Consider the following 72,089-nt stretch of genomic DNA (forward strand, 5'->3'; position numbering starts at 1 on the left):
TTGTGGTATATCCATACAATGGAGTATTATTTAGCCATAAGAAGGAATGATATATATTTCAACATGGATGAACCTTGAAACATTACGTTAACTGAAAGAAGCCAGATGCAAAAGACCACGTAGTGTATGATTCCACTTAAACGACATGTCCAGAATAAGCAAATCCATAGAGATAGAAAGTAGATTAGTGGTTTCCAGGGGCTGACGTGAGAGGGGAATGGACAGTGACTGCTTAATGGGTACAGGGTTCTATTTTGAGGTGGTGAAAATGTTTTGGAACTAGACAGAGGTGGTGGCTGCACAACATTGTGAATGTACTAAATGCCTCTAAATTGTACACTTTAAAATGACTAAAATGGTAAATTTTATGTTATATGAATTTTATCTCAATTGAAAAAAGAAAAAAGAATCAGTGACCTCTAGAATTTCCTAATAGAGGTAGAGTCTAAGAAATCAGGCAAAATCTGGATGTGAGTGGATTAACTCATTCAGAATAAGCCCTAAGATAGGTCATACTTGTGTTCCCGTGGTCTTTGACCCTCTGCTAGAGGAGGGAGTAAGTGGTTTCTGAAAGCTCGGTTGGAGGAATAGATATTATCAGATCCCTATGATTAAGGGAAAAGCTAGTTTTCATCTGTCAGTTGAAGTTGTATTGATTTGAGAGCTTGCTCCCAGAATCTGGGAGGCTTGTGCTTTTTTTACGTTCAAAGGCTGATGAAGAAAGTGATTGCTGAGATGAGTTTTCGTAAAGTGTGGGGGTTATTTCATGTGACTATAAACAGAAGGATGACCCACAAGGCTGAAGGTTTAGGGATGTGCAGGAAACTGACATTAAGTTACATTTATGTAGCCACACGCCTGGGAGGGGAGACTGAGAGTGCCCAACCTTGAAGAGGAGAGGTCACAGGGAGATCACAACCCCATGCCCTCAGTGAGGTGGGCCCAGCAGTGAGGGATGTTAGCGAGAAAAGTTGGAGCCTTTGCTTCTGGAATATCAGCTTGTATAATTTTAATTTTTTTAGTATAGTATCTGTGTCCCTTGCTGGGCTCTAGATTCCGCAAGAGCAGGGACCGTGTCTATTGCATTTACCACCGTGTACTCAGCCGTGCTTGGCACATAGTAGGGGGTGTTCTCAGTAAGCCTCTGCTGATTGACAGCCAGAGGCTACACATAGAGCCCCTTGGTGAGGGTGAATGCTGACAGCACAACTGCCAGATGTGGGGCTGAGCTGGGGGAAGGCAAGTCTTACAGCATAACTGACAACACATGGGTGCCAAGCACGGGTCACTCAGTACTGAGAGGGAAGGAGAGGAGGTCACTAGGGGTTTTCTGGAAGTGGTGATACCTGAGCTGAGTCTCAAACGAGGACTGAGGGTTAGTGGGTCAGAGACTGGAAAGGCAGTTCCCGCAGAGAAATCGGCATATGCAGGGCCACAGGGGACTGACCAGCCCTGCGACTGTGGGCAATTGCAGGGGCTCAGCCTGCCTGGAGCTCAAGGGAAAGTTCTCGGTGGGCATGACACAGTTAGATCTGTCATGGGAGGACTCCCTCAGGCTGCTGTCTTGATGATGGATTTGAGGGAGAAATAAAAGCAAGAGGCTGCTAAAATGCTCTCAGAAAAGGAAGAGAAGGGGGTGGAGGATCACCTGGATGAACCAACATGTATGATGAGCAGGAAAGCAGTTTTGTAGGCAGATTTGTATGAAAGGAAAAGTCTAGGATAGCAATGATGATGGTGACAAAGACGATGCTTACAGCTAACATTTATTGAGCACATCCGTGCCAGAAACTGTGCGAAGTGCTTCCTGTACACCGTGGCATTTTAGTCTCATCATGAGCCCCTGAAGCAGAGGCTATTTTTATCTTCATTATACAGATGAGGAAACTGAGGCTCAGGGAAGCTGTTACTTAGCCAAGATCACCAGGTTAGTGTGTGGAACAGCCAAGGAGAGTCAGACCTGAAGAGCTATGCTCTTAACCATACTTGGTACCGCCCCCAGGGTTTTAGTTTGGGTTGGCCGGGTGATGGCACCACTCTCTCAGTCCGAGGAAGCAGAAGGAGGAAAATGTTTGATTGGTGGGGAAATGACAGACTGAGCTGGGGACGAGTTGAACTGGGGATGCTGTGGATTATTCTGTGATAACCAATAGTTAACAGGGCAGCTCTGGAGGGTTCCTGCTGAAGGTGCAAATTTAGGAGGCATCAGCCTACAGATAGTAGTTGAAGTCATGGGGATGAATGAGACAACTTAGAGCAGGAGAGTGAGGAGAGAAAAAGGTGAGGATAAGGGACCAAGAAGGCACTGGAGAACCAAATGTGTCCTTTGGATATGGCCATCTGGGTGTCACTGGGAACTTAGGTAAAGGAAGCAACAAGAATGCAGTGATTAGGAGAGAGGAAAAATCTACTAATCTAAGGACCTTGGCTGTACAAGGAAGAGGAAAGAAGAGTCACCAGGAAAGATCAGGGGTCCAAAGAACTATTTTTTTCTTTTAAAATTAAGATGAGAGAGAGTTGCCAATGTTACAGGCTGGAGAGGTGGAACCATTAGAAAGGATGTTTGATAATGAATGGGAGAGGGGTGAAGTGATGGAGCAACATCCTTGAGGCAGCTGCAAGGGTGAGGTGAGAGCGTCATCTTTGAAAAGCAACAGAGTCCACAGAAAAAAACAGGTTTGAATCCACCTTGGACAGGACAAAGGGGCTTTAGAAAGGTGAGATCAGGCCAGAGGCTCCAGCTGCTGTGCGCTACATTCATAGCCACATTTCTAGAGGCCACACTTAACACAGGCTGCTCACAGCCAGTGACAGAGTAGGGGTACGATTCCTGGGGAACACATTCCCGGAGATGGGGGACTGCTTGGATGGTTGACCTGGGCTCAAGGACTCCCCAGAGTCCTTGCTGAACCTTTCCCAGGTACAAGGCAGTCTCAGATACATGACCCAACCCTCCCTCCTTCTCTCCTTCACTTGGGGTCAGACCTGCATTGCATCCACTGGCTCCTCCAGCCTTCCCTGGTTCTCTTCCTACTTTCTCTCAAAAGAATGTCTCTTAATAAAATCCTTGTACAGTTAGTCCTATTGGCATCTGCTTCTAGGAGGACCCAGATTAACACAGCCACCCATAGGCACACATGGATAAAATCAGGAAGGTTGAGGCAGAGAGACTCTGGTCCCTCAAAGGGAGATGATAAGCCTTAGGAAGCTATGATCATCTGCTTATGACAGCAAAGTGGGTGGTGGGAGTGCAGGGGGATCCTGGCCACCTTCCCACAGGGGTCTGCAGCTCACTGTGACTGTTTGCCAGGAACAGGATAGATTCTCAGGAGGTCCAGGCAGATGTGACCACCAGAGGATGAGTATGAAGACAGACAAATGATGTGTGTGTGTGTGTGAGGGGGGTGGGCAATGGGGGAGATGATGAAGGGGTTCCCACCCAATTCTCTGAGAGGAGGAAGTGAGCTCATCTCTGAATATGGTGAGTCCATGGGGTGGTGTCTTGCAAAGTAAAGGTTTGCAAGAGTTACTGTGGAGAAAGGGAGAGACAGCTGACAAAGACTAACTGAAGACTAGTGGGGAAAGAGAATGGAGAAGCAGCAAGGATGGGAAGATATTTTAGGGTCTTGTAGGCCTTGGGAGGGTCTCTGGATTTTATACTAACCGATGAGGGAAGCCTTGGAAGGTTTCGAGCTGGGACACTACATGATCTGATCTACGTCGTAGAAGGACATTCTAGCTGCTGTAGGAGGTTAAGAATGGATGCAGCAGACCAGTTAGGAGGCTACAGCAGTCCTCCAGGTAAGAGGTGACGTGGCCCAGAGCAGACAGGGCAGTGCAGAGGCTGGGAAAGGTCCCCTCTGATGACTCTCTTCTCCCAGTGAAATACGAAGCAGGAAGACTGACTTCACCTGAGGGAGGGAGCTGGATGGGTAGATGGGACCATGCTTTTATATCTATATTGGAAGGGTAGGAAAAAGAGGTGAAAACTTTTTAAAAAACTGCATATTTAAGAAAGAAAGAAGAGGCTTAAATCTTTCATTCCATTCCATTCTGAGCATTGGCTATAAGACCTATCTCTGATAGCATGGTATTATTTTAAAAATTCCTTTATTTTCCTAGATAATACATGGACACCTAGCCCCTCCTCCTCCGAGAGAGGTAATCACTTCATTTCTTTGGAACTCATGAGTTGCTGGAGTTCCTGTTTGGATGTGGCAGTAGTTACTGATTCCTGTCCACCAGACCTCCCCTGGGTTGTCAGATCTGTAAAATTCATTTTGTGTGTGTGTGTGTGTGTGTGTGTGTGTGTCTGTGCGCGCGCGCGCGCATGACCACGTGCACTCATACAACAGGCAGTATAATGACAAAAATCACCGTGACAAATGTTTGCCTTTTTAAACAAAAAGTGTGTCATATATTTTATTAAATCATAGAAAATTCATTTGTATACAAATTTTTCCACTTTCAGGAAACTGGAATACTAAACAGCTGGGTAACAAAACAGTTGAACGATATATCTCACTTTAAGCAGAGACAAGTTTTAAGTTGTCACATTTATTTTTTTTAAAAATTTTGAAATAATCAGTAACAGCATTATTGGCATTTTCCACCTTTGGGGCAGAGGAATAATATCTCTTTTAACCCCCCCTCCTTCTCTTTAAGGATGTTTTTCATTACTGAAACCAACCTTGAGTTTAAAAGGTGGTTAACTTTAAGTCTTAATACAAAATCAATTTCCTTTTCCCTCCTGTGGGCTTGTAGGATATTGTAAATGCTGAATTTCAGGAGATGGTCTCCTTTCACAGGACCGATTAAACTCCTTTCTTACAACAGCAAATGTGTGTAACGGTGCAGGATATATTTCAGAATAAGTTAAATATTAAGATATACAGTATGGCAATAATGTCCTATTTTTCTCTCTACCATTTAAATTCGAAAGTTCATTCTAATCTTACACATTTATAAAAGGGTGAAGACTGAGGGATCCAGTGATACTGAAAATGCACAACCACCATCAGAACCGCGTTCTCTAAACGCTTTGGCTGAATATATACATACGGTCCTGCCAGACCTGCATTCGTTCCACGGGGGATCTAAATGAACAGACTCTGAAGTTCACCAAACGAAAACGGGCAGTGGTTTTGAACTTAGGCTGTCACTCGTTCTGCTTTTGAGCAGAGACCCAGAGGTCACACTGTGACATGCCTGCACTCACCCCAAATACTCACATAACATAAACACAAATTAAATATTATCAGACTTATTTTAAATTAAATTGAAGACCACTATTTTTAAGTGCATGAAGTATTTCTCCCTTAACTTCTTGAACACGTGTTACAGACAAGAACTAACATCCATATTCCTATGTATTAGAGGCCAACCTGCTTCCTCTGAGAACTCCCTGGAGTAACACATGAGAGATTGGGGGGTGGGGAGAAGCAATTCTCCACTTGAAATGGAGGGAATAATCTCAAATAGTCATTTTTCCCAAACTTGAGCCAGGATTTCAGACTCATTAAAGCAGGAACTGAAAAAAGTGATCTTTGGGACTGGCTTCTGGTGTCACCTATGGTGACAAGTTTGTTTCCCTAAGACACTTGATTGACCCTTAATACAACAAGCCTCACTTCAAGCCGCCCTTAGGTCCTGGGCCCCTGTTGTCAATGTGCAGACCTGGAGCTCTCCCAGGGAATGTGTAAACAGATCTGGAAAAAAACTCCGTTTCTGCAAGCTTTTGTTATGTCAGTGAAAAACCTCTTGGGCTAAGAAAAATAATAGGAAACGCTACCCCAGTGACAACTTCCCACAAGGCTTATCTTTTGCTCATCCTGCTGTAGAAGGCCATAGTCAACTCAAATATTCTTTGCCTGGCTTGCCCCAAATGGTATTCGACAGAGTTAGAAACATTTCTTTGGACTATTTTATTCCTGAATTGTGACAAATGCTTATCTGAGCAAATGTGGTACACCACCTTGTTACTGGAGGTGATGTGGAGAGGAGGCCAGGCTTTTGTGCAGGTTGGGATTCTGGCTGTGCCTGTTTCGACTGCGCACAGACGAGAACATCGTGTTGCAGCCTGGGACTTTGCATTTGTGGAGCTGGCGGAGGTGCACGGTTTTGTAGTGGGCCCTGAAGGTCCCTTTATTACTGTATGTCTTTTGGCAGAGGTGACACGTGATGGGCAACCCAGAAGGCAGGCTGGCGAGGCTCCGGTCGGCCTTCTCCATCAGGACGCAGATAGGATAGTCATCTTCCCCGGGGGCCAGGCTCGGCCCGTCACAGTTCCCATCGCTGTCCTCCATGAGCATGGCGCCCTCCTCGCTTGCCCCATCTGAGTCCCAGGAGGAATGGCTGCTGCTCTCTGACTTCATGCTTGAGGTAGTACTCAAATCCAGGACAGTGCCCTCGCTTGGCGGACCAGAGTTGTAGCTCTCCAGGCCGGCGCTGTGGACTTGGGCTATCGGGTAAACCAGACTGCCCATCCGACTTGTTCCCTTAAAGATGACAGATGTCTGGGAGGCTTGTGGTGTGAAAGCCACATCCTGATAGGCCTCCTTGGCCACGTCTTTCAGAAGGTAGGCTGCACGGAAATGGTCTTCACCGCTCTCCAGTGCTTCTGGGGTCAGCACTTTTTGGTGGAGGTTTAGGTTTGAACTGTGTCTACAAGAGTGAAAAGATGATTAGCAATGGACTGTTGTTTGGTTGCTTTAAAGACAGGTGTCATTCTGAGTAGAGAGACACTGGGCAGGGAGCAGGAAACCCCGCAGCATGGGAGAGGTGATGCTGAGGACTCGGGACGCAATGTGTGTGTAGTGGACACTGCCCGCTGCGGTCTACCGCCTGTCACAAGTTAGCATTTGACCAGGGAAGTCGACAGAATATGTAGTTCTCTTCAATGTCCACAATCTGATTGACATGTAACTTCTTATACCTCATCTTTAGAGAATGACTAGACCACTTCAGTTAGGCCAATTCAACTGGTACACTGGAACCAGGAGATCCCAGAAGAAAACTGGTCACAAACAGTTGGAACTAAGCAGAGGACTTCATTTCAATGAAACTGGGAACTATTATCTTCTGGAGCTGCACTGTCCACTGTGATAGCTACTCATCAATGGCTACTGAGCACCTACAATGTGGCTAGTGTCATATGTTGAAATGATAGTATTTTGGATAGACTGAAATAAAATGTTACTAAAACTTGTTTTACCTGTTTCTTTTTACTTCTTTAAAGTGGCTACCAGAAAATTTAGAAGTTCCTATGTGGCTTGCATATGGTCTAGAGCATTTGTATGCATATCACCACAGAAATTCTATGGGTGTGAAAATCTGACTGGCTAGAAATAGTACATGTGTGTGCGAGGGTGTATGTGTGTGTGCACGCATGCACCTGGTGTGCGTGTGCTGAGTTTAGTTCATATTTGCAACATTTCACTATATACCAGACAGGAATTTTGCAGATGCAGCACTGTGAGCATACCGCCAATCGTCCACCCAATGATTACTCCTGAAGGGCAGATAATGAGTATCCATTATGACACATGCCGTTTACTCCTAAGATATCATTTGGATGTAACTTGTTAATAAATGTTGGCCTTGCTCAGAGATCCCCTAACTTCTGACGAGCAAAAACAGCCCTTACCAAGGGGTACAGTCCTAAAGGTGACTGGAGAATTATTCTGGACAGGAAAATACCTTTCCCAATGAGATGAGAATGCATGCCAGGGTCAAACTGGGAAAAACCCCCTCACCAAAATAACAAAGAATCGAATTTTCTCTTCTGTATCTCCAAAGACATATGGGGGGTGTTACTCATAAAATGTATAAAATTTATTACTCAACTTCTCTTTTTTATCCGCTTATACATTCTTTTTTGGGACATAATCAGAATTATACTTCCGGATCACCCACTTTGCAAGTAGCTCTTCACAACTGCAGCTCTGCCCTGTGATTATGTCAGCATCCTGGGCTGAAGGGGCAGGTATGTCTCGGCAGAAAACCAGACACTAGGCTGACATGTAGGTTCTACTACTACATACAAGTGGTCAAAAAACAGTCAGACAAATAACATTTACTGGAACCTTGTACAGAAAGGTCCCTGATGCAACAAAACAAACCTCTGGGCTCAAATCCCCAGCACCCCATGAACACCAAGAGCTAAACTATGAGCTCCCTTCTCTCCTCCTTAACCATTCTCAGAGAGCTAGATGCATTTCCTGAGGTGCCATGTCCCTAAGACCACCAACCACCACAGCTGCAAAAACCCTGTGGACCATGTGTCAGGCTTTCTGCCTCCAGGACTTTGCTAATGCTATGCCTGCTGCCCATGTCTGCATTTCTTCCCTTCAACCTCCACCTCCCCGTCCCATTCTTCTGTTCGGTTTCTGACTATTTAGATTAGTTGAGACCAGCGGTTTTCAAAGTGTGGTCTGGGCACCCCTAGCGGTCCCTGAGATCCTTTCAGGATGTCTGTCAAGTCAAAACTCATTTCATAAAAATACTGAGACAGTGGGAAGGGTATAGCTCAACGGGTAGAGCACATGCTTAGCATACAGGAGGTCCTGGGTTCAATCCCCAATATCTCCTCTAAAAATAAACAAATAAGTAAACCTAATTACCTCTCCCCTCAAAAAAAAAAAAAGAAAAAAAAGGACACTGAGACATTATTTCCCTCTTTCAGTTTCATTCTCTCACTAGTATAGAGAGTTTTCCAGAGACTACATGCAGCAGACTGTATACAGAAGAAGCTGATATGAGAATCGAGTTGTCTTATATCAAGCCAGACACTAAAAGATACTTGGAAAAATGTAAAACAAAGCTACTTCCTAAGTTTTCGTTCTGGGAAATGCAGTTATTTTTCATAAAAACATTATGTTAACATATAATAGGATTATTATTTTAAGTGATGTGATACATATAAATTTTTTTGTTTTAATTTCTAATACAGTAAACATTGATAGGTATAAACCCAAATAGACAAAAGCTCTTGCAGGTCATCAGGTTTTAAGAATTTGTAAAGCAGCTGTGAGAACAAAGCATTTCAGGGCCGCTGGTTTAAACATATCTCCTTTCAGAAAGCCGTCCCTAACTTCTCAGAGAGTCTGGTCAGGTGTCCTCCCATGCACCCACAACAGCCTGTATTTTACCGTCACGTCTAGCGGCCACCACGTTCAGCTGTAATCATCTCTTTACTGGTCTGTCTCCCACACTGGCCTTCGTGGGCAGAGGCTGTATCCAGAGCACCTAATCCAAAAGGTTCTTCAATATTTGTTGGCTAAATAAGTACCCAAGGTCCCTTCCTGATGGGTCCTAGTAACTGCTGCTGGCAGCAGTGGCGGCTTGAAGAGAGAAAGTTAGTTATCCTTATAGAGATGCATTCTCATCTCTGACTCAGAAAAATGGTGGTGGACCCAGGCCTGCACACCAAGTCCTGTTTAACATGGTATCATTTTAACCACAGATTCCCGGGAAAATGCAGCCCAAGTTCTAGACTACTAGAATTAGTGGTTTTACACTTAGAATGCAAGATGCTTTCCTATGGTGAGGGGGAGGCTTGTATCACAAATAGGTCAGAAAATATTAAATACATGAAAAACAAATATAAAATAAAATAGTAGCTTAAATTCAATATGCCTTCTAACTTAGTAGACAGTGTAGGTCAGAACAGTATCATAGTGATCAAGGATAATCTGACCAATATGATGATCTCTTCTTTATAATAACAGCTTATTCATGAACAAACACTCCTTTTGGAGGAGGGTGGAGGAGGACTGGTTCACTAATTAGGGTATCCTGGTGCTTTGGTGCAACTTCCAGCTACAGAAGACAGGAATTTTAACTAATATCACCCTTGCTCCATCCTCTTTGCTCAAGACAATGAGGGTGTTCTTATGAGCCCTGTTCAGGAATGTGTGTGGGAGTCTATACATTTCCATCCCCTTAATAAATCAGGCACTACAATTTGGACTAAGGTGATGGTGGTGTTGAGCTGCTTCAAGTCAAGCTTGTTTGAGCAAATGTAACATTTCAATATTCTGTGAACCATTTAGTATCTATAATGCTGTGTTCCATCAGAGAGCTCTGGTCCTCTCCTCAAAGCCTCCTGGGGTCATCTTTTGATATGCTCCCTCTTCCCTTTATGGGCTGGGGAGGAAGGTGACCTGAAGAGGGGTTGTGAGACTCAAGTTCATCAAGAAAAGCAAGGCAAGGTGGTAACGCCAGTGCTATGCCCCCAGAGTGATGAGTTATACTCTACACCCGGGCACTTTGTAAACAGCTTGACTCTGTGTGTGGGGCTCATGAAAACCCAGCACTGACACACTTCTCATCTTTCAGTCACACATCACAGACCCTGAAATAACCTGCTAATTGCCTTTATTCTTTGATATCTTAACATTTGAAAAAATCTTCAAACAGGCAGTTATTCTTTCTTTTTAAACATAGTGGTCAACTAGAAATCAAAGAAAATATTTCATTCAGTGGACTTCATAGAATAAAATTAAAATCAGACATGTTTTGAGAAACTACAATCCTAATTTTAAAAGTTCCCTCCTAATGTGTGCACTAGTTCATGACCCCTTATCCCAAACCCCTGGGGCCAGATGTGTTCCCGAATTCAGACTTTCTCAGACTTAAGAAAGGCAGAATGATGCATATATGGTAATATCATGTTAATGTCCCCATAGTAAATCCATTGATATTTCTGTACGGAATATATATAAAAATCCACACAAAGGGAGAATTAAAAACAATAAAATAGCCTCAGATCATTTCAGGTCAGTTTTGTGGCCAAATGAATTTAAATTTTGGAACTGAAAATTCAGGAATGTGGATCTACAGAACACAGTTTCTCAATCTATGGTCCTTGGAACAGCATCATTGTCACCTGGGAATTTTGAAATGCAAACTCTCATATCTCGTCCCAGATCTACTGAAGCAGAAATTTTAGGGGGTAGGGCTCAGCAGTCTGTTTTAACAACCCACCAGGTGATTCAGATGCACGTTAAAGTTTAAGAATCACTGCCTTGGAAGAAATGATTGCCACTAGATGTCTTACCTGTCTCTGCTCCTGCGGGAAGGGAACGTGGCCTTACAGCCCTCCACTGTGCACACGTGCGTTTCTTTGGCATGCATGTTCTTGTGATGCATTTTCACACCGCAAGCATTTTTAAAGGTCTTCTTGCAGATGTCACACTGGAAGCGATTTTCCTCCTTCTGCCTCGATAATGCGTGCTGACCCATGTGCTCCAGCTCTTTGGGATCTTCGAAACAAGGAAAAGCCATTCCTCGGTTGGACAAAGCACTGAAGAGTCCCCCGGCCAGGAGGCGCTGCTGCAGTTTGATGTAGTCAGAAAAAGGAACACAGGGCTCCACCCCAGGTGTGAGGTAAGGTTCACGGCCATCCTCCTCCCCATCCCGGGGCACCACGGTCAGCACCGATGTGTGGTCAGTCTCCCTCTCCAAGTTGTGTGTGGCCTGCTCGGGGGTTCGGCAGATGGCTCCACTGGACTCCAACACCGGTTTGAGATGGCAGGGCCTCTCTCCTTCAGGGCAAGGCTTCCCTAAACTTCCTGACGGCGTGTGCTGCTCCTCAGGGGCTCTGTCTGACCGGGGACTGCAGGCCTCCAGCTCATCTTCACTGACCACCTGCAGGGGCATGTCTTCATCTGAGCTGAGAGTGTGCCTCTTCTCGTCAGCTACCTCCACGGCCTCCTTCTCTATTTTGATGGGCATACTGGACTTTCGGGATTTCTTCTTCGGAAGGGCATCAAATGGCATTTCATTGGAAACCAGCTGTTCTGGGATTGAAGAGGACAACAGGGGGAGGGAAGGCAGCAGCCCAGGTGTGTTTGCCAGCTCAGCTGGAGTGGCTGGACTGCGGTAGAAAGGAAGGACTGGCTGGACTGTCTTCAGGTTGGGAAAAAGAACCCCGTTTTGCCCAATACTTGGGAAGGCTGGTTGGCTCCTGGAATCCTCCCCTGAACCAGTGTAGCCAGGGAGAGGCCGACAGTCTGGAGAAGTCACCCTGAAACCCGGGCGCCTGTAGCTGTCAGAGGCGGCCAGGTTCAGGCTGTTCCTCAGATCTTTGTCCCTGTTGTTTCTGTTCATCGGCATGTGCAGCCGGGGGTTGGGGTTGGCGCTGTGGCGGTTCCGGCTCCTCAGGGAGCTGAACACCATGTTGCAGCCTTCGATGGTGCACTTGTGCTTGATCTTCAGGTGGACGGCGTTGTAGTGGATCTTGAGGGTGCCTTTGTCGTAGAAGGTCTTCTCGCACGCTGTGCAGAACACCCGGCCCTTCTTCGTGCCGAGGCTGCTCCTCTCAGACTTCACTTTGGCCTCGGGGGACAGCTGTGCCCTTTCTAGCTTTGTGACGATGTTGTATGAGCTGGAGTCACTTAAATGGGCGTTATCTTCCTTTTTAGTAACAGCATCAGGACAGTTTAGACACTGCTCTTTTTCAACCTGAAATGGAGTGGACCTGGAAGTTAAGAAGCTGCTGTTGGGGAAAGGTCCGTGGATTTCCTGTTTGGGGTCCTGACTCTGGTCCTGACCCTGCTCCAGCACATATGGTTCGGGCAGTGACCCTATCAGTGCGGGAGGCACAGGGTTGAAGAACTGGAAAGGCAGCATGAAAGTCATGTTGTTTATGAAGTTCTCAAAGGGGTGTATACTGCTGGGGTTTCCTTTGTCCACAGGGGCCGGGAGGCTGGCGCTTCTGTGGCTGCAGCTCTCGATGAAAGCCCGGATATCAACGTTTGCTGTGGAAGGCGGGATGACGACGGACTGCTCTTCTTTCTCTTGAATCGCCATGAGTTCAACTATGGACTTGGTCTCCCCAAAACGAAGGAACTGCTGCAGGGTGGCCACCTCCTCCTCGCTGGTCATGATGCTCCAGTGATCCAGCACCTTTCCTGACGCATCCTAAACCCAAACCAGGATTTAAAAGTGCAATCAATTTACTATTCCTTACCCTTTTCTCTTAGAAAGGAGTCATGTATGTGGTCAGCGCCTCCACTAGCACCAGAGAGCACTTTCTTGCATGTTAGAAAAAGACACCCCTGTAAGCACAGGGCTTGTTGAATTCAGCCCCCACTCACCCTTCTCCCCTAGGACAGAAACTCGGTGCAGAGAATAAACTGCACAAATGTAAGCAGTGGTCCAAAAGAGAGAAATACAATTATATCACTCAAGCCTAAGGGAAATTGGTGATTATTTTCCATCTTATTTCAAACCAATTGGTTGTCTTGCATTAGGCATAATAATTTTCCTCCACTAAAATTAAAATATGTATCATTTGAACAATAGTAACTTCTTTATCTAAAGAGTATAGATGGGGCAATCAGGCCTAGACACAGCTCAAGTATTTATTCATTGCAAGTTTAATAATCTTCCCCAAGCAGCTAACATCAAAAAACAAATGAACCTGTATTGATCTATTGCCTGTGTTCACAAAGCAGAGCTGTAATTACACTGGAGTGTTGGAGATCTTTCAAACTCTAGCAAGGCCTAACTTTTCCCAAAACTACAATAAATATTTTATCACAGAACATGTATTTGATGGCCTACTGAGATTTTTTACAGTGCGTGTAAGAGTTTTGAAGATGATGAGGAATGTAACATCATAAATTTTTCATGCGCTAGAGGTTCAAGGTAATTGATTCCATATTTTTAATCCTAACACTAGAAAGCAAGATTATTAGGATCATTAAATATTGATCTATGTCATAATGTAAGATCATAATGCTGCTCTACATAAAAGGTGGTTTCTAGCCCGCTGGGGGTCCTGATTGCAAGGTGAGCAAACATGTTTCCACAGGAAGACTGGGGCATTAAAAGAGTTAGAAAGAAGTGGGTTCAAATTCTGGGTCTGCCACATATGAGTTGAGCCACTTCAGCAAGATTTAGAAGCACTCAGCCTCTGGTTTTCCAACTGGAAAATGGGGTTAATCTACCTACCTCATGAGATTACTGGAAAAAGGTCTAAGTCAACAAATGGTTGTTATCCATGTTTGTTTTAATGATATGGCCCATCTGAGTCAGGATGAAATGTATGTTAGTCTTGGAAATACATTCATCCCCCTATTTCATTGAAATTTTTACCAAAGTTAGCTGACATTTTCTAGTGTAGTGGCAAGGAAGAAAATGCTGCAGCTGTTTCATATGTCAGAGAGATGATATAATTCATACCAGGAAATATGTTCCTTGCTTGTGAAAATGCCTTGATAGCCTCTCTGGATACTTAGCATTAAGGCCTCACCCCTCCCCACCCCCCCAGCATGGTACAGAAAGAGAAATAAAACTACTCCACGTAGGAAAGAGATGAGAGAAGGGATGAAAGGCATGGAATGATGGAGAGACACAGAGAACAGGCAAGGAGGCCGAAAGAGAAGTGGGGGGGGGAGAGAACGGGCAAGAGCATGCACACGGAAATGTCACAAGATGATGGAGCCTAGGAGGGAAAATCAGTAGTGCGACAGATGCCAGAAGGCTTTAAAGAACAGGAAGGTGTGGTGTGAAATTGTAGCTCTTTGCTGTGTTGTTCTGCAATGTGAGTTCCCTTCCTCACCCCCAAACCCTCAGTAAAATCTGAAACAGATGATGTCTTGTGTCAGTAGATGGTCTGGAGATAATAAGAGAAATGGAGGTAGCACTGAGGATGGGGCAAATGACTGTGGAAGAGCCAGCTGAGTGGAACCAAAATCAGAGAGTATGTAATGCTCTCACATCCTAGGTTTCACAGATACCTTGAGGAAAGAGCTGGATTTCTCCCAGAATATGAGGTAGGGCTTAAGCCATTAGAAAAACTATTAAAAGGAAGGATGACCAACAATGGCTGTAACATTATAGGCAACTGGGTTACATCTGTTCCACGGACATGAGTTTCAGAAGACATTCTAGGAGAACTGTGCCCACGGTCCCCATACCTGCAGCACGTATCCACGGATGTAATCCTGAAGGGTCCAGTCCAAGGCATGAAGAATCTGGAGGACCTCATCTTGCTTCAATACACTGAAGAGTCGGTCCAGTAGGATTTTCAGGCGAACAGGGATGGCCTGGGTCCCATACAGCATGAGGCTGCTAATATCAAACACCACATTGGACTGGACAATCTCCACCTGGCTTGCTGGATACACAGCAGGGATCCTCAACTTACTTAGAGCTGAAAAATCAAATTGAAGAAATAACATTGTTCAAGATTCTACTTTCAAGAGAAACACTGCACAGGAAGTAGGCTAGAGCTAACTCTCAGTTATCTGTTCCAATAGAAAAACCACAAATATGCAGACAATTAATAATCTTAACAGCTATCTGGTTCCAAGTTACTCACAGGAACTTCTAAAATAAAATGGACTAGCCTGAGAGTCTTCTTTTCTCCCTTTCCTGTGGCATGCCCAAGGAGTAAAATGGCCACAAGTAGGGAAGATGCAAGGAAAAGGGGTAAAAACAAAGGTGGCAGATGCACAATTAAGAGAACAAAAAATCAGGAAGCACGGGGTCTGGGGAAGAACCTGAACTTGGGAATCCAACAGATCTGGGTTTGAGTCCTCGTCTGCCACTTGGAAAGTTAAACCACTGAACTCCATGCTATCCAATGCAGCAGTCATCAGAGACACTTAGCTGGTCGAATTTAGATTTAAGTTAACATTAAATAAAATTAAAAATTCAGTTTTCCTGTTGCACTCGTCACATTTCAAGTACTCAGTTGTCACGTGTAGCTAGTGTAGGGTTGTCAGGTTTAGTACCTAAAAATACAGGATGCTCCTGTTAAATCTGAATATAAATTTCAGATAAACAATGAATAAGTGGGATATAGTTAAGCCAAAAATAGTCATTGGGATATACTTAGGCTAATAATTATTTACAATTTATGCAAAATTCTCATTTAACTGAGCATTCTGTTTTTTACTGAGCAACCGTGGGCTAGAGGCTACTGTATTAGCACAGAACATTTCTATCATTGCAGAATGACAGCACTGAAGCACTATTTTCTACATCTTCGGAAGGAGGTTAATAGACACTTACACAGAACTGTTAAGATTCAAAGAGATAATGTATATAAAGCTCTTAGTCCGTTACCTGGCACAGCAGTAACTTATAAATGTTAGTTGTCATTCTTAGATATTAAATCCATTCCTGAATAACTACAAGTTATTTAGAGGGAACGCTACAGGCCAAGAGATGGGGAGAAATAAAGTTACCGTGGGCCACCCATCCATGTCTGCACTGCTCACACTGACGGTGGTTTATTTTCCCTGGTTTGAAGCTTTGGCAACTACAGTTCAGAGTGCAGCCGATAGCCTGCAAAAGAGAACACAGGGATACCTGGGCATGTTAGTGATGCGTGGAACACACATCACATTTACAGAACAAAACATATTCCTCTACTGAGCAATGTTCACTGAATGATGTGTGCCTATTCTGTGCTAGGCCCAGATATGTATATTGCATCCTGGAAAGAGGAAAAGCTGGCCCCAGATCTGGAGACGGGGAATACTCTATACAGATATTCTGCATGCGAGAATAGGCTAAAACACCAGAACTTTTTGTAAGAAAAGATTACAGGTTGGAAGGAAATTTCCTGCTTGTTATTAAGGACATAGAATGGGTGAACAAGAGTCATATTCTCACTAAATCTCTAAGCTGATGACCAGAGCAGCAACCTTGAAAGGTACATACAGGCTGCCTTGGAACAAGTAAATATGAGAATGATCAGAACTAAGACTAATGCACATGTGTAATTTGTTACCTGCCACCCCCTGCCCCCCAAAAGGCAGAGGCTGAATATCAAAACAGGTTTGAGGTCATGAAATGGTTGACCATGCTGAGGATGATTCCCTGACTCCACGCACTGGACCAGGTGACTGACAGAAAGACATAGGCTGGACAAGCCCTGCACTGCTGCCCAGTTGTAGGTCAAAGTGGCAGGTGTGGCCTGGGGGTGTGGAGTGTGCAAATTTACGGCTGAAACAGAAAATAGAGATGTATGTGTCAACAAAGTTCTAGTATTAAGAACAAAGCTTCACATATATTTTTAAGATGAATTTCTCAAAAGGGGATAGAGGCCTGAGGAATGTAATCTATTATTAAAGAGAAAAAGCTCTCACAGGAGCTCTGTCAGTGAGATTCCCGGGAAGAGCCTCTGGGTGGAATCCATATGATTCAAGAATCTTGATGGTGGGGAATGTGTGTGTTTGGAGTGAATGAAAAAGCCCTACGACTAAGACTTTAAACTTCCATGTGCCAATTAAGGGACTGTGGCCTTGTGTGGGGACAGGGAAGAGGGGAATCTGGCCTAGGACACTTTAATTAGAGTATATAACTAGTCTTCATTTAAAAAGCAGTTGCTGGTGAGATTGTAAAATGGTGCAGCCGCTTTGGAAAACAGTCTGGCTGATTTGCACACAGTTACCATATAACCCAACAATTCCACTCCTAGGTATAAGCCCAAGAGAACTGGAAATATATGTACACACAAAACTTGTACCTGAATGCTAAAAGCAGCATTATTTATAATAACCCTAAAATGGAAACAAGCCCAATGTCCATCAGTTGAATGGATAAACAAAATGTGGTATGTCCATACAACAGGATATTATTAGGCAATAAGAAAGAATGAAGTACTGCAACATGCTACATTGTAGATGAACCCTGAAAATACTACACTGATGAAAGAAGCCAAGTACAGAAAGTCACAGGTTGAATGATTCCACTTACATGAAATGTCAAGAAGAGGCCAATCCACAGAGGCACAAAGCACACAACTGGCTCCCAGGGTTGTGGGGAGCAGGTAGGGATGAGGAGTGACTGCTAATGGGTGGCAGTAGGGGGTGAGGGGGTATTCTTTTCCTGTTTCTTTTTATCATTTTTGAAAACAGCTTTAAATTGAGATAGAGTTCATGTATCATACAATTCACCCATTTAAAGTAGACAGTTAAATGATTTTTTGTATATTCACAGAGTTGTGCAATCAGCATCACAATCTAATTTTAGAATATTTTCATTAATTCCAAAAGGAACCCCACGCACAAGTTTATGGTGGAATATGTTTCCATTTCTTTGGAATATACTCCTAGGAGTAGAACTGCTGGATCATATGGTAACTCTATGTTTAACTTTTTGAGAAACTCCCAAACTACTTTTCAAAGTTTATACTCTGACCACCAATGTATGAGGGTTCCGATTTCTCCATATCCTCACGAACAACAGCTATTGTTTGTCTTTTTTATTGTTGTTATCCTACTGGGTGTGAAGTGGTACCCTCACAGAGGTTTTAATTTGCATTTTCCTGGTGGCTAATGGTATTCAGCATCATTTCATGCGCCTGATGGACATCTGTTTATCTATTCAGATACTTTGCCTATTTTTAAATTGGGTTGCCCTTTAGTATTGAGTTATAAGAATTGTTTATATATTCTAGGTACAAGTTCCTTACCAGATAAAAGATTTGCAAGTATTTTCTCCAATCCTTGGATTACCTTTTCACTTTCTTCATGTTATCCTTTGAAGCACAGATGTTTTAAATTTTGACCAGTTTTTTTTTTTAAGGTGATGAAATGTTCTAAAATTAGATAGCAGTGATGGCTGCACAACTCAATGAATATAGTGAAACCACTCTGTTTCTCACTTTATAGGAGTGAATTTTATGGTATGTGAATTATATTTTGATAAAAATATTATTTTAAAAAATCAGCCCACTACATGCCTGTTAGAAGGGTCAAAATCTAGAACACTGACCAATATCAAATGCTGGTAAGGATGGAAAGCAACAGAAATCTCATCATTGCTGGTGAGAATGCAAAATAGTAAAGCCACTTTGGAAGACAGATTGGTTGTTTCTTACAAAACTAAACCCACTCTTACCATACAATCCAGTAATTGCGCCCCTTGGTATTTACTCAAGGGAGTTGAAAACCTGTGCCCACACAAACATGCACATGGATCGTTATAGCAGCTTTATTTGTAAGTTCCAAAATTTACAAGCAACCAAGATGTCCGTCAGTAGGCAAATGGATAAATACTGTGTATACTCAAATAATGAAATACTATTCAGCACAAAAAAGACATGTGCTAGCAAACCATGAAAAACATGGAGGAAACTTAAATGCATATTACTAAATGAAAGAAGCCAACCTGAAAAGTCTATATACTGCATGATTCCAACTATATGACACTATGGGAAAGGCAAAAATATGAAGACAGTAAAAAGATCAGTGGCTGCCAGGGGTTTAACGGGGGTGGGAGGATGAATAGGTAGAACACAGGACTTTTAGGGCAGTGAAAGTACTCTACGATACTATAATGACAGTAACATGTCATTGTACATTTGTCCAAACCTGTAGGATATACAACACCAAGAGTGAACCCTAAGGTTAAACCAAGGACTTTGGGTGATTATGACATGTCAATGTAGGTTCATCAATTGTTAACAAATGTATCCTCCGGTGAGGGATGTTAATAGGGGACGCTATGCATATGTGGTGGCAGGGAGTATATGGGAAATCTCTGTAGTTTTCTTTCATTTTTTTTCTGTGAATCTAGACGTGTTCTAAAAAAACCAAAATGAAGATCTTAAAAAATCAGTGACCTTGCTTAACGTTTACATGATTTGACTGTTATCTATAATTTCTTTTGGATTACAATGGGCTTGAACAGTACAAGTAGACAGATTTTTCAGGTGAAAGAATAGCACTCTTCATAACTGAAGTATGCAGCAGAGAGCAACAGTGCTACCTAATCCCTTCAAGAGGCTACGAAAAAACAGGAAATACAGGGGAAAAGGGTTTTGCTCTTTGTAAAGTCATACAATTTAACACAAAGAACTCCAGATGATCACAACACTCTCTCACTCTAATAATGCATGATTCCCATCCGGTGAATCCCCAAAGGGTGAAAATTGTTCCACTCTTTTTATGTATAAAGTACACATATACAAAAACAGATAGTATATGGTGTGATACTAAAATTTCACTGGGAGAGGCACAATTAGGAAAAAATTTCTAAAGTCTCTTTAGAGATGGTGGATAATGAAAAAAAAAAGATTGAGAAATACTGTTCTAATGCCACAAATTATTTTACTTTTTGGTTATAGAATTTCTACTTGTATATACATACACAAATGAATTAAATGTATAAATGCACACATCTACATACCTATACACATAATCATAGTTATCTTGACTAGAAGTTGAAGGATAAAAACAAGTAATGGTCAATTTCTATTACATATGGTCAAAATCTAAAAGAGCACCTATGTTGCCCAGCTTCTCAAATTTCCCTGCAACTCGCTGAACTCCAGCTCACAGGTGAACCAATCAACAATATTCTCAACAGCTACCAGCACGCTCAGTACTAAGTCTCCAAAATATTTCACCACCCACATTCTATAAATATATGACTGCTTTAAAGTAAATTTTTAAAAGGAGAAAAGTTCTTATTTTGGATTAAATCCCTCAAGATGCCATCCACTTTTTAAAAACAAGATTTTTTGAACTATACAAAGTGAATTCACATTTCATTTATTTGGACAATAGGACCTGCTTGAATCAGAGAAAGATGTCCTTGAGCTCATATTTCCTCTATCCCCTAAAGAGTCTGCTCAGAAGGCTCTCATTCATACAGAGCCCCCAGGAAACACTGAGTGACACTATCTCAGGTCCAGCACAGCAAAACTACAGAGGGAACAATTCCAAGTGCATTTCATAGCCTTAATGTTGAAACTCATTTTTTTCTGCATCTCTTGACACCTGACTCAGGATTTCTCAACTTCAGCATTATAGACATTTTGATTTGGGTAATTCTTTGTGGTGGGGGGCTGTGTTGTGTATTGTAGGATGAAAAGTAGAATCCCTGGCTTCTACCCACCAGATGCCACAGTAACACCTCCCTTCCACAGTTGTGAAAACCAACAATGACTCCAGACGCTGTCAAATGCCCCTGGGGGCAAAACTGCCCCCAGCTGAGACCCACTGATCTAACCTGACTATTGAGTTTTACCAGCTTCTAGTTTGGGGACTGAATTTAAAGCAGTTTTATCTGTAATTCCAATGTATAAATGCTGCTTTATAAGAAACATTCATGTGGTTCTATATGAACCTATTTGAATAAGGCTTAACAAAGTTCATTAAACATCTATGGAAATAAATCTCAGAGGAATTATTTATGAACTAAAAAAGCTAATTACAGTGTCTAAGAAAATTTCCAATATTAAAGCCCTTCGGTTTTTCCACGCATCTCAGAATTCCACAATGTAGTAAAATTATGGCACCATTATCTAAAGACAAATTAAAACTTCTAAAATGAAATCAAACCAAAAAATTCTAATTACAGGACGAAAAGTACTCATGTAAATCAAAATGGAAAACTTTTAAAACATACATCCTTTCTTTTAGAATCCTGATACTTGTTCCATTCTTCAGAAACATAAAGCAGATGTTTGCAACATTCTGAACTCATCAAGACATGATTATTGCTTTTTACGCACTCATTTTAATCAGACTATTTCCGAATTGTTATTAGTCACTTTGATGTGCTATAAATCAACATTCAAAATTCTGGTTTGCTATTCTGTAACTATCATTTGCTCATTCATTCACCCAGAAATTACTGACACACATAGTATGAGATGGATGATTCAGTTATTTGCAGTCTTGGGATGGAAAGTTATGACCTAGTTTTTAGGTAGATTTGAGGGTCTCATTTCCTCTCCCAGACACCCATGATCTATCTTCAGCTTGGGGAGATGCTGCCATGGACCTCTTGTCAGGAGATGCTGACTTGAACTCCTAGCAGCGGCCAGCCCAGGCACACAGTGGGGTAGGTGCAGAGATATCCACTGCTGGACAGTGCAGGCCTTTGATGGGACTTGAATTATTGAACTTAAAAATAAAAACTGTTCATTTCAAAGCTGTTTTCATCTCTAGTACATGCAAATATTTTCATATCACTGAAGATAAATCCAGGGGGATATTCTTGGGGGACCAGATGGAAGGGGGGAATAGAAAAATTACAGAGGACTTCTGGGGTTTCCAGATTCAGGGTATTGATGCTTTGAGGGGAGTCATTTGTCATCTGGCTCAGGAACAAAATCCAACTGCATATACCAGACAGGTAGCTTTGTAGGTTCAAGTCACTTAGTCTGCCTTGTCCAATACAATAGCCACTAGCCACATGTGGCTATTTAAATACAAATAAAATAAAGTAAAATAAAATAATCAGTTCTTTGGTCATTTCAGTCACGTTTCAAGTGCTCAGGAGCCACATGTGGCTAGTGACTATTCTGGACAGCAGAGATGAAAACACTTGTATCATCATAGAAAGCCCTACTGGACAGTTCTGAGTCTGATGGTGAGAACAGCTATTCTTCCAGCATCTGCCCTTCCACATGCGGCATCTGTATGTATTAGGTGATCTCATTCAATCATCGCTATATCACTGTGAGGAGGGACTCATTCTCAGGAAACTTAAATTTATGGAAGATTTGTACTTTGTCCAAGGTCATGTAGTTCGTGATGTTTATGGGTTATGTGTTATATGTGAGGCTTTGCAGTAAGCAATACCCATGTGTCACCTCATTTCTTACCATCATGCTGGGAAGTAGGTATTACCATCCCCATTTTACAGATGAGGAAGCTGAGGAACTTATCGGCTATGAGGATGGTTTCAAATTTAGATACTGGGGGTAGATTATATCTTGAAATATCAACATTTGGTACTAACTGCATTTACATTTACGATTTTATTTAATTTCAACAGCAACTCTGAGAGTTGGACACTATCATCCACCTTCTGCAGATAAGGATATTAAAGTTCCAAATGGTAAGAAAACCTCATTCATTGAATAAATATTTACTGACCATTTATGAGCCAGGCATCCTAAACTCGGGGTTTATTCTGGGGATTAAAGTGTTGAACAAAAATGATGAGATCCCTGCCCTCATGGAACTTGTATTCTAGAAAAAGGAGAGAGACAGAATAAACAAGTAAACACACAAACAATACCTTCTCAAAATAAGGCAAGTGGTATGAAAGAACTAAGCATAAGCAGAAAGCTCTGCTAAGTAATTTTCCCGGGCGGCATGGAAAGGCAGGGGTAGGAGTAAGAAAGTACCTTTTAGATAGAGTCATCACCAAAGGCTTTTGAGGAGGTGACACTTGAACTGAGTCCCAAAGGAGAGCAAGAAGCTAGTGAAGAACCAGAGACTGAAGGTGTGTTTTAGGCAGAGGGCAGAGCACGTACAAAGGCTGAGGCACAAAAGAGGCTAGAGTGTTCAGGGACCAAAAAAGAGGCCAGTGTATCTGGAGCAGAGTTAGCAAGGTTAACGGTAGAAAACAGGGGTGAGAAAGGTGACAGAGAGCACTCTGTATAGGATCATGTGGGGGAGGCCAAGGAAAACAAATTTTGTTCTAACAGCGAGCCTTTGAAAAAAAAGTATGAAACTAATATGATCTGCCTGTTAAAATGACACCTCTGGATGCAAAGCTTCGGAGCCTGAACTCCTTCCCCCTTATCGCACTGAGCATCTTTGACTGGGATGTAGTAAAATGTACGATTGGCCTCAGGCAACTTGTGTCTTCCTTCCTGTTAGGCATATAACCTTCAGCTCCATGCCTTGGAGTCTTGGACTATAAAATGGGCTGGATATCTGTTCCTGCCTACCTCAGAGGCCTATTAGCTATATTAATGAGGACATACAGATGGAAAGCTGAAAAGACCAATTAGGTAGTTTTTGCTACCGGGCCTACAACATGTAGGATCTTAGATCCTCTGGGTTCTGTCAGTCTGACTCTGCACAGACAAAGCTAATTAAATACCTATGATAAAAACTTCCATACAAGATGCTCCACGATGAATTATTTCTGAAAGAGGCAACAAAACAATTGAAACTCCAAAACAACACCTAGTGACCAGCACTGGGTCTGATACTTGGTAAGCCTTCCACTGGCACTGAGAGAACAATGAATGAATCATTGAGAGAGCTTCCTCATGCTTACTAATTACAGATGCCCATCCAATATTCTGTTGCCCAATCTGCCTTGGTAAAGGAACTTTAAATAATTTTCACATCTCCTTTGGTGGCCAGGTGACCAAGCACTGATCAATGCGTACAAGTAGAAGTTGTTGGGTGGAGCTTTACAGAAAGCTCCGTACAAACAGGAGCTAACTCAGCTGGGGGACATTTTTGCCTTTCCTCCTTCCTCCTTTTTGGAATGCGAACATGATGGCTGGACCTCAAGGCTGCAACCATGAGGCCAACAGTAAGTCACGCCCTAAGGATGGCTCAGCAGAAAAGACGGCAACTATTATTTAGGAGCCTTTTACTAGCAGCCAAATGCAGTCCCTAATTAACACGCTGATCTTCCTACTGACTGTGAAGCGGGCCACAAAAAAAATCACGTGAAAAATCGCTAACTACAGATCACCAAGGGCAAGTTTAGAGTCTGTGGTCCTCTCTTAAGTGTGAGATTCTAAGGCTATGCCTGATTCTCAGCTGTAAGAATCAGAATCCCCCAACTTGAAATCAAAGGCCCCAGTATGCTAAATCACAAATCGCTTTTTAAAAGTCACTGATCTTTAGAATGAAAATGTTTCAGATTTTCCAAGCTGTATTTTTAAATGTCGAATATAGAAAATTGCTTTTAATATGTTTGAGACCTAGAAACCTGCAGTGCGTACCAGTTTTTTGATATATACAAGATCTACATACAAGACAATCTGTAGCACAACACATTTTCTAAAGTGGCTGGGCCAACCTAAGCTCGGACAGAGGATTTGATTTCTGTTCATCTACAGTGAATTTGTCATTCCCATTCTCTCTGTGTGCAGGGCTAGCCTACCTGGTTCAGGAAAATGCTTCACTGAAGAGTGGAAGGTCTCTACCCCACTGCTCCTTGGAGCTGCTCTATCTCTGCCTCTTACACACATTTTGTAGTTCTCACTTCTCTTACTAGAATTGGCCCCTCCTTCCTTCCTTCCTTCCTTCCCTCCTTCCTTCCTTCCCTCTCTCTCTCTCCCTCCCCTCTCAGTTTTTCCTCTAGCTTCTCTTATTTTTAAGTTTTTCACTGTTTTTCTAACAAATGCAAACCCACTGAGATATAACTAGGATCCTGAAAATAGTATCATCATTTACCAGATGTCCTAGGACAACTGGGATGAAGGGAGAAGAAAACCCATGAGGTCCTTTGTGAGAGGCAGCTTATCTGCTGCTGGCGGCACTGGACTGGAGAAATACACATGGATCAGGTGTTCATCATGCCATCATCTTCCATTAGCAGTTTAACAAAGTGAAATCAATTTATTTAACAAATTGTTTTGGGGGGGGTCATTGTTGTAGTTGTGTGTTTTTAAAGCATCTACCATGTACGGATAACTGTAGGGAGCCTCAGGGAGATGTAAAGATGAGGAATTTCCAGTGTCTGCTCCAGGGAAGCACATGGCTTCATCAGGGAAGAAAAGTCATATATCTTGATTGGTCAAGAATTGCTAAATATGATCTGCCAAAAATTAGTGTGAGTTGTTCACTATATTGAAATCTAGCAATTCAAAAGATACTAAAAACATGCAAAACTCACTGGCTACCTTTAGAGGATGCTACGGAACCAAAAACTGGTAAACAAAGGGAAAGAATCAAGTGTGTACTCTTTTTTATACAAATTGTACTTCAGGGCAACCAAATCACTGATGAGACAAAGATTCCCTTTACAGAAATATTCCAGTGAATAAGGGAAGAATTAGAATACCAGCATACTGAAATTCTTAATGAAAAAGACAATAACCATGTAACTTGCCTCTCCATGGAAGGATACATACTTCTACATACGAGGTGTTCTTACTCCCAGAAGTTCAAATCTGAATCATATTCGGCCCTTTGGTACAGGGGATAGAGGAATGTTTAAACGTTATCACGAGGAAGCAATCACCAAAATCCAGACTGGGGAGTACTCTACAAAACAAATGACCTAGCTTTTTCAATAGATAAATTACAAAGAAAAAAGTAAAGTGTAAACCTACAGATTAAGAGACATAATTCACGGACCATATCTGGATCCTGATTTGAACAAACCAATGGTAATATAAAGTTTACAGGACAACAGAATAAATTTGAATCGTAGAAATTTAATGACATTAAAGAATGAATTGTTAATTTTTTAGGTGATACAGATATATTGTTTTTGTTCTAAAATAGAGCCTTTGATTTTAGAGCTACATATTTAAATATTTATGAATGAAATTATATGAATGCCCAGGATTTGTTTCAAAGGAGTCCAGTGTTGGGCAATTGTGAGGGGAATAGGTAGGGAAAACAGACGAAATGGGACTGGCCCAAAGCTGATCACTGTTGAATCCCCAAGCACATAACATCAAGCTTCATTGAACTATTCTAATTTTGTTTGAAATTCTCTATAATCAAAAGTGAAAAAAAAAGATAAATCAAGACTCTATCTCTCCCCAAAATTTTAGTTTTGAGTAAGACAACATAAACGGAGAGTAATGTTACGTAGAGGCCAGAGGAGGCTTCTTCCAGGAGGCAGCAGGCATGCTCTCAGCAGTGCATGCAACACCGCAGTCCTAGGCATAAAGAAGGCTCACTCTGCACATATGTGTCAAGCCCAGGAGCCTGGGCCACAGAGCACAGGTTTCTGTCTTGGGGAGTGAGAGCTAGAAAGGCAAAATAAGGTGAGGGTGGGATGTCCAGATGGGCATCCACGAGTCTCTCTCTTGGGTTCATGGAACTATCAGGGTCCTGAACAATAGGAAGACACTGCTTACTATGAGCATGGTTGAAAGAGGAACCCGGGAGGCCTCAAAAACCAAGTAGGTAGCATTTGCAATATAAAAATGACACTAAAGGAGAATTGACAGGATCTGGTTTCTCACTGCAAGAATGGGGACGAAAAGAGGCCAGTCAAAGAATACTGAGAGCGTGGAGAAGGGTCTGGCAGAGAAAGGGCAGATGGGAAGTAGAACTCAGGGAATAGATGTTGGGCCAAGTCTACCTGTAAGCAGAAAGTACGTGTGACACGCTTATAGTGTTCTCTTGCTGGTTAGTTCAAAGAGGGTGATGGGGAAAATACTTGTTCTTTTGATCTCTATAAATCAAAGTATAAACTCTGTGCCAAAATAATTTAACAGCTGTGCCTTTTTTCTTAAAATTATTAGTTCTAAAAACAGAAAACATAAAAAGTTGAAAAATATGCAAATATTACCTTAGCAACCAAACCAAATACTTCTTCTTTAAAAAAGCTAACAACAAACTATACAGATACATAAATGATACAGATACATTTTTTCCTTTATAATGTAAGTTTGGGAGACCTCAGTTGTAATCTTCAGAAACCCTTGATAACAAAAAAAAAGTAAGGATGTAACTGCACATGTAGGGAGCTTCTGGACACAACAATCAGCCTTGGGAAAAAAGTAAAAGCCAAAACAAAAAAGGCATTTACGCTTTAGGATAATTTTAACAAAGGTGGCCAGTTACAGAAACAATGCAATTTCACCACTACAAGCTAACACACAATAATGATGAGATTAGGAACATCATTAAGTAAAATTTTGCAAACATTTCTTTTTGGGACTTAGAACTAGATTTCAAAAACTAAGTGTAAAAAACCCCCCTAGATTTTCCAAATGAAGTTTTTAAAAAGAAAAGATCAGACTTAATTATGCCATCCTGATCACTGCCTTAACATTCAGCATGGTATATCAAGAAACAGAAGTGTCTGTACAAAAATTTTATCTTTATAATGAACAATGAAAGAAATAATCAGACAACGACAGAACAACGACAACGCTTCTGGAAGCTGACATAGAGCCGGAAAATAATCTTGATGTTTGTGTCAGTGTGTACTGAAGGATCACACAAATAATCTGTAAGAGGAATCAAACTAATATAACTCTACAAAAAAAAGTTAGCAGCCTCACTTAAGGTTACCTGAGACAACCATTTCCCTCCATACAGGCTGTTTGGACCTGGTCTTCACAATATTTTGTCTTTGCCCATTTGTCCATCTCTCTTTTCTCTCACATTAGCTGGGTAAAATTATCAACCCTGCAAGGCAGAGTCTTTCTGTGATACATTAGGCTGGTTTACAAGAAGGAATCTGTGTGTGGACTGTTTGCCTATAACTATGATAAGTTTGAGAAGGTCCCAAATTGGACCCTGGTGAAGCAGGTCTGCTCTGTTCAGACCCACCCTTTCTGGATAAAATAAGCATGTGTCTGAATAGAGAAATGGGGCCACATCAGAACTTGGAATTTCCAGAATTAGTAAAAAGGGCTTCAAAAAATGACAAAATAAGAGGAAATAAGGTTCTCAGGTGGAAAGCCATTTAAAAGGGGAAAAAAAAAGCCTTTCCAGATGCCCCTCTGTTCAGAATCAGTTATCTTTAACATCTTACAGATAAGTCATCAAAAAATTCTAAAATAAAATTTAAAAATCTATAGACTACTCAGAATAAAGTAACTTAAAAAATTTATTGACTCTTTAAATCTTGATCTTAGATACCAAAAAGATGGACGGCTCAGCACTGAGATTTCACCTTAGCTAGGGTATATCTAGTTCTTTTAAAACAGGGCTGTTTCTGACAAAAGTAACTCATTCTAAATGACATCTGTAGAGGTGAAAATTCACCCTGGGGTAAAGCATGCTCCTCCTGCAAGTAATTTACCTTGTGGAACCTTCAGGGCAACTCTTTAATGGCCACTGTCAAAATAACTTCTAAAGCCATATACAAAAGCTAAAAGACACTCATGCCCCTCACCCCGTAGGCTGCGGTTTAGTTTCACGAACAAACGAACTCTCAGAATGTTTTCCCATTTATATTTATCCCCAGGCATTCATAAATAATAAGTGTATGCTTAAAGAACAATTATTATTTGTTCCACAGGGAAACCTATATGGTTTTTCTCACCCAGTGGGTTGATTTGTCCTTTTTTCCAAGCTGATGATTCTGAGGTACAGAATGTGGATATGGGCCTGGGACCCAGGCCTGACTGCAGCACGGGAGAGATGTAAAAATAAAAAAATAAAATAAAATAAAATAAAAAATAGCCCTCTATGTAAACCTTATGCCTCCTCTGCAATTACTTCATTTTGGTTAATATTTCTAGTGTGAATTATAACCAGAGCAAACAGACCCTTGTTTCACATTCCAGTAGATATCAACAGCCAAATAACCATTTCAAACTAACCACTCTCTCTCTCTGACTGAAGGAGCATGTCACTAAATCCTTACTATTCTGAAGGGAATAGGATCTATGGGTACAGATGACGTTCCAAATTAAATTATGCAGACGTCTGAACACAGTTATGAATTCCCAAAGTATGGACAGTACTTGTGCTAAGTGAAGATTTCACCACTTCTCAGCATTTAGCTATAATAGGAACATGTCCAACTAACAGCTGAATTGAAATAGTAATACTATCTTGGTGATATTAAGGTTAACAAATTAGATAAGAAATCAAATGATGAGTCACATCTTATTCTTTCAGGTATGCCCAAAAGGATTAAGTTATTTATTAAAATTTTATTTTAGCAAAAGTGGTAGTTATCCTTTCACACCTATTTAAAGCAAAAATCAAATCCTGGACAATTTGTAACATTTGAAGTAATGTTCTTTTACATGTACAAAATTTTTATTTTGACACTCAATTTTAATGAAGTTTTAATAATACACATCAAGAGATTTGGGGATAATTGAGAAGCCAGTATATTTATCACTGAACAAAAGTTTTAACACCTAAGCGTGTATTTGCAACTAAGAGTCTTATGAAAAGATCCTATGAAATCCAGTAGCAAATTAAAACAACAAACAAGGAATGAAAGGACACAAGAAAAAATGATCTGCTAAATGCTGTTTTTCAATTCATGTACTGTCAACCCCAAATCTTTGCTGCTTTGATGAGAATATATTTTTAAAAAATTGTTGCTCCTTGGGCTCAAAGCTGTAGTAACACATGTTTTCTCCTACACACACACACACACACACACACACACACACACACAGACACACACACACGCCCTGACAGGGATTCCCAGGACACCAGTGGGGCCTCTTTTAGGCCCCTTAAGTGTTAACAGCAGAGGCCTGGCTGCGACCAGGCGTCTGGCCCGATTTAAATGCCCTGTCTTCAGAGGACTGCGGTGAGCACGGCCATAAAACTAGGGGACATTACTGAGCCTTAGAGTATCTGATCCTCCCCTCAACAACACACACACAATTTTACTCATACAATTAAGGCTGCTAGTTGGCATTCCATTTAACTGTCAAAGTCAGACCGGTGGCAGCCCCGCAGCCACAAAGATGCCTTAAATGAGAAGAACATGTTTCTACACCGCATTTGAGAAAGTTTGGCTCCGAGCTATGCACTGATTAATATCAGATCTCCTCCTTCACTCGCAGCTCGACAATCTTGTCACATCTGGCTGACAAATCCTTAGGAGCTTATGCAAAGCCAGGCCGCCGGTGGGGCTGGGGTCTGGCCGGCGGCGCCCGAGGGGCAGCGGGGACCACGCCGCGGCCTCCTCCTTCGCCCCGCGGCTCCCGGTCCCCTGCTCCGCCGCCGCCCGGGCGCTCGGGAAGCGAGCGGGCGCGGCGCCCACGGGCCGGGAAGCCGAGTGTGGCCGGAGTTCAAACCCGGGACGCGCGTGGCCCGGCCGCCGGGCGCTTGCAGGCATCGCCGAGCCCGAGCGCTTCGTCGGCACCGCCGCCAGCTCCGCAGCCCAGTCCACTCCTGTCACCTGCAGCCAGCCCTTCCTCAAGTGGCCAGAGCCCACTCTGTGCCTCCGACGCGGAAGCACTAGAGCCTTAACTCAATTCCCAGGAAGGTCTGACCCAGCGGGAAACCCCCCGCGCGGAACTGCTCCGCGCCCGACCCGGCAGGTCAGCTGTAACGTTCATTAAAAAAGCCTGACCTTGCAACCTCCACGCTGTTCTGTCCCGGAAGCTGCCTGACCCGACCTGTCTGCGTCTTCATTTGCAGTTCTGTGCAAAAGATTTGCCCCCCCGCCCCCTGGGCAGGAGCCCCCCGTCACTGCCCCTCGCCTGTCTCAGCAATTCTCCGCACGCTCAGTTCTCCGGAAACAAAATCTAGGTAGAAAAACGGTCACTTTTAAATATCAGCTGTTTAATTCCTTCTGAGGTAAAAGCGGTCGAAACAGTTAGTCCCAAAGTCCTGGGACTTAGGTGCTGCTGAGGGGGCGGGAAGAAGTGCGGGGAGCAGACGCCGCAGCCTGAGCACGGCAAGGCGGCCGCCCAGTCTCCCGCGACCCCGCACTATCGACGCGCCGAGGCCGCCCCGGGGGCGCCGGGGACCCGCCCTGGCCCGCCAGCCCGGGTCGCGCACCCGGAGCGCGTCGGGCGGCTCTGGGACGCCGGGAGGCGACGGGTCTGGGCGCCCCCACGGGCCCTCCTCGCCTCAGAGACGCTCCCTCACGCCCTGCCCCGGGGAAGGGCCGCGCCGCCGCCGCCGCGCAGGTGGCCTCGGGGAGGTGGCCTCAGGCGCGACCCCAGGTACCGACCCGCCCGCGAACCGAGCGGCGTTCCCGGTCGCCCCGCCCCGCCCCGCGCCCTGAGGGGGCGCCGCGCTTACCTCGGCCATCCTGCGGCCGCTGCAGTGCCGGGGCTACCGGCGCGTGTCCCCGGCCCAGGCCGCCCCGCGTCAGCCCCGGCTCGGCGGGCGCCGCCGCATCCAAGCTCCCGCCGTCGGGGCCAGGCGCGGCGAAGTGGGCGGCTCCCCGGGAGCCCCGGCCGCGCGGCGCGGTGGCTGCCCCCGCCCGGCGCGCACCGCGTGTGCCCGCACACCCGCCCCCTGCGCCCCGGGGGGCGCCCCTCCCCCTCCCCTCCCCCTCCTCCCGGGCTGCCGAGTGGCCCGAGGCTCGGGCGCTGCTGCTGCGCCGCCGGGGAAGCCGCCTCCTGCTCCCGCGGCCCACTAACGCGCTAAATCGATGCAGCTGAGGCGAGGCCGTGGCCCCCGCGGACAGCGAAGACCCCGCCGGCGGCCGGTGAGGAGGTGTCTGCCCCCGCCGGGCTTGAAGGCACTTGTCGGCAAAGACACAGACGTGTCCGTGTTTGCCTCTCCCGGGAAAGGGCGAAATGCTCTGAAGTTCTCTGGCTCCCGTCTCGGGGGATGATTCTGACGCCCTACCTGCCCTGGGGCGCCCTCGGGTCCCACCGCGGCCAAGAAGAGGGCTGTGCCAGCCTCGCCACCACAGACTTTATTTCCAGAGGAAGTGTGGGGACGTGTCCAGGCTGTGGAGAAAGGGGGTCCCCAGTAGAGCTTATTACGAATTCGAACAAGCACCCCACCTTCCCTTCTGGGCTCTAAGGAGTTATAGTCCCAGCTTTACCACTTTCCCAAGACAAGTGAACTCTTTGAGCCTCAGTTGCTACCGTTGTAAAATGGAATTAAGTTTTCACCTCTCTTATTGGGTGCTAAGGATAAAACGAAATTAAATGTCCTGAGAAACCAAACAGGAGCTTGGCCCCCAAGAGCAGATGGGGAGGGGCCTGCGGGGAGAACCGGCTTCCTGTCCTGGGGACAGAGCAGGCTTCAGCCCTGGGAGCTGACAGAGATGGCCCACAGCTGCTGAAGCGGGATCCAGCTTTTTTTCTGCCCCGCACTGGGGCAGACACAGAACCTGAGGAGAATCAGGCCTTCTCTCCCTTTTCAGTTCCCCAAAAGGATTATCTGAAGGCTGGACTTGGGGGAATCCTGCTTCCTTCTACCCCAATTTATCCTACCTGCCAGCCTGCTAGTGGAGATCCTTGGAGGGAAACCAGTCCTTCCACCTTGTGGAAAAAGATGTGAGATGAAAGGAAAAAGAAGTGAGTTGCAGTCATTCAGACAGAGGGTGCTGGTTCTGACTCTGAACGACGCAGGCCTCTGAGTGGAAGAGGAGGGAAAGGAGGGACTAGGATGCATGTGCAAGAAAGTATGGGTATCTGGGCTTCATGGGGTCCAGAGAGCCCTTGCTTCCTGTGCCCTGCAAGCTGGACACACATATCTGGCGTTCTGGCCAGGTGAGTGTCCTGGGTACCCTTTCTTGCAGGTATGCGGTTGCCTGGCCTCATGTGATGGCCTCTGCCCCTGCCTTACAGGTGTTGGGAAGATTCATTTTTTTTTTCATATGGCAAACTGTAATATGAAGCTTTGTTTTGTAAATTCCAAACCTAAACCGCTTACGTTGTGTTCTTTCGTGGCCCCTCCTCCCCACCTCCAGCTTTTCGGCTTTTCTCCTTGCTCCTCTTCTTGTCTTTCTTGCTTTTAGCTTTCAGGCCTTTCTCCTTGCTCCTCTTCTCTGCCTGTTGTAACACAATGCATCCTTCAAGACCTTTCTCAAATGTCACCACTTCTCAGAAGCCTTCCCTGATCCACCAACCCTCCACATCATGTGCCTTTGTCCTCTTCTGACTCCCAAGCACTTGTATCTGCCTCTCTTATTGTGCTTATTACATTCTCTAGCTTGATTGTGATGCGTCTTTGTCTTAACTTCTTTGGTCATTACTCATCTTAGTGGCTTCTGTGTTATGAGTTGCTATAGCAGACAAATCTCAGGTTTTAGAGTTAGAATGATTAGGGTGTACCTGGTTCCCAGCATTTGAAAACTGGCTGAGGAAGTCAGCTTTCTTGACCTCACTGTTTTCATCTTTAAAAGTAGGTATGAAACCCTGTCCCTGGTTAGGTTGCTAGGGCCGAATAAGACAGCTTCTGTTCTATAAACTCTGTTCTCCCTTTCTGCTGCACATAAAACTGATTTTTGTATTGATTTAAATTTGTTACCAGAGGAATCCTTGGAGTATTATTAAATGGCCATATATGCTCATTACAAATACACTGAAATGTGTAAGACCTAGGCAATGGCCCACTTAAATACCTTTAATCTGTCGAATTGAAGGTTTTGGTCAGTATCTTTGTGTTTGTTGCAATAGCACTAGTTTTAGTAAAATTTTCCACTAGCAACAAATATCAGGATCAACCTGTTTAACTCTATTTCTCTTTACAAACAAGGAGAATTTCTGGCAATACAAAATTTGAAAACTTGAAAATAGCCTGCCTCTCTTAACATGTTCCATTGGGAGCCACATACACATTTCTTCAAATATGACAATTTGGACCCACGTATGTGGAATCAGTAGGTCTAGATGAAAATTGCTAATTAATCTTCTGCAGATTCATTTAGAATCATATACTGGTAAGTGTGAGCTCTGAAATCAGTCCTCATATTTATTCCCAGATTTGATGGGCTTCTCTGCCACTCGTTGGAAACGTGTAAGCAGAAGCTGGGACAGAGAAACCACCCTTGCATATAGAAAAGAATATGGCACCAGCTGGGTAAAGACCACCCAGATCACACTTCTCTTCTCCTACTGGTCAGTAATGGGACCTGGGCATGACTTTCCTGTCTCTGGGTCTCAGCTTCATCTGGCAAATGGGGCATTCTGCCTGTTCTCACAATCCTCCCTTTTTGCTTCGTGTGCTTTATGTACTTTAGCCTTGCCACTTTTCGTTTGTGTCCAATTTCTTGTACTGAGTATGAAAAACAGAACGTCTTCCCTAATACCAGGAATTTAAAAAATCTTGACTGGAAAGGGTAAGAGTTGAAAAGGCACAAAATAAGAAAATTCCTGTGACCTGTTCTTCTGGAGGCACGAAGCAGCTATTCTTAACTGGGAGGCTTGGTTGGGTTGGGTTGGTCCCTGAGCAAGGCCTTTCCGGGGTGGGTGTGCCCATCCTGAGACCCACTGGCATGTGCTGAGGGGCTGGGCAGGTTGAGTCGGAGGAAGCAGGGCAGGTGGGGGTTGTGTGGACCCTCTGAGAGCCAGTGCCTGTGTGAAGTGATTAGTTGTTATTCTCCTTGTCATCAGCTGGGAATGTGAGCTCTGTTTTGCCAGATTTCCTGAGTTTTCAAGAGAAGCTGGAAGTATTCTGATATTTAAAAGTTGGCAACTAATTCAAATTTTTGATAAATATGGTGTGAGTCAAACAGAATATGTTTGCAGGCTGAGTCTGGTCTATGTATTGTTCATTTGCACCCTCTGCTATATACAGCGATGTCTTCTTGAGGCCTGGGCTTCAAGTATATAGTAGGTGTGCAACAAATGTTTGTAGAGTGAATATCACTTCTGATGGTGAATGGCTCACAGCCCACCTGAGCTTTAAATGGAATTCTCAAAAGCCACACAGAGATTAGTAATAACTTTTTTTGTGTTGGATTCAGAGTCCACTAATGGGCTGGTAATCTTATAGCATTTATACCCTGATAAGACTCCATATAGTTGTTAATAGTTCTGTGAAATACAGAATAGCCTTTCCTTGGAAAACTAATTCTCACAAGAAATTTTTTTCCTCCAGTAGGGGAGCTTGAAAAAAATTTTTTTTAATTAAAAAAAGGTATTTTCAATCATGGGATCGTTGTATTAAGAAGGAAACAAAAAATCTTTAGCTATGGAGGTTTAGGCACTACTGATGGGAACAGGGTATTACAGCAGGGCAGGTGGGTAGCCGCCTCCTACCTGAGCTTACCAGTGGCCTGGAGGAGGAGCTAGCCCAGGGCCAGTTGGCAGGAGGACTGTGTGAGTGCCAAAGGGGCAGGAGAGGGACAGGTGTTTGACATGGCAGGGTGGACAGAGAGCTGTAGCTCTGTCAGAAATCTTCTGAGGTGGCCTCATTTAAGTCTTGCACATTCCTCTGAAGACGGTGTTGGGAAACAGTCAAAGGCAAGAGTCACATTTGCTCCGTCACCTCCCAGCCCAGACACAGACACCTGGTGGTGGCAGGTCTGGGCACATCTGCTGCTCAGCTCAGCATTGGAGCCTGACTAAGCAGCATTTGGGCCAAGCTGCCCCCACCCCGACAGCTGCCTGCTGAGGGTTAGGCTGGCCTGCCACAGGCCTGGCCCAGGTGTCACAACTTCTTCCCTCTTGCCACTGGACTGCTTCCTGTTGAGAGGAAGCACCTTTCCAAAGGTGGCACAGGGTTTTGGTGGCAGAGAACTATTCCTGTTTCTCCACCTCTCATACAAGGCCAGGGGTTGAGGAGAACAAAATGCCCCAAAGTTCCTGCTACATCGAGGGAAATGCACTATATCTTGCATTTTGGGTTTTGGTAGCCAAGACTGCCAAATCTCAAAGAGGAAGAGTGATAAATACAGTTGTAAATTCCAAACTGCAAACTAACCCAGGTCCAATTCTAAACTGCTTCCCCGAACGCGTTTGCATGTGATGCAGCTTGTGAGTATCATTAGCATCTTCTGCAACTGGGAAAGAATATTCATTTCTGACACTGACAAGTTGGATGCTTATGATGATTTTTTCAAGTGTAATGCTTGGAGAAAATGTTGCAAATTTGGCTACCATTGTTTTGACATGTCTGGGTTGTGGGAAGTTAGCTTCTCATTTAATCTGCCCTCTGTGGCCTTTAAACAATCAATGACAGTCATAAGAAGGCTGTGGCTTGCCTTCCAAACAGCCATTCTCTCTTCACCAAGGCAACAGAAAGTAAATATCATCGGTGGACTCCTCCCTGGACATTTCAGTATTACAATCCCAACCCTGAACTCAAGGAGCTTTATTTCTAGGTGAAGTGTAGAAGAAATACTTGGTTGTTGAAAATCCTTATACTGGCATTTTGCACATTGAGTTGATGAATTTGGGGGGAGTTTTATGAGGACAGGATGGTTTTAGGAGTTTTGAGGGGCTGGTGAACATGCATCAGAAAAATACTTTTAGAACATGGCATCGTCTGTAAATTTAACGACCCATTATTCAAGTTGAAGGAGAAAATATTTGGGTTACAATAACTGAGAATTCCAAATTAGGTCATATTGCCTTTGGAAATTGGGAAGGAAGGGTTAGGGAAGATGGATTATAGGATGGATTTTAAATCATTCTCAATTACTAACTGATATCAAACTTTAAAAACATTTCTTTGGGAGTTTCAGTGTATTCTTAAAGGGAAAGAGAGCTATGAAAAAACAAACTTAGAGCTATGAAAAAGAAGTATGCATTTTATGTTTTTGAAAAAGTAAAACCATCTTTAAATTCTGACTTATTAAAGTTAGAGGAAATAGATTTCTCTTTACAGACCTCATCTCTGATACTGAATAAAAATTAATTAGTGATCCAGAGTCTACGCATGAAAAAGGATTGTAGCAGATCCTAGGCTGTGATTGCCTCCTCAACTTCCATTTCATTCCTTCTCTAGCATTTAGCAGGTATGTCTTCTGGGTAGGTACCCAACCCCAGTCCCACAGGTGATCAGGTCTAGTAACAAATGCCTAGATCAGTCAGCACCAAGGTCTTTTCTTGGCCACAAGGATTGGTTCCAGGTCCAATCAGCTCAAGGCTCAGGATTCTTGTTTGATAGTTAAGAGAAGCCAAGTTCTTTCCCCATAGTCATGAAAAAGGAAATGTTACCAGAGCCATCTTGTGAATAATAAAGGAAAATCAGAAAGGGAACAGAGCACATGTCAATGAGTAGAATTGAGACTATTGCAGGGAAATTTAGCCGAAGCTTTGATCAAACCATGCGTGAAGACTTTGGCCTTTTTAGATTTGTGAACAAGAGAATCACTTTTATCATGTAAGTCGGTTTGAGATTTTTTTCCCCTTATTTTCAACAGAAAGCTTCTCAGCTGATATAGAAACTTTGCATTCAGTTTTACTGGAAGATTATTCTGGGATAAAGGATAAATGAAATACCACGTATCCTCTGTCGTACCAGTCTTTGTTCATTCTTTCGTTCTTACATGACATTGGGAGAGAACCTCTGAACCAAGGCCCTCAATCCATAAACCCTGGGCAAGTGAGGAGATCCTTCTTATCAAAGCCCATTGCTGCTGTAGTCATGATTTTCTCCTTGGTCTTAAGTAAAATATTTTCCAGAAATGCACTGACTATATATTTTAATTTTTGAAGATACTTTTCTTCTTGTCTTTTGAGAATCAGAGGGTAGGGACTGTCTATTTTTATTGTATCTAGAACAGTGCTCTTCTGTACACAGTAGGTGCTTTGTAAACATGGGCTTACCTATAAACGTATACATGAAGAGATTTAAAAATACATTCCTGACTTGTAGCTTCTTAAAACTACCTTCTTGTACATGGCATAATTGAAGACTTCTAAAAATGTAATTGCCAACTGCACTTGGAAATCCACTTTGTCAAACCGTGGCTTCTAACACCTTGTCTCTGACACCAAATCAGTTTTGATACCGATGTTTCCCAGAGGTGTGGCTTTTAATCCTCAAATTACAACACAAGTTTTAACAGGCCAGTTTTGTCTGTCACCAGGAGTTTAGTAATTAACAAAATGCCCCAGCACTAATGGTTTATCAAAAGACCAGTGAGTAAGAGACATTATACAGGAAACAGACCTGGTATGCTCATGAAGGAACTCATTTAAGGAGCACCCCGGTTACATTTTATGCTCAATTCGGGCCCAGTCACTGAAGCTTGCTCTAAGACTTTGAAGGGAGGCCAAGAGCAAGCCCTGGGCATAGATCCTATACATTAAAAACTAGTGACCTTTGTAACATCCATTCAAGGAATCACACACCTCCGAATCATTTTCACAGCCATGGGTATTTTGCAACAGCCTTTGTTAATAAACCTTCTAATAAAATTTAGTGGTTTCCTTGGGAGTCTGAAACAGGGCACACAACAGCCAGTGAGTAACCTGCAAGTCATGCTGTGGTGACAGTTTTGCTTTGTTCTGTGGGAGTGAGAAGCCGAGTCAGGACATGGATCACTGTCCATGAGCGTTGGGAAAGAAAGGTCCACACACTCCAAGAGGGGAATGTTTTCTTTATCTGTGGTGGCTGCCATGTCTTAAATACTAAAACATGTAGGTGTACTTGAGTAAAGAGAAGGGACTGACATTTCAGAGATAACGCAATAGAAGGAAAGAGAGAAGAGGAACTAGGTTGTTGGGCAAAGATGTAAGTTTACCCCTGGAAAGGTAACCCTTTTTTAGAACAGTCGCGTCCTCAGATCCTGACAGAAGGGTCCACACATATCCTCACGCTTGCGTTTCTGCAGAGCAGACTTTCTGCCTGAACCTCCCCTCTCACTTTCTCTCTTCAGGACACTCCTAATGGATTGCAGATGTCCTGTTTGGTCAGAAGCACGTTTCAGATACATCTGCCCTTCTTGCTTTTATGCAGAAAACACCTGCAAATCTTTATCTTTGGTTAGATTTACCACACATTTGATGCTTTGAAATTTTGGTCCAGTGGGAAAAGGGGCATGTCACCACCCTCCTCCTGCAGTTGGATTCCATAATGGACAATAGCCTTTGGGGGAGATGTTTTCATTTTTCTTTAAAGATAATAGGAAGGCTTTAACAGTCCAGACCTACTCAGCTGAAGGCTAATTAACTTCTTTAGTCCTATGGAGTCTATGGGAAAATCTATGGTGACTATGGGTGAACAGCTATCGTGTGTGTGTGTGTGTGTGTGTGTGTGTGTGTGTGTGTGTGTGTTATTTTGTGTGTTACTTCAGGTGTTACAGCACCTGAAGAAGAGAGAACAGTGAAATGTTGGCAAACCAGCTAGGATATGGTTTCAGGACCAGCTTCCTTGGATGTGCCTTAAAAATGCATGTGATGTATTTCCAATGAGTGAATAAATCCCTTGAGGCCTCAAGGAAGATTTTTAACGTTTATTCATTTAACTTCAGGATATTCCATCCCAGCACCCAAGGAATGGCAAATGCCACTTCAGTAGTTTTGAGATAATAAAATAATAAAATTATGAGCTGCCTCTGGGAAGGCTGAGAAGGGAATCCACATTCAGTGTGGTTTTGTAAGGATCTGGGAAGCTCTGGCTAGCTGAACACTAGCTGTGTAGCTTTGAGCAATACATTTAACCTTTAGGATCCTTGGTTTTCTCACCTGCTTAGTAAAGGAGACGGATTAAAGCCATTTGTTTATTCCACAAATAATTATAATACTGAAGGCCTTCCATGTGCCACACACTATTCTGGTGTCTGAGGACATGACAGACCCATTCTCTATCCTTGTGAGCAGCCCCTCAGCAGAACTGTCACTTCCTGATCACTTTCCATCATTCACTGCTGACACTGGGGATAGTGGACCTTCATTAATTCCTGGATTTCAATGTTCATGTGGTCTACCTATTTAATAGTCTAGCCCTAAAATTCTCTGACCTCCTCAGTCTTCAACTTCTCTTCCCTTTCTCACATCTTTGTTCACACCCCACTGTATTTTGAACCTATAAAGACCTCTAGTTTCCTGACTCCTCTGTTTTCTCTACTAGTCTCTTCCTGGACTCTGTTTCTTAGCTATGGAGTAAGAATTCTGTTTCTATTATTCAAATTACCCTCTCCAATAACCCATAACTCCCTGGCACCACTATCCTTCTATAGCACCCAACAACCAAATCCCAAACCTGGATCAATACTGTAATCAGCCCCCTCAGCTTCAACTCCAGACTGAGTGTTGATGGAAAAGCAAAATGATGGTGGAGTTGGTGTTACTGTTCTCCACTGTGTCAGTCTCTGCCGAACACAGTTTCCCTGAGTTCTATGACATCTCCTGCTCCTGATTCTCCTCCTTCCTCTCTCACCAGATCTTTTCCGTGTCCTTCATGTGCTCCTCTTCCTCCATCTGCACTTTTCATGTTCCTCAGTTTCTGTCTTCTGCCACCTGTTGTTTATACTTCACATTCTGCCACCTTTGGTTTAGACCCTACGAATACAATATGAAAAGCAGTATACAAAGTCCTAGGCCTGCAGACCACTGTGGGGCGAAGTAGTTCTTTCTAAGCAAGCTTGCCTCGGTGCCTCCACTCCTATCTCATCTGCCTAGAATAACCCCACCGGCTGAGGTGGAATGTTTGTTTTGTAAAATCAGTTGGTGGCTTCCCATTTTCCCTAGTGCTATGGATAAGGTTTTCTAACATGGAAATTATCTGTTTCGCTAAGATTTGACAGCCTTCATCTCTATATTCACTTATTCCTGGAACCTGCTGGTGGGGGTAGAGGTTTTATTTGTATAGCTTTTTTTTTCTATTTGTTTTCCTTTATTACTCTTTGCAAGTTTTCTATTCTTCTACTTTCAATTACTTAATTTATTTTTTAGAGTGAAATGTCCATCTGATTGCCGTATTTAAATGAAATGTGACATAATTATGTGCAATTATATAATAATTAAAAATATAGCTATCATTATGTCAATTTTCTCTATTTGAATTTTGTTTTCTTTATTCTCCTAATTAGAGTTGCCACTATATTGTCTATTTTATTTGTTCCTTCAAAGCAGCTTCTTTATCTTTATTATTTTCTTAATCTAATTTTCCTTCGGATTTCTTTGGTGCTCCAAATCTAGCACATTAAGTTGAATGCTAAATTCTTTTAAAAAAAATCATTTCATGCTACAGATTCAGCTCTGAATGTATCATTAGCCACATTTACTATATTTTCTTATATAATATATCCACAATAGTTTTTTCTAAATCATCTCTTATTATATTGTTAATATTTTTCTTTGATGTTATATAACACTTTCCAATTTAATGATGACTTTTTTGTATTAAACTTTATGCTTTCTCACTTTACTACACTATGATCAGAGATTATGGCCAATATCATCTCTTTTTATATGTGTTTTAGAGTTAGGGCTTGGGAATTTTGGAAGCTGTTTGGTGGTTGGTGCTCATATTTGGATGGCTTAAAATAAAAGGGGTTGAAAATACTAAGGTAGAAAAGATTACATCAATGAACTTTTCTTATGTCCTGTACTTCCCTAATTGTTGTATTTACTATCCTGTATTATAATTGCTTGTGTACTAAAATTAACGTCAGATGGGGTCAGACTTGTTCATCAGGTATCCCAGTAGGTGCTCAATAGATATATTTGTTTACCAAATAAGTGAATATTGTTGGATTACCTTTTTTAAACCAACCTGAGATTCCTTGTTCTCTAAAATGGTACCTGGTCTAATTGCTATACTTGCTCTGACTTACGAGATTTCATTACATGCTCTCTCTGTGTTTCTTTTCTATTTTCGTGCTGACACATGAAATACATTCTATTTACTTTTGACTATTTGGAATCCAATCACCATATTGTTAATCCTAGTAACAATTTTCTTGAAGTGTTCTGTAAATTTTTTGTTCTATACTTAATCATAGCTAGTATCTTTTGACTCCCTTTCATGGAAAAAAGAAGTATTATGCCCTTCTGAGCTTCCCTCTTCTTTCTCTTCCTTTGCCCATTTTTCTAAAATATAAAATACAATCAGACAATAGGTATGTTGGTTATATGTTGTTGTGTAACAAATTATCCTAAAAATAAGTGACTTAAAACAACAGACATTTATTATCTCAGGACATGGTTTAGCTGGGTCCTCTGGCTCAGGATCTCAAATAAGACTGCAGTCAATGTGTTGGCTGCAGCTGCAGTCATTCCAAGGCTGGGGGAGAATTTGCTTCTAACTCACCCATGTAGCTGTTGGCAGGGCTCAAAAGATTCACTTCCAAGCTCATTCATGTGGCTTTTGGCAGGTGTTAGATCCTGGCTGGCTGTTTGCAAGAGTTATCGGTTTCTTGCCACATGGGTCTATCCATAGGGTGGTTCCCAACATGTCAGTACTTCCTTCATAGCAAGCAACGGAGAAAGCCAGAGAGAACAAGAGATGGTGAGGAAGATAGAAGCCAGAATCTTTTTGTAACTTAATCTCAGAAGTGACATCCCATTCCTTCTGCTGTACTTTGTCACTAGGTCCATCTCACATTGCAGGGTAGGAGGTTTCACAAAGACTTGGACTATGGGAGCCCCCTTAGAAGCTGTCTACCACAATATAAAACTTCCTCTTTTTATTCCTTCACAGTGTTTTTTCTTTTGTTCCAATATTTGTATCAGTTATTTAGACATCAAATAATACCCTTGCCCTGTTACTTGTAAAAGCCTAATGTGGATTTTAATACTTATCTCCATAACTTAATTTCAATAACAATCACTATTTTCAATTATAAGTTACCGATTAATAGTTCTTTCACTAATTCTGACCACAATGATTTGAAAACACTTGAAGAATCGTTGCATAAATGGCACTGAGCTTAGTAATATTTTGTGTATCTGCAAATATCAGAATTTTTTTTATTTTCTTGTTTTATGAGCAACCTGTGGCTAGGAATGAAATCCTTGGGTGTCACAACTACACATTAGTGGATTGTAGACATTTCTCCTTTTTCTTTCAACATTGACTATTTCAGAAGAGATGGATGAAGCAAGTTTGATTTTTAACTGCTTTGAATATGACTTTTTCCCCCTCTCCAACTAATTATCAGATAATAGGCTTATTTTTTCCTTTGAGGTTTAAGAATACACCAAAATATGTGTTAGTATTGTTTCCTTTTTATTAATCTTATCTGGGATAATCTGGTGAGTCTCCTTGTTTCCAATGTCAGGTTTTTTTTCCCTCCAAATTCTGGGAGCTTTGATAATCAATTCCTAACCAGCTGTGCCTTCTTTATCAGGAATGTTTTATTCATAGTTTGGCTGTCAGGTCTGTGTCCTGTTTTTAATATCTATTGTCTTTGTTTATTCTTTAAAATATTTCATATTGATTTATTCTGTATTTGGTGTATCATTCTTCACATTATCATCTATTTGGATGAATAGGGTCTCTGTAGTTTTCATTCTGCTTTTATTGCTTTTAATGAAGACCTAATTTCAGCTATTAAAGGTATAATTTTGTTGCATTTTCTTTTTATGCTGATCTGTTTATTGATTGTTGTAATGAATTCCTTTATGTCATTGAAAATATAAAGCAGCTTTATCTTCAAGTTTACCTACTTGAGGAGGAAGATTTTCCCTTGGTGTCTGCAGAATTTTTTCATAGGTCTTATGCTCCTTTTTCCTTTGAATTTGAGTTTTTCTAAAAGTCTTTACTGTGTTTGTCTGGAAGACTTGAGGGACTGGATTGCTTAAAAAACTTATATCCCATGATTCATTTTAATATGGAGATCTCTCCCTGGGACTAGTGCCAAAGATTCAATCAAAAGGATGCCAGTGACTCCCTTAGGAAGTTCCTGGATCTGAAAATGAAGGATAGACCAGGAATAGCTGCAGGTTAGCTCGCCTGAATCTTTCTTGGAATAAGACTGGAGTATAAATCAATCAATAGATGTAGGTCATTCATTCCTTCTCTGCTGAATGGCTGAACAAAGAGAATCTAGAGCAGACCAAGTTCTTTCTTATTAATGCTGGTGAATTATTTCTTTGTTTTGGCTCATGTTTCAACATTTCCTCTTTACCTTATGCATCTTCAGATAACTTCTGGCCCAAACTTACGTTCAACAGTAAATCTACCAATATATTTTTCCCTATTTTGGGTTCTCTGTGTTTATTCACACCTCCTTCCATCCCTTTGGGTTCACTTTTCTTCTTGCTGAAGTAAGTCCTTTGGTAGTCTTTTCAGTGAGCATCTGTGAATGGCACAAGCCTTTAGACTTTGTAAATCTGAAAAAGCTTTTATTTTGCTCTGACTTGTGATAGTTTAGCTGTATGAAGAGTGTTGAACTGATGGCTTTTATATTCCATTAGAAGTCTTCTGGCTTCTGATATTGTTGATGAGTGGTTCACTGTTGATCTAGCACATTCTGTTGCAGGAAGTCTGTCTTGCCTCTTACATAGCTTTATTTTTTTCTAATCCTTGATTTTTTGCAGTTTCATAATGATGTGCTTAGGAATGACTTCTTTTCAGTTATCCTGCTCAATATTTGGTGTGTTCTTTCAACATGAGGAAAAATTCTCTGGCAACATTTCTTCACCTATTGTTCTTCTCATTTGCTCTATTCTTTTACTCCAGACTCATACTAAACAAAGGCTAGAACCTCTCTATCCATCACCTGGGTTTCTGAACTGATCTTTGTTATTTATATTTATCTTTCTATGCTCGATTTGGGTAAGTTTCCTGGTACTGTCTCTCAATTTTCTACTTCTCTTTTTGTATCCAAGATAGAGGAATATATTTTACATTAATAAACATATTTTTCAATTCTAAGATTTTTTTATAAGTTCTTTTTCGTATTCCCCTGTTTTTGCTTCATTACTGCCTATTTGATTTTATAACTTTTTATTGCTTTATTTTTTATGGGTGTTATTCATTCATTTATCTCTTTGAAGATCCTAAGACATCTTAAAGTCATTTTCAGGTAACTCTTTCATTGTCATTTCATCTGAAATGAATTCATCTACTCATTGTTGATTTAAAAAGAGTGGGGACCAGATACGGTATCACTGTATAAAACTGGAATAAGATGGGACCCCCTCACCCATTAAGGAAGCCTGAGAAAACAGACTATGACTGCCACCTTGTCCTATGACTCTTAAAAAAGCCACATGCTTATGGTAATGGGAGAAGCTCCACCTGGCATCCCCGACCTGAGAAAAGCCATGTCATTGCTCAGTGTTTGGATCTGTGCTGTTCTGCATTGATCCTGGCTTTGGTTCCCCATCTTTCATGGGGTACTTTTGAACCCATCAACTCTGCTTACCACTTGTAAACTTGTATTTCTGATAAATGTAGAGTCCATGAACGTGCTTATTGTCTTTTTGAGCTTATTTTATACATTTTATACATTTTTAGTGTTCTATTTTTACATTTTATCTACTATTGTCATTTGGTTAGGGTTGGAGAGGGGCTCAAAGTGCAAACTTAACTCAATTTTGACAAAGTGCTGCTTCCAAATGTATAATTTATATTAGAAGTTCAGTATCAATTTCATGTCATCTCTACATCTCAATAAGGTGTTCTAATTTCCAGGAACAATTTTAAAGTTCACTTACAACAAGCAAGTGTTAGATATGATTCTTTAAATTTGAATTTCTATCTTTTGCCTATATTGAAAATTAGCATAATCATATTATGCATTATTCTCCCAACCACAGTTTCTACCTAAACTTAAATGCCTTACGAATTTTTGAACTGTGTATATACATCAAGGGATATGCCCATTATATTAAACAACTACCAGTGTAAGTTATTTCCAGCTCATAGTTCTTGTTTATACAAATTTAGTTTATTCTCTCAGGCAGAGATGTTTATTGATGACTTTGCTCCTGGCCCAGTGCAGTCCCGGGGCCTGGGGGCATTCAAGCACACTAGACGTAGGTCAACAGAGGCCCTCCCTGCACCCACGGAGGCTCTGGACCTCAATGCACACTTATATTATGCTAACTGTGTCCACCAAACATCTGTGTAAAGAGCAAAGTGATAACGTGGAAGGCGGGGCATGTTGTCTCTGCCAGTGACTAGGGGAAGGATCTGAGGTGACAGTTACTGATATCCTCTTCTTTCTATCCCACAATCATCAAGGAATACTTGCAACCTCTCTTCTTTGCTTCCTTGGTCCCAGGGCGTGTGTGTGTGGTGTATCACCCCCCCCCCCACTTATGTACCTGTGGCTACAAAGTATAAACTTTTCAGGCAGCTGTCTTAGACCCCTACTGATCTGCTCTAAAGGAAAGACTCCTGTGCAAGTTTTAACATGAGGTGCTGGGAGCACCAGAAACGAAGGACACTGGGAGAGAAGGGGCTCTAGGGCTCATAGTGGGTGCTTAGTAGGCACTAAATCCAGGCTCTAGTGGCCAATGAAGCTGCGTAACAAAGGACTGCGTTTTGGTTCTGTGAGAGCCTCTAGGGTGGTGCAGCCAAGAGAAGTGCTTCTACGCAGCCAGCCTATGAGTATTCTGAGACAGGTGATGCCGCAGAGTGAAGAATGCCTGGGGAAACGTGGCCAGGAGAACTAGCACTTTACGGCTTCTCATTCACTCATTTTAGTGGTTTAAGGTGAGGAGTCAGTATATAAAGTCAGCAATACCCACCTTAACACTTGCACTATGTGCAAGATGGAGAAGGGATTTGTTTGTGTTCCTAAATTCTGGGGACATGATATAAATTTAACTTCCTATTTTGCTAATCTTATTATATTATATTGGAGTTCTGACAAGCAGCTCTCTCTCTCAGTATTTACCCCTATCACAAGAGTGCAGATGATGTTTTCATTCTATTCTGTTCTATTCTACTCTATTCTGAGTTCATTGTGTGTGTGTGTGTGTGTGTGTGTGTGTGTGTGTGTGTGTTTTAAAGTCTGCAAAGGTACATCAACAGATGAATGGATAAACAAAATGTGGTATGTATACAGTGGAATATGTTTCTCCTTAAAAAGGATGGAAATTTGGTCATATGCTACCACATGGATGAAACTTGAGGACATTATGCTAAGTGAAATAGCCAGTCACAAAAAGACAACTATTGTATGATTCCACTTATGAGGCAGTGATCAAATTCATAGAGGCAGAAAGTAGGATGGTGGTTTCCAGGAGATGGGGGAGAAGGAAATGGGGAGTTGTTTCATGAGTGCAGAGTTTCAGATTTGCAAGATAAAAGAGTTCTGGAGATGGATGGTGGTGACAGTTGCACAAAAATGTGAATATACTGAACACTACTGTACTGTATACTTAGACATGATTAAGATGGTATATTTTATGTTATATGGTTCCCCCCCAATACACACATACACACACACACACACACACACACACAACACAGTGGGGTAGTTATGACAGAGCAAGTGAGTGTCTACAGGAATATACAGCAATGGGACTGTGCCTAATCTGGAGTCAGTCAGGGAGGTCTCCTTGGAGGAAGTGACATTTAAGCCAAGACCTAAGGGATAAATGAAGTTAACCATGGAAGGGTGTGGAGCTTAATGGCTGAAGAAGGCTCTAGCCTATGAGCAGGTTAAGCAGCCACCTCCCAGCCCTTATCAAATGGTGTGTGGGTTACTAAAGTCAACTGGCTTCCTGCTTTCAGTTTCTTTCCACCTACACTGATGCCAGATTAATTTTTCTTGAACACCACCTGGATCATGTCACCCTCCCACCTTCCTGGGTAATCCTTCCAGAACTTTTTTCTCTTTGCCTGCTGAATAACCTCTCTGCCTGGCACTCAGGACCCTCTTCACCTGGCCCCCATCCTGGCTCTTCCGTTACTCCCCCGTGTGAACTCTTGCACCAGCCATAGCCCTCTACTATTGTTCCCTGAATGCAGCTCTTTAGTTCCTGCCTCAACACCTTTGCTTAGGTCATTTCTCCTGTCAGGAACACCCTCCCTTTTCTCCCCCATGTCCTGGTGCCTTTTGTTCCTTCCAGCACCACCTCAACTCCTTCTACTCCTCATGGATCATTCTCTTTCTGGATTCTGTGTCATGTTATTTAGCATTTGCTTTCTTGTCCTTTAACTTCACCCCTTCCCTCCCCCACTTCTGCACACATTACCCAGACTCTCATTCACGGTGAGTCCCTGATGCTTAGCACCACATCCAGGGGGCCAACAGCACTTGTTGGTACATAACAGTAATCATAACAATTAGTCCTATGATCAGCAGCTTATCACCAGCTGGTGGGAGCTGGCAGACCCGGGGCTGATGTCCACCAGGGAAGCAGCCTGTTTACCCTCAGCCCTGAGCCAGGAGCCCACCTCCAGCACCATTGCATCTACTCCTGACATTCTTGAACTGAACATCCCCTGGCCAGGCCCTCCAGATGCTTAACGGGATTATCTGCCTAACAGTGCAGCCCTCCCAGGCAAGTGACTTGATCTAGAGAGATGCAGGGGGCAGTGACAAGCACAAGGCACATTTTCCTGAAGTCCAGAGTTTGGGGGTTGGGTGGAGGTGGGGAGGGCAGAGGAATCAGGTGGAGGCCCTGTTTTAACTCGGGAGAAAAGCTGCTTTCACAGGCTATAGTTTTGCACAGCAACTCACTGCCTAAATATTCAATTGGCAAATGCAACCATCTTCGTGGGGCTTCGAGAAGTGGGGGCGGAGAGTGAGGAGGCGCGGGGGGTTGGGAAATCCACCTGGATGCCATCAGTCTTGCCAGAGTAAACAGAGCTGACAGGAGTGCTTGCCGGCAGCCTGGTACAGGTTAGGGGGGGTCAGAGAAGCGGCCTGGTGACCCGCCTGCCTTAAGGTAGAGACGCTCTGGAATCTGTCACAAAGGACAGAGCTGAAAGCTCATTCCTCGCTGAATGAACTCGTTTCCTGGCATTCCACACAACTGGGAGTGCGTACACTTTTAAAATGTTTTAAATGTAAATCTGAGCTGGGATCAAATACACACATTTAAAGCAAAACAAACAAAAAGGATTCCCCTCTACCAACCTCAAAGTAGGACCCATATTATAGATGTCACTATCAATAAAAAATAATTTTTTAAAGTTCTTTCTTGGTTTTCTTGAAGCTTGAAGGTTTAGAAAAAAATTTTTTTTGTTTTTGAATTTGTGAGAACCTACCACTTAATTATCTAGAACTCTCCAGTGCAACAGCAGTATTTAACTTGAGCAAAGGACCTTTACTAAAATCCTGTAAGATGGGAGCTGGAAATTTCTTCCTAAGAACAAAAACTCGCAAACACTTAATTCTTCTTAGTGCAGCTGAGAAAGTGATAGCAGCATATTTAGCAAACTTTACAGGACTCTTCCATGTGATATGCAAAGTGGGAGAGAAATTGTAAATAAAAGAATTTGAGTAACTAATAAGGAATTTTTGAATCGGAAGCCCTGGTAAGACTATCGTTTATTCCTCCCTTCAGCAGGCGCTGAGGTCCTCTTATGTGCTTTGCATGTGCTAGGGTGGATGGGGGCCACCCAGACGTGGAAAGTCATGGCCATGACCCTTGAGCTCAAAGACACACAAATGGTTTCTTGTAAGGCTGAAGAAAAACAGTCACAGCCTAAACTTGCCTGTGCCCTCCAAGATGTCCTGCTGATTTGTTTTGTGACCTTGGGCAAGTCACTTCACCAGCTTGTGTCTTGTTTCTTCACCTATAAAACAAAGATAGTAAAACTCTGGTGCCTTTGGGGTATTTCTGGCACTAATGAAGGCTCATAAAGCGCTTTGAGATCCTTGGGATGAAAGTCTCTTCGAAACAGTAAAGCCTTATTATTATGCTTCGAACGTGACATTCCTATGAAAACCCCGGTCAGGCTCTTACCCCACCTCTCAGTGAAGATTTAATAGCAGAGAGTTGTAGTAAGTTCTTAAACGATGGAGACTCCCATTACTGATACGAAATATGCTGCTGCGAACTAGTATATTAAGGGCTATTATCATGAATAATTAAGGCCAGGTTCTACTTACGGATTAATGAACCGAGTGTATGTTGTGATGTAGTGGATTTTCATTGTGGCTTCCCCCAGCCAGCTAATGTCATGAAATTTACTTATTCTCAGTGGATCCTTCAGTGGATCCTCCAATTCACATGGATTAGCAGACTTACTTCACAAAATAGGTGGACAAAAAAAAAAATTTCTAAGGGATACTTGTATTCCTACTGTAAGAAATAAGCCCAATTAGAGCTTTCAGTACAGATGAAGAAGGTTCATTAATGGTAATGAAGGGCTGAGCTACACTAAGCCCCTAAGTTTGTAATTAATCTTGTACAGATCTTCCAGCTTGAAAATACTGAAGAATATCAAAGTCATGTACATTGCTCCAGGCTAAAACACATACACGTGAAAAGGAGAGTTCAGGCTCATGCACAGACATTTTGGCTGATCTTGGACAATGTTCTACTTGTAATGATGCATCCACTTTGGAACGTGGAACCATAATTATATCAAACAAGCCTTTGGATAACTCACTAAGTTTGAATATTTAAAAATCCATAATTTCTGAATTCAACAGCATTAAGAGAGTTGTCCAGAGTAAGGGACAAAGTGTGGATTTTAGAAGGCATGGTTAAGAGAAATTATAGACACTAATGTGTCTGTGTTAATAAGTGGAATGACTTAGGTCCTAATTGTCCCAAGATTATTTTAAGCAAATACTCAAAGTATTAGTGTTTACATTGTGTGCTCCTTTCTGTGATTTCTTTCTTTTCCTGTGATTTTTAAAATAACACTGCTGTTGGAGTTAGCCAACATAGGGTAATTAGTGTGCCCTGTGACTGTACATAGAAAGAAAAAGAGATTATTTCTGCTGGAGATAAGGGTCAAGTTCAGACTTCTGGAATGCTATTTGAAAAGGAAAAGGTGCTGGGTAACAGACGAGGGATGTTACCACAGTGAGCTCTGTCTTTGCAGCTGGGAAACTCATCTGCAACTCACCTTGACGGGCCACAATACTGAAAAAATAATTAAGGCCATTCAGAACCATTACGTTTATAGATAAGCAGGATAAACTACTTCCAAGAGAATCTGCAATTCCTGTTCTGATTTAAAGTTAAGTTTTCTAAACGTGCTATGCAGTGGGACACCTCCATACCTTTGCTCAGCAAGTACCTCCCCACCCGTCCACCACCCTCTGCCTGGGAGACTTCTGCGCATCCTTCAGGATTCTCTGTGGAGCCTTCCTTGGTGTTTCCAGGTAGGGAGAGATGCTTCCCTCTTGATGTTCTCAACACTCAGTTTACACCCTCTTCTAGTGCAGCATAACCTATTGCAAGAATTTCAGTATGCGTGCCTACTTCTCCCTTGAGGCTTGAGCCTTCAAGCACTGGGACCGTATCTTAATCACCTTTGTTGTGGATCTAGCGACATGGGTGATGTGACTAAGTACCTAGTGTCTAATACATGTCCCTTGACTCTAAATTCAAATATTTACCAACCAGTGTAGCACAGGCACTGATCAATCAGAGCTGGCTGTAAACAATTCTTGGGGCTGTTCTGAAATAGCTGACCTCCACCGACTGCATAACAGGCGCTGGATATTTATTGACACAAATTCAATTGTAGCCTGAATTACAAAATGGGGCTTTTGTGGCCCTAGAGCTAGGTATCACTGTTTTCCCACCTATAAAGTGGGAGAGTAATAACCTTTTTGTGATATTGTTATAAGTCTAAGATGAAGAATCAAATGAGAAAGTTCCTCGTACCCAATAGAAGTTGGCTGATTCTGACTGTGCCTGTGGCTAAATCACCAACTATTAAAAGCTCTAGAAAAATGGCCCAAGCTCATTATTTCAAAAGGAATCATTATCTCTCAAGTCATCAGGGATCCTTCAGGAGTTTGGCCTGGAGCCCTTTCTGAGAAGGTTAAATGCAAGGGTCTAGGTGAGGAGGTACTTCTACTAACCTGCTAGCCCAGACTTAGGTAAATTTGGAGATGAACAGTACCTGCCTGGTGGAAAACACCCTCAGGTCAGAGCTCTCCCGACAGCTTGCTTTCTTTAGGGCATTGGTTCTCAAATTTTGCTGCACATTAGAATCACCTGGGGAACTTTTGAAACTGTGTCCTAGGCCTAACCCAGATGAATTAAATCAGTGTGTGTGTGTGTATGTGTGTGTGGGTGTGCGCACGTGTGCGCGTGCGTGTGTAGGACCCAGACATGGGTATTTTATCAAACTCCCTTGGATTATTCCAATGGGCAGCCAAGTTTGAGAACCAGAGTCTAGGGCATAGGGGTCAGATCTAGATGCCCACAGAGGCTTGGCAGGTCATATGGACAAGCCAATGTAAGACAATTGGGAATGGTGAGGACTGTGGTAAACCGGAAAGCACATGTCCTATTTACAGATTTTCAACTCTAAGAAAATGAATACACTGTCCAAGCCAAATGAAACACAGCTGTGAGCTGGATTTGACCCATGGGACATGGGTTTGCAAACACTGCCTGTGCTAATATTGCCCGAGAGGCCGTGGAAGTTTCTCAGAATAGGTCAAAGCCAGGCCTCAGGAAGTGCTGCTGAAGCTATCAGCTGCATGCTTCCCAAGGATTTCCCCTACATTCCATTCTCTTTTCCCCAAGCGGCATCTCCCCAGATGCTATTGTTAATTGGCTTTTATTTATTTTACATGCTTTTACATTTCAGGTGCCTAGAAAATATATTTAAAAATGCCGCTGTAGCACATGCCTATGAAGGTTGAATTTCATCTTGGCAGGAAGTTTTTTCACAGTGATTACTGCTGACATGGCTCTTGTTGAAGCTATTGTACACGATCTTCTGTTTAAAGGGAAGGAAGTAGATCAGGTCAGCCACTCGTTTTTTTCAGTAAAAAGGTTGGACGTTCTTCAGGACAGATGCCCCTCTCAAGACCATCCTTGCAGCGTAGGGCGTTTCTTTCCCGTAGAGGACTGAACGGGCAGACATTTTTATTTTTAAGCCCCAGGTACAACCTCCGCTGTGTTGCTTTAATGTTCTTTGGGTTCAGAAGTCATTGACTAAACTGGGTGTGGCCTGGACAAGGCTGGACGAGTCCTGTCACATTTTCCTTCCAGCTCATCCCCACCCGTTATTAGTAAGTAATTCCCTTACTAGGTTTAGGCGTCTTCACGGTCCTTATCACAGGGTAGGCTTGGGTGGGATGGCAGGGCACTGCAGTTCTCATCAGTTGCCCCCAGGGGAGGATGACCCAGCCTCCATTTCCTCTTCCACTCCTTCTGCAGGTCTCCATACTCACCAGGGTGAATTAACAGCATCAGCTTTCCATCTGTAATGTTTGAATTTCTTTCCAGAAACTTCCCTATTTTGTATTGAATTGCTATTTCTTTATCAGCTTTGCAAATTGGTATCTTTAACAAATGAAATTGCTCGATCATGGACAATAAAGAAAAATGAACAGCACCCAACCAATTATCGTTAGATAATTATATAAGAATAAACAAGTGTATGTGGAATGAATGAATGATGCCTCACCTTAGAGCATATTTCTCATGGACGCATAGCACACAAATTTCATGAGGAAAGATGAAGACAGGGTGTGATTCCATTTTTGGTTCCACTGGACATATTTGAGCATCTGCTCTGTGTCAGTCACTACGTCAGAACTCGGGAACAAAGACGAACAAGTAAGTTCCTGCCCTCAGGGAGCTGCCTGGAGAGTAGGGTGATCTAAGAGTGCTCCTATGTGCCCAGCGCTCAAACAAAGGGGTGTATGAAGTGCTGTGGGAGCGCAAGAAGGAAGTGACTAACTCTGCCTTGGGGCACAGGGAACATTTAAGAGAAGCTGGGACATTAGGGCTGGGTCTCAAAGACACTCCCTTTCCCAGCATGAGCCTGACTCTAAGTCTGGGGACACCGTCTGTCCTCAGGGAAGAGACTTGGGCTCCATGCCTGGTTTCCCAGCTCCTCTTTCCCGGACACCTTCATGGGGAGAGGAAGGGGACAGACACATCCTTTAAAGGCCATCCCTTTCCGTCCCTCCCAGATAAAAACTCTCAACCTCCTCACCCATCACTTGGGGTACAAGAACCCCAGTGAAGAGAGACAGTATTGGGGGTTGATGGTCAGCCTCACAAATAAAATGGTAGAAGGTGAGAAAAACTGAAAGGAAAGCTATGGTGCACCAAGGCTTGTGGGTGGGGCCGGTGGGTGTGGTCCAATCCACCAGGTTGGAATCTCTTATCACTGACATTGTTTAGAATTGTTGGTGATGGAGATAACAGAAAGCAGATAGACTTTTGGTTCTGTTATTGTTTTAAAATTCTCTACAAACAAGGCACCCGTTATTCCTTGCATGACAGATGGACTCCTCCCATGCTGCCTGCCCCATACGTCACTGAATAAAATAACTTCTTGAAAGTTCAGGAAAAAAACAGAAAATTCAAGACTTGCCCATGACTTGGGATTTCCAACAGGTTCTGACTCTGAATGTGCCCAGCATGTAGCATCTGGTGAGAGAGACCGGGGGCTTGATCTGTAAACTCTGAATCCCCTGAGGATACAGTGCTATGAGGCTCCATCATGCCAGAAGCCCAGTGGCTGTTCACCCCTATCTTGCTCTCCGGATGTGAACCCATGGGGCAATGGGATTGGGGAACAGAAAGGAGCCCAGGGAATCCAAGGAACCCCACATCTCCAGAATCAGGGGCAAATGGATATAAGGTGATGCAGGACATTTCTCTAGGACCACTCTGACGCTCTCAAAAAGAATAATCATAGCCCAGTGACAAGGTAAGAAAGTTTTCCCAAATGACGATGGAAGGATGTGTTATAGATTTGTTGGTAAAGTGACCTTAAAAAGTCTAATAAGACTACAGCCAGAATGCTTAGATTTGAATCTTGTGAGTTTAGGCAAGTTACTTAACCTCTCTGTGCTTCGGTTTTCCATTTCCATGGGGATAATAATGGTACGTAGTGTATAGGGTTGCGGTGAGGATTAAATGAGCATTTCCCTTACATGGAAAATGCTTGGAATGGAGCCAGGCAAGTAGTAAGTGTTGAGTAAATGTTCGCTATTACTGTTAGTGGAGACGAGCCCCATCAAGCTGCTCAAGTTCGATGTCATTTTCTGCTCTTTGCTCAGTGATTTGGGGGTCTCTGAATTCTATGTGAGGTATTTAGGGAATTAAAAATTTCTCTAAGAACACATATTCATATTCTTCAGGAAGCTGCCAAGTGTTCTCAGGAGCAGAGCATCCTTTAGCAGAACTGTGAGTTATTAAGGTAGGAAAACAGCATAAAGAACGTTATGGAGAGAGAATATTGTAGAAATATAGCAGAAAGAACACTGTGGTAGGAATATAGCCGAAAGAATTGGGCCTCCAAGGCCATCCCTATTCTGTTCTGCAGTTTACGTATTACTCCTGGTTTCTGTTTCCTTTATATCAGAGTGTCATCTCAGAAAATGGAGTGTCCCCCTCGATTTTACATTACATTCCTTTAAAAAGTGAAAAGTAATAGTTTCCTTATTACAAAAGCACTATATAGTACTTTCAGGAAAAAAAAGCATAAAAGAAGAAAAATCCATGCCATTATCCTCACCCAGAGACACCCTCTGTAACACTGGGTATCCAGCTTTCTGGGTCTTTTATATTACATACACAGCTTTTAAAACAAAAGTTGGTTCATACCGCATATACTATTTTGTAACCTGTACTTTTCACTTGACAATATATCATGAACATCTTTCCATGACAATGAATATTAATTCTACATCATTTTTAACAGCCAAATAGTATTTCTTTTGCTAGATGGAGCATTTTTCAACACAACCTTATTGTTTAACTCACGGCCTCTTTCTGGTTTCCAACATCTTAAACAGGGTTGCTGATCAATTTCCTGGAGGATAGTTGTCAGGACACACTCTTAACTATTTCTTTAGTATAAATTTATGTAAGTGATGTGCAGAGTCTCAAACTTTAAAGGTTTGAGCTGTACCTTGCCAGATGTCTCCCTTTCCCAAAAGTCTGGACTCTAATTTATGAGAGTTTTTTTTTTTATTCTTTGCCAATTTAGTAGACAAACTGTATCTTGGTTTAACATTATATATATTATTAAAGTATAGTTTAATTACAATATTATATTAGTTTCAGGTGTGCAACATAGTGATTTGTTATTTTTATATGTTACAAAATGATCACCCCCATGAGTCTAGTTACCATCTGTCACTGTACAAAGTTATTACAATATTATTGACTATACTCCTTGTGCTGCACATTACATCCTCACATTTATTTATTTACTTTGTAAGTGTAAGTTTGTTCCTCTTAATCCCTTCACCTATTTTGCCCATCCCCCACCCCCTCCCCTCTAGCAACCACTGGTTTCTTTCCTGTATCTATGTCTCTTTCTGTTTTGTGTATTTGTTCTTTTCTTTGTTTTTTAGATTCCATATATAAATGAAATCAGTGGTATTTATATTTCTCAGACTTATTTCACTTAGCATAATACCCTCTAGGTTCATTCATGTTGTCACAAGTGGCAAGATTTTATCTTTTTTGTGGCTAGGTAATATTCCATCATAGATACATAACGATTTCTTTACATATTCATCTGTTGATGGACACTTAGGTTGCTTCCATATCTTGGCAATTGTAAAAAATGCTTCAATGAACTTTGGGGTGAATATATTTTTTTGAATTACTGTTTCCATGTTTTTTAGATAAATACCCAGAGGTTGAATTGCTGGATCATATGGTAGTTCTATTTTTAGTGTTTTAAGGAACCTCTCCACTGTTTTCCATAGTGGCTACATCAATTTATGTTCCTACCAAGAGTGCACAAGTGTTCCCTTCTTTCCACATCCTTGCCAATACTTGATATTTCTTGGGTTTTGTTTTTTTTTTTTGATAATAGCCGTTTCTGACAAGTGTAAGGTGATAACCCCATTGTGGTTTCGATTTGCATTTCCCTGACAATTAGTGATAGAGAGCATTTTTGCATGTGTAACTTATATTTTTGATAGCTAATTAGATTGAATATTTTAAATATGTTTTCCAGGCATGTGTATTTCAGCTCTTAAGAACTACCTGTTCATGTCCTTCGTCCACTTTCCTGTGGAGGTGTTAGTCTTTTTCTTTTTTACTAATTTGTGAAGTGTGAAAGAATAAGGTTATCCACCCTGCCATGTTTGCTCTAAATATTATTTTGCCGTTTACTATTTACCTTTCAATTTTAAGTTTTTTTAAACACACAGAATCAAACCTGTATTTTCCATTTTAGATTTAATCTTTGGTTATTCCAAGAATATATAGAGAGCTACTTTTCCTTTGGTAATCATTATGGTTACATTTTAAAACCTAAACTGATATCTAATTCGTATACCATGGAATTCACTACCTAAAAATGCAGATTGCAGTAGTTTTGAGCATATTCTCAAGGCTGTAAAACTACCACAACCATCTAATTCCTAAACAATTTCATCACCCACCCCAAGAAATCCTATACCCATTAGCATCACTCCTCATTTCCCCCTTATCCCAGCCCTTGAAAACCACTAAGCTGCTCTCTGTCTCTATGGATTTGCATATTCTAGATATTTCATGTAAGTGAAATCATAGACTATGTGGCCTTTGTGTCTGGCTTCTTTCACTTAGCATGATGTTTTCAAGGTTCATCAATGTTGTAGGACAAATCAATATTTTGTTCCTTTTTATAGTTTCCATTGTATGGATATACATTTTGTTTATCCATTCATCAATTATCGTGATTTTATGATATGTTTTCTAGCAGGGAGTAGTATACATCATTGGTTCTTAAAGTGTGGTCCTTGACCTTCAGCATCACCTGAGAATTTGTTCGGAATGCCAATTTTCAGGTCTCACCCAGACCTACTGAATTACAACCCCTGGGGGTAGGGCTTAGCAATCTGTGTTTTAACAAGCCTTCCAGGTGATTCTAATGTATACTTATTTGAGAACCACTGGTATACCTATTACTCTTTAATATTTTCTTGATTCTTCTAGTTATATTAATTCCTCTGGCTGAAGTCTAGTGTTTTGGAACATATATCCAGTTTCTAAGCTTTATAAGTTGTTAAAGTCTTCCCAAAGGTTTTACCCACGCTTCTTTCATTAGGGTCAATAGTTAACTGGTATTTAAATTTTCGTCTCTGTTTTTCTCTCGTTTATAAACTCAGTCAGGGTTTTAGATCAGATTATTATTCTTCTTCAAAATGTGGATTCTTTTCAAGACAAAAAGGTTCACATTTACATTCAGTCTTATTTTATTTAAAAGCTTCTCTATTTTAGCTGGTTTTAGGGCTCATGTTCATTTCCCTGTTCCTGGGCTCTGAATTACTGTAACGCATAAAAACTACAGTTCCCAGCATGCACTGAGACTGGGGTCCTTTTGACTCCACTGCATCACTTGTGGAGACCACACCTCGAGATATACAGTATGTGTCACCATTTGCCTGCCCTCTTTCTGCCTGTGTTGTCCTTCTCCGTATGGATGTGCAGAGATGGTTGTACTGGGTGGTGGTGGGAGCCAGTACAGGCAGAAGAGCTTCTGTAGTACTGCGCCCAAGGGGTGGGCTGCCTGGTTTTCTGGTGATGATAAGGAAGGGACAGATAACTTGCTTTCTTCTTTCCTTTTGGTCTCTGTTTTGAGATGTGAAGCCAGATCATTCCATGAGCTGAAAACTAAAGTTTATAAAATTTCTGCCTTGTCTGCCTTTTGTTTAATATCAGTTCCTCACAAGATTTTATTACTTTGACTTTTTTTCCCCCTGGGAGGGAGTGTCTTAGTTTTCAGCAATGTGAATGAAAAAATAAATGTTTTTCCTCTATGTTTTCATACGCATGTTAGTGACAAGTTGAGAAAGGGTGTATTGGGTCATGGCGACCGGACACCAATTTGAAATATAGTATCACATTCGCTTCAGAGCCTGTGTCTCAGGAGAGAGGCTCCTGTAATTCAGGATCAGGAGCCATGGCATTGCCTCTGTGGCATCTTGGTTTAAAAAAATCACATTTGGATGGAAAGGGACAGAGACAGTACAAAATGAAAAGAGGCCTTTGGACTCCCCAGAATTCTATTAGTGAGAAGCAAGCTGAGAAAACCATGCAGCTGCAGACACAGGTTGCCTTTCATGGAGAAGGAAGGAAAATGGGGAAAGTGGCATCAACAGCCATGAGAATCACCCCTGAGCAGGAACAGGACTGAGTCCTAATCAACAAACTTCCAACATTTGGCCAGCTGAATTTCAGAACTGCTACTTACCAGTGACTTTGGCATGCTTCCTGCTTTAGCCCTTTTTGAACAGAAGCATTGACAGAGATTATTGTATGCCTGTTTTGTCCATCGTATGTTGGGCGTGTGTGTCTCCAGGTGGTGCAGATAACTTGTATCTTTAGTTCAGATCGAGAGGACCTGTACTCAAGGATCTACCCTTAAGGAGCTACACCTGAGGAGTTTCAGCCACACCATGACTTGGTTTTAATGATGAGCTGCTAGGTTTTGAGCTGATGCTCAGATGGGATGAGATTTTTGGTGGCCTTGGAAGGGGGAAGTGTCTTTTACATATGGGAAGAAGGTAAGTAATTCATGGTCAGAGGGTGGACTTTGGTGGTTTTAAAAATATGTCCACAATTTAAAAATACTTTTCCTTCAAGAAGTGGACCTTAATTCTCCTCCGCATTTGTGTGGGCTGGACATAGTGACTTTTTTTCTAGTGAACAGAATATGGTATGAAAGGTGATATGTGGCTTCTGAGGATAAGTGATAAAAGACATTGTGGCTCTTTCTTATGCTCCTTCTCACTCTCTCTGAGGAAGCCAGCTGCCATGTTGTGGGGACAGTCAAGCAGCCCTGTGGAGAGGTCCATATGGTGAGGAAATAAGGCCTCCTTCCAATGGCCATGTGAATGAGTCATTTTGGAATTGGATCCTATATGTCCCGTGGCTAAGCCTTCAGATGACTGCAGGTCCGGCCAACATCTTGATTGAAACCTCATGTGAGATTCTTGGCCAGAGCCACCTAGCTAAGTTGCTCCTGAGTCCCTGACCCACAGAAGCTATGAGATAATAAATGTTTGCTCTTTTAAACCACCATATTTTGGGGATAATTTGTTATACAGCAATTGATAACTAATACACAGACCCACTGTTATTCTGGCAGAGCTTGATTCCTGATACCTTTTGATTCTTAACACTTACCTGGAGAGAAGGATCCTGGCAAGAATCTCTCCAGAGACAGTGCATGTGGCAGAGATCTGCTCAGAGAAAGATACCTGTATCAAAGATGTAATAACTCAGTAGATCTCTACAAGAATCATCAGCACCCCAGAACCACTTTGAGCCCCCTTCCAGTCATTACCCCTCCAAGGGCAGCTACTATGTTGACCTCTAACAGCAAAGATTAGTTTTGCCCATTATTGTACTTTACATAAATGGAATTACACTCTTTTGTGTCTGGCTTTTTGACTGAATATTATGTTTATGAGATGTATCTAAATTATTATATGTAATCATAGATTGCTCATTGTAATTGCCCTATGTAAAACCCCACAATTTGTTATCCGTTCTACTAGTGATGGACATTTGGATAGTTTCCATTTTTGGACTATAACAAAGAGTCCAACAATGAACATATAAAGATAAATTTTGTTATATGTATATCTCAAGAGTAACAATGGAATATGTGGGTTACTTTCCACAGCTTGACTTTCAAACATGGAAAAGAGGAAACAGAAGGTTGTAGTAATTGAAATCCATGTTCCCAGAACCTAATCTGAATCATTTCTACTAATGATCAGCACACAAGGATTCCCATTGAAACCATTCACTCTTGTATATTCACTGACTACCTACCATGTGCAGTGCTGTTGAGGGAGAGCCTGGTCCTTTTCTCCAGTTTTCCACATAGAATAGAGTAAAGGGATTGGGCAAAGATCCACATGGCTGGGATCAGAGTAGAACTCTGTAAGAGCTGAAGAGGTACCTTAATGAAGGGAGTCTAGAGAGATCAAGCAAGGCTTCATGGAGGGTTGGTCTTAAATAATAGACATAATTAGACACTCAGAGTTGGGGATGGGGTAGGGAAAAAAGGATATTTCAGGAGGAGGGAGAAAGAGAAGAAGAGTCACAGAAATTGGCATTATTTATAATACCACTAGAATAACTTTATTAAAATTGATTTGAAGAATCTCAGAGGTGGGAAAAACAAATCTTCATTCCACTGCTTCCCTCATCGACACCCCCATTGTTAAACAGCATAGCAACTTTTTTTTTTTTACAGTAAAAATACCTCACTTCAGATACAGCTTTCTTTTGAACCAAAGCTAATTTTATTCAAAATTAATGTGTCTGAAATGGAGACTTGATTTAAGTTAAAAGATGCCAAGCTCATTTGTTTATTCACTGAACATCTATTGTATGTGTAACTTACCGTCCTACACCAGTGAGGATTCATGTGAATGAGGGATAGCCTAAGGCAAAGCATTGCCCAATGATCTTAAACAGTATACGGAGGGTTATGAAATGGTTAAGCAGCTGATTCCTGGGAAAGCTTGCTACAGGAAGCTTGGTAAAGTTGATGATATCTGCACGGTGGGGGAGACATTTTTAAGTTGTTCTCAGCCTGGAAATACTTCCCTTCACCAAAAACACCCAGATGTTGTAAAAGCTCCCTCATGGCCATGGTGATGATCAGAAATGCAGACTGCTGGAAGGAGAAAGAGTTTATGGGCAAGAAATGCATGGTACAAAGTCATAACACTGACAGAGCCAGGCAGGGGGCATTTTGCATTGTATGTGCCAGAATTCATAGCATGTGCACAGGTCTGTGTAGTAGCCAGTAGGAACAGGAGTACCTGGAGCTCTATGAACTGTGTTGAAGAAGACATGCTTACGGTGTAGACTCTGAGAAACTGCAGAGAGAGCAGGAGCGAGAGCGCCCATCACTATGGATATGAAAACAGTGAACAGCAAGGAAGGGGACTTTCTTATGCAATCCGCATTCCTATGCAGTCATTGTTGAATATGGCATGGCATAGGACCCAGGAAAGGACATGTGGGTGAGGTAAATGGAAGACAATGACAGATGAAGAAGATTCAAACAGCATGTAAGAGACTTTTCCACAAATGATTAAGGGCCTCAGTGGTGCAGAAGTGGATGCAAACAGCAGAACCCCTAATGTTGTAGAGCATTTGCATTACAGCAACACACACACACACACACATACACATGCACACATGATTAATTATTCTGGACACTGTATCCAGCACACATTACAAGATGAACTAAATTCTCAATAACATGAGCCACCTGGATAAGACCAGTCCAATAGGTAAAAAGATTAAATGCAGTAATTCTTCATACTGCCTGTAAAGTCCTGGAAAAGAACCTTCTCAGCAGATTTCTAGACAAGGTCGCCTCTACCTAGTGATGAGTCCACTGTGTAGACTGGGCTGCCTGCAAGGGCTGCCTCGATCTGACCATGAGGGCCCCATGATGTAGCAACAAAGAAAACCCCTGAACGTTCTCTCCCAGGGATGTGTTCTAGTCCTGCCAAAGACCAGCTCTCAAAATGCTGTCATCAGTGTGGTCAAATGCAAGGACCCTTGGGGAAGTGTGAGGGTGTTCAATCCCTCATTTTACAGTTAGAGAAGCTGAAGGATAGCGTAAGACTTACTCCAAAACCCCTACTGTTAGGAGCCACCCCTCTAGGCAAGACAGCTCCGCATTACTCTTTTTATGGAATGCCCTGCATTGTACAGATGTGGAGCTGGGGGCAGGGAGGCTGTGGCCTGTCCAGGTCCTGCCAAGGGTCAATATCATACCTGGGCAGAAGCAGCCCTGGTTCTGGACTCCTTCTCCAGGCCTCTTCCATTAGCACTGCCGCTTTCCTGTGGCTGGCACCTCTTCCCTTCTCCTCCCCTCTGAAATGTAACTGAAAATCCTTCCAAGTAGTTGTCTTCAAATCTAAAAATGAAAGTAGAGTGGCAAAGAGTCTAACCCTCCAGAAGAGGCGCGTCCACGTTGCTGAGGCCAGTCTGTCGCAGGTCAGGTGCTTGCAACAATGGCTATTTCTAAGAGAGGGCAACTTGTCAGGGGCAACATGGACAGGTATGTCCACTCAGTCTCATGACGACAGCTGCAGAATTCAGCTATGGGATATCAGAATACTCAGAGGGTTTAATCCTCTCTCCGGCGGCCTTTTCTCATGGTATTTCCTGAGGACAGTGTGGGGCCTGCAGCGACTAGCTTTGGGTCTGACTAAGCGTTTTCTCTGGAGAGGAGCAAGCTGCAACCAGGGCCTCATTCCTGGATGGGTGTAAGACCTGGGGGAGAGGCAGAGCCAGGCAGGAGAGCCCCGGCTTTCGGTCTAGGGCCTGGGTGTCCTTCAGAGAAGAGAGAATCTGAAGGCATGTGGCCGTGCGTTTACAAATGTGTGAACCCAGCTGCAAGATACTGATAGGCTTCAGAAACAAGAACAAATCCAGAATTCTCCCCAATAAAGACAAGAGGTTTCCTGTGGGGATATGTTCTTCCCCATTTGTAAAGTACCACGTATAGGAGGACTCGTACATGCTATAACATATGGGTGTTACAAAATGGTTTTATCTGAACCATGACCTTGGGTCGTCTATGCAAGTTTGTGGCAATTTACAAAATTTCTGTTTGTGTATGTTGAGATATTTATTAACCAGTAAGATCCCCCAATAGTAGTGAAAAATGCCCTTTTCACTACTCTGTGGTGATAGAGGCCAGAGCAGTGGGGACCTTCATGGGTGGGCTGTCAACAGGTAGGGGTACAAGGGAGCCTTCTGAAAGTTGGGAATGTCCTAAACCTTGGTCTGGGTGGTGGCTACGTGAGTAAATGCATGTGTGAACATTTAAAAGTCACCAAGGTGTACACTTAAGATTTGTGAGATTTGTGCATTTTACTCTATGTAAGTTTTACCTCAATAAAAAAAAGGAATATTAAAAATTTAAATGTGGTTTTTATTGCTTTAAATGCTTATAAACTAGTAGTTTGGGAAGGGAGCTTTTCTCTCCAAAAACTAAAACGTAACTAGCATATATCTCAAGCCATCTCTGGGCTCTCACTATAATACCTTTTGTGCCCAAGCTCTTACCTTGTAAAACATGACTGACTTTTAAGGGTCAAAGATGATTTTTCTTTATCTGTCATTCTCGTCCGTGGCAAATGTGGACATGTCATTCGGAATGTAGCACGGAGGCCCTGATGAAATTGGAAAAGCATGTGGAGATAAAAATCATCCTGGGATGAATCCAGACACTTCCTGCCACTCTCCAGATGTCACAGAGCTGGAAGCCACCCTCCCGGGGGAAGTGATTCAGCCGGCCTCAGCCAGATGTGTAGGAAGCCGCCTCGGACCCACATGCTAACACTGTCCTGATTGTGTGGAGCATATGCTTTCAGTCAAGAGTGAAAAATGCAGGCAGGGGCACATGCCAGGAGTCTTTCAAGCATGGCCCACCAGTCAGCCTACAGCGCGATGCACTGATCCGTCCAGTCAGCAGATGTGTGTCACCACGACACAGGCTGAGGCTGGTTAAACGATAACAGAGCTCAGTGACCTAATGCACACACTCAGCCCTTCCTGAGAACCTCACGCCGCGGTTGTCATGCTGTGGGATGCGTGTCAGCTTGATTTTGAGGCTGCCTGGAACATCTGCCCCTGAACAGCACGGAGTGGCAGGAACGCCCTTTCCTGCACCCAGCAGTGTGTCAGAGACCTCGCCAGCCTGACAAACAGCCCTTTGGTGCCCAAGTGCAGAGTTTTAGCTCCATGTCATGGTAAATAATCTTGAGTGCAACTGCATGGCAGGCTGTTTTGGGAAAACTGTCTGGTCACTGGGTCTGGCTTTGCAGGGCCCCAGGCTGCCTGCAGGCAGCGGGGCCCCTCCCCCCAGCAAGCCTTCAAGGCTGCCACCTGCCCCTCCCCTTTATAGAACGACCTGAGTGTGGAATTTGCCCACATGTTCTAAACTCCCTGAGACAAACTTTGTAAGAGTCTTGCCTGATCTGATTAAAGAGGGGTCAATGTGCAGGCACATTTGCTCAAGGGCACACGCACACACTCTTCTGGGTTTGAGAGGAAACAGGCACCCACAGACAGTGTCGTTCAGGGAGACAGACACAAGACAAGGGCAGAGATACCCCAAATGAAGCCAAAAAACCTCGTCAGGAAGCCTCTGTGTATACACAAGCCCTTGGCTGGCCAATAGCAGCAAATATTGTTCTGAGACAGAAGTCATGGTATGTAGTTCTCGTGGGCGAATATAGTTGGGCAGATGTAGAAATATTTCTCAACAGTTGTTCCCACCAATTGCTCAGAAGCCAGGCTTTGGAGAGCTGTGCCCCCCTGTGCTTTTATCTGCAGACCTCCCAGCCTCTGTGGAATTCACTGATGCTGCATAAGAACTCCATTTCCTGGGCATTGATAGAGCCCATAGGCTGTCATTTTTGGCAAAGGCACACACCTGATCTCTTTCCACCCAGACACCAGGAAAGCCAAAACAACTTCAATCATCACTTCAGCTCATCAAAAAACTATTGCCTTCTTGTCCACACAAAGATCTTCCTTTATAACCACGGCTCTGGATGTGTAAGAGCTGATCGTCAGGATGGCAAGACCAGAGGAACTTCCCCATCTGCAACGTGTCCCTTTCCTCTCGGTATCGGCAGAACACACTCGGACCGTGCGAATGGACCTATCAGCCAGTTACTGTTTCAGTACCAAGCACTGAAAGCAATTGCTCAAAACTTGGCTGAACCTCACATTTGTGGGGTGGATCCCCTCCCCTCGCAGAGAGAATCCTCAGGGAAAAGCAGTGGCCATGATAATACATACCTGTGGCTCATCACCAGTCATTTACTTGGCTTTAGAATTTGTTTTTGTGCTTACATTGGAATATGGGTCTGCCTAAGGCTGTGGGAATTCACAGCACTTTAGATAAACTAAATGTTCTTCCCCTAAAGACCTGACTCAGGCAGAACCGGAGGTGGTTTAGTCTCCTCTTCTCCCTCCCCGCTCCTGACAGGTATCAGGAAGCCCCTGGTCTTTCCTTGGGAGGGCCAGGAGTCTTTGGCTGTCATTTGTGTCAAAGGAGGTGGCAGGCCGTGGGGAAGGCTGCACTGTCCTGCCCCTGCCTCTGTGCCGCAAAGTTGCCACCCTCTGACACCTGGTTCCCTGAAAAGTTTCTTACTTAACAGCATGGATTTGAGGGCCACTGAGAGGGCAAAAAGGGGTGCCTGCCATTTAACATAAGTGTTTATTTCATAATTGTACCCTGGGTATTTCTGCTTATTTTGTGAAAACTGTTGAGATGGTTCATTGTCTTCAGGGTAAAGGACTAGAGAGGTGAATATGAGGTAGGAAATTATAGGGGAGAGTCAATACCTGAGAAGGAATGTCATCATTAGAATGTAAGTGTCCCAAGGGCAGGAGTTTTGTCTGTTTTGTTTTTCCAGCACCTAAAATAGCACTTGGTACATGAGGGGTAATTAATAATTATTTACCGAATGAATGAGGTGAAATAATATTTTAAAAGGCCTTCCCACCTCTAGAAATTCTGGGAAGCTGTTTTCTTAAAAACAACAAATAAATAAACAAAAAGCCCTCAAACCCTGGGAAAATGTCCAAAGCAAAAAACCCTTATTAACTCTTGATTTTGAGAGGAAATGGTGAAGAAGGTCTACTTGGGTTTATTTGTTTATTCAGCATACATTTCTTCCACCCCAAGTACTGGGCCCAGAACCTGTGGGACTTAAGCTGATGAAAGAACGCAGCCCCACCCTCGAGGAGCTCCCTGTCCAATAGCAGACAGACGAGGGCCCTGATCATTACTGCACAATGTGATGAGTGTTTTCTAGTCCTGGAGAGGGGCTCCAGCAGCCAGGGAGGGAGTGACTAACTTCTGACTTTGCCTGGGGGCCATAGGGAAGGCTGGGACTTGAAGCCTTAACAGGAGTTCACATGCCTGGCAAGGGGCAGAGAGAGAGGGAAAGAGTCCAAATTCTCATCTTGGACCATGGTTCCATCAGATTACACACTTACCAGAGTTGTTGACAAGGAGCCAAATGGACAAGCAAAAGTTGGCTCTTCTTTTCTTTTCTCTCTTCTCCTGGAAGAGATGCTAATGAACAACAGTGGCCAAAAGGCAGGTGAGAGTAAGGAGGAAACTAGATAATGGGCCAACTGGATAGCCAGCCCCTTCCGAATCATGCAGCCTTGGCCATATTTGATGTCTGCGATGCAGACTGAGGCCTGATTACTACATAACTTCTCCATCAGGCTGGGCCCTCAGAGGACAGATGTCCCAACTGTGACATCCACCTATTTAACCATCTTGCAGAAAGCCAGCCACTGGGGGCTGTTTAATCAGGACAATTTGATAGCATGATAGACAGAGATTCTTGAGACAAAGGGTAACTGCTCTTAAGAGAGTGGGTGCTGCTAAAAACCTGTTGCCCGTTAATTGCTGTGGAGTGGAATATGCCAAGGTATCTTAATTCAAATCTTACCTCACCATCCTAGGGACCTTTTGTTGCTGTAAGTAAGGATGGTCCTTGGTTCCAAGAAGAAAATTAAAGGCTGCTCCTGAGATGAGCACAGTCATTTGGATGAAAGAAAACACATGGTTGCATTTAGAGATCAGATCTCAACAAGACAGGGCACCACCTCCTGCCCAGAGAGGAACAGGCCACAGGATGCAAAACTGGAATTTATGTGAGAATACTTTGCCCTTATTATAGCACCTCTAACAGGGGCTCTTGATACACATTTCAGGTGCTAATTAGTTCTTGCATCCGTGGCCATGGGCACATATTGTGTGTGCCCATTTTCCTGATGGGAAGACTGACACGGAGGAGATGGGCAGAAAAGATGTGCTTGAAGGGAAAGACAAGATGCCATGTTTGCTTAACTGTGATTGCTCTGGGAGAACTGTGCCTTGTTACTTTTGCCTGAGGGCATTGTTTCCTTCTGAGCTCAGAGTCTCTGCCCTGCAAGGTTTGGGTCCATAATTCGTCCCTGAATTTGAAAGAGAAATGGCAAAGGCCTACATTAGAAGCTAAATGCTCATCAGATCACTGCTTCTGAAGAACATGGCTGTGGTTAAGGGCATGCTGTCTGGAGTCGGCCTTCTTGGGTTTAAACTCAGGCTGTGGCACTTACTGGCTATGTGACCTTGGTGACCTTGGCAAGTTTCTCAAGTAAGAAATTGTGCTTCAGTTTCCTCAGCTGTAATGTGGCCTTGATAATAATAATGCTTTTCCTGTAAGATCACTGTGAGGATTAACTGATTATTTGTAAAGCTTTTGAAACAATATCTGGCCTACAGAAAGTTAAACATTAAGTTGATCCATATGAAATTACCAACACACGACTGCTTTTGACCTACAAAAGCAGCAATTTCATATGGCTCATTCTGATTTGTTTAATGATAAAAATTTTTTATTTAAATATTATCTATAAAGTTTTATTTATAATAATCTCATATTTTTATTGTTATTGTGTTATCATTTAGTTTATAACTTTATTATTATATTTATAATATTTGTTTATAATATGCCTGTTTTTCATTCACTCACTCTTTCAAATATATTTTGAAAGCAAAGTGCAAATTCCCTTTTTAAAAAAAATTATGTATCACAGGTTGGTGTGCGTATCATGTGGCTGAATTGGTACCCAAAGCCAACAGCTAAGAAACAAAGGGATCAAATAGCCTGCATTCTATGGTCAGGAAACTGTGGCATAGGATTGCTGGGGGAAACTACATCTGCAGAAAGTGTGGGCATCACCCTACCAGCTCCAGCCTCTCAACACTGGCTGTAAGAGGAGGCCTGGAGGAGGACAGACTTAGCCTCTTAGAGGGAGAGGAAAGGGCTATTTACCTCTTTAAAGCCAAAGGAGGGAGGCCTCAGGGGAAATCCTTGTTAAATTGGTGGGATGTGGGTTTGATGCACTCCTGGCTCACTCAGGAACCAATGAGCCCTTTGACACAGCCAAATACAGCAGTACCCAGGTGTGGAGGAGGACTCTTGGGGTGAGCTGCATGGTGGGGGTTGTGGATAGAGAGGGAGCAGGACCTACCTCCCCATCTCTTGGCCACTGGCCTTGGGGTTTCAGTCTCATCTGGAACATAAAATTGATTTTACACATGCCCATGGGCTTAGTAATTGGGGGCTGACTGTCGGTGAGTCTGGGAGCCAGTGACCACTACTGAGTAGCCATCAGATGTATGTAGCAGGATGCTGTGGGCTGGGGCAGGAAGATACAGGATGAGAGTCTAAAAAATACCATCAGGGGCTCTGGCAGGTGCTCTGGAGGGAGCCTTTCTTTGTAGCCCTAATGAAGGCAACACCTGTTGGCATCAAGCCCATGTGTAGTGTGTTATATTAGGAGACCGGTAGGAAAGACTGTCTCCCTGGCTGGGGCAGGTGGGACAATATCTACCTTTTCCTTATTCTTCTTACTGGCCTCATTCTGGAAAGATGAAAGGAGAGGGAAGACTAATGAGAGAGACCAGAGGAACTCAAGTAGACAAAGCCACAGGTCTAGCCTTGCCTGAAGAAAAGGAGAGGATCTCTGAGTTGGATATACTAACAGCAAAACTTACGTACTGTTTACTTTGTGTGCCTGGCATGCTCCTAGTGCTTTAATCCTATGAAGTAGGTGCTATCAATATCCCCATTTTACAGATGAGGAAAATGGAGGCACAGAAAGGTTAAGTAACTTGCTCAAAGCTGATAGATAGTAAGTGAAAAGCTGGATGCCAACCTAGGCAGCTGGCTCCAGATTCTGTAATCTTTCACTGAACAAAACTAAATTTTAAGAATTGAAACAAGGCTGTTCAAAACAACAATAGCAGAAAAATGGATTGACAAAAGGAAGCCAAGAAGTTATAGAACCAGAATAAAATATCATCAAGTGTGCTACTACCCAATAGGAAAGGAAGGCTTGACAGACCATGACTAATAGCAGGTTTTTGATAAATCAAACAATCTTGTTCATCCACCCCAGAGAGTTGAGATTCCTTGATAAACTGCCTTCCCATAGCCTTTGTTCCTTCCCACAAGCCTGTGAGGCAGGCACTGTTAGTATTCTAATTATACAGGTAAGGAAACCAGAGGTTCAGAGAGGTTAAATGAGGTGCTCAAGGTCACCCAGTTACAGGTCGGGGGTTGAAAATAGTTCTTATTGCCTTTGGAAGCTGAGCTTTGAATGGTTCTGTGGGTGACACCAACATGAAGTGGACATGGATTTTTTACCATGTTTTTGGTCTGGTTATATGAAGGAGAAAGCACAGTGTAGAATGTGAAGGAGAAAGGTGGGAAGACCCATGAGACAGAGGTGCACGTGTTTCCTTTTGGATGGATAGGGGAAAGAGGGATTCCAAGTCACACCTTCTCCAAGTAATTAGACATGACAAGGACTAAGGGCATTACTAACACTTTGCAGGGCAGTAATAGTGATGGTTGTCATACTGGGCCCTTTCACAGCACTAGGTACAGAGGAAGCTCCGTATGGTTGGTTGAGCTAAGCTTCATGGTAACCTGAGGGGAGGGGTGGTAGAAACCCTTTTTTTAGATGAAAACCCAAGGCTTAGAGATATTAAGTGACTTACCCAAGGACACACAGCTTATAAAGAGACAAGCACATATTAAAGCCAGATCTGTCTGATTTTAAGTTGAAACTCTTTCCTTCAGCTTGTGGTTGTCCTCCAGGTACCACCACATGGTTCCTCATTTGATTTTCACGGGGATTGGAGCCAGAGGAGACACTGTTATTCCCACTTTACAGACAGAACAGCACGTGCAGAGGCTCTGCCCAGACTTCTGTCTGGAACTCAGACCTGCATATGCAGTGACCCCCTGGACATCTCCACTCAGATATCCCACAGGTATCTTATACCCACCATGTCAGAAACCAAATGCATCATCTCATCTTCCTCCCAAACCATTCTCCTCATTCTTCCATTTTCTCATTGATCTAATGAACAATTATTTCCCAGGGTCTAGGGATAAATAGTAAACATCTCAGTAGTTAGTGATACTCTTTACCTAGTTACCTACACTAGAAATCTGGAAATATTCTTGCATTCTCCCAACCCTTCACCACCAAGCATTCACCAAGTTCTCTCTATTTCTTCTACTAGATATCTCTAAAATCCATCCATGTATCTCAGGCCTTCATCATCTCTTGCTAAGAATATTGCATCAGCCTCTAGATGTCTCTCAGTTCCCTCCTCCTCCTCCTTTTCTTCCTCCTCCTCCAAACCACTGTCCATGCTACAATCTGAATGTTCTTTTTAAAGTGTACACCTGACTGCGTCAATCCCCCACCGCCACTTAGAATTCTCCAACAGCTTCTGACACCCTTAAGATGGCTTACAAGGCCCTCCAGGGCCTGGCCCCACCTCACATCTTCAGTCTCAGTTGTCACCACTCTCCCCTGACACTTGTTTTCTGGAGTTTTGTCAAAGCAGCTCTCTATCCCAGGATCTCATGTATTCTGCCCTCTCTGGCAGAATACTGTTGTGATTTTTTTTTTTTTTTTTACCAGGCTGATGCCTAGGCATTCTTCAGACCTCAATTTAAATGTCTCCTCCTCAGGAAGTCTTCCTGGACCCTGTGGATGAGGCAGTTTATCTCCTGTCCTAGCTCCCTCTACATTCCCTATCATACCAGTCATCTCATTAGTGTATTAACTTATTTAACACATCTTCTCTGCAAAGACCGTATTGTCCTGCCCACCAGTGGATACCTAATGACTCAATGAACATAGAAATAAATGAATCAGTGAAGACCCAGATATCAGTGAAGAGATATTAAAGATTATGGCAAAGTTGGAAGGAAGAAGTGTCTCTGGGGGCTCTGTTGGAGGGGAATTTTGTGGGGCAGTGATGACAGGTGAA

The 72,089-nt window shown here is 42.7% G+C and overlaps 1 protein-coding gene across 1 annotated transcript; it reads right to left on the reverse strand.

Moving 5' to 3' along the window:
• Positions 1-4,394: 4,394 nt before the first annotated feature.
• BNC1 (basonuclin zinc finger protein 1) lies at positions 4,395-31,735 on the reverse strand. Its single transcript, XM_072950886.1, has 5 exons — positions 31,596-31,735; positions 16,203-16,302; positions 14,928-15,163; positions 11,060-12,924; positions 4,395-6,663 (listed from the first exon to the last, which is right to left on the reverse strand). The coding sequence occupies exons 1-5, from the start codon at positions 31,602-31,604 to the stop codon at positions 5,979-5,981; spliced, it is 2,895 nt and encodes a 964-aa protein (XP_072806987.1). The 5' UTR covers positions 31,605-31,735; the 3' UTR covers positions 4,395-5,978.
• Between the last annotated feature and the right edge of the window lie 40,354 nt (positions 31,736-72,089).

This window comes from Vicugna pacos, chromosome 27 (genome assembly GCF_048564905.1).
Source record: "Vicugna pacos chromosome 27, VicPac4, whole genome shotgun sequence".
Lineage (NCBI taxonomy): Eukaryota > Metazoa > Chordata > Mammalia > Artiodactyla > Camelidae > Vicugna > Vicugna pacos.

What these genes read in the sequence shown, in the direction of transcription:
- BNC1 (XM_072950886.1), bottom strand. An exon ending in TCCGTGGATACGTGCTGCAG is followed by an intron (nt 12,925 to 14,927) that starts GTATGGGGACCG and finishes GTTTGGGTTTAG; the next exon opens with GATGCGTCAGGAAAGGTGCT. An exon ending in TCCCGCAGGAGCAGAGACAG is followed by an intron (nt 6,664 to 11,059) that starts GTAAGACATCTA and finishes TCACTCTTGTAG; the next exon opens with ACACAGTTCAAACCTAAACC.